This window comes from Helianthus annuus, chromosome 10, assembly GCF_002127325.2.
Source record: "Helianthus annuus cultivar XRQ/B chromosome 10, HanXRQr2.0-SUNRISE, whole genome shotgun sequence".
NCBI classification, from domain to species: Eukaryota; Viridiplantae; Streptophyta; class Magnoliopsida; order Asterales; family Asteraceae; genus Helianthus; species Helianthus annuus.
The window spans coordinates 1,224,173-1,296,261 of NC_035442.2; the positions used below are offsets into that span (position 1 = coordinate 1,224,173).

The 72,089-nt window shown below is 36.9% G+C and overlaps 2 protein-coding genes and 1 long non-coding RNA gene across 3 annotated transcripts; 2 read left to right on the plus strand and 1 right to left on the minus strand.

Moving 5' to 3' along the window:
- Window positions 1-24,199: 24,199 nt before the first annotated feature.
- LOC110880526 lies at window positions 24,200-27,115 on the minus strand. Its single transcript, XR_002559370.2, has 3 exons — window positions 27,026-27,115; window positions 26,354-26,544; window positions 24,200-24,915 (listed from the first exon to the last, which is right to left on the minus strand). It is a non-coding gene; the product is annotated as an uncharacterized LOC110880526 (long non-coding RNA).
- A 5,257-nt stretch (window positions 27,116-32,372) lies between these two features.
- LOC110883780 (cytochrome c oxidase subunit 6b-1) lies at window positions 32,373-39,753 on the plus strand. Its single transcript, XM_022131429.2, has 5 exons — window positions 32,373-32,522; window positions 35,295-35,585; window positions 38,184-38,266; window positions 38,367-38,451; window positions 39,483-39,753. The coding sequence occupies exons 1-5, from the start codon at window positions 32,487-32,489 to the stop codon at window positions 39,534-39,536; spliced, it is 549 nt and encodes a 182-aa protein (XP_021987121.1). The 5' UTR covers window positions 32,373-32,486; the 3' UTR covers window positions 39,537-39,753.
- Window positions 39,754-47,808: 8,055 nt separating this feature from the next.
- Window positions 47,809-51,510, plus strand: LOC110883781 (histone H3.3). The gene is made up of 5 exons (XM_022131430.2): window positions 47,809-47,961; window positions 50,026-50,097; window positions 50,212-50,288; window positions 50,373-50,463; window positions 51,160-51,510. Exons 2-5 carry the CDS (start codon window positions 50,026-50,028, stop codon window positions 51,328-51,330), a joined length of 411 nt encoding a protein of 136 aa, XP_021987122.1. The 5' UTR covers window positions 47,809-47,961; the 3' UTR covers window positions 51,331-51,510.
- The last annotated feature ends 20,579 nt before the right edge of the window (window positions 51,511-72,089 follow it).

Below are 72,089 nucleotides of genomic sequence, written 5' to 3' on the forward strand. Positions count from 1 at the left end.
GTTACCGCACGTAGCGATGCGGCTTGCACCGCATCCTATGTACTCAAGCAAGTGGTACTGACACCACAGTGCAAGTGGCACCAATGGCAGTTACCTGTCAGAGCTACGTAAGCAATGGACTGACGTGGCGTAACCTCCATAACCGACGAGCCTGACACACCTGAAAAGGTGCAGCACGTCGTCAGTCCATCCATCATCATCCTCCTTCACTCCTCGGCTATAAATACCAACCCCAAACCAGGTTTGAGGTATCTTCTCACAACTCTCTCACTACTACTACTATCTTACTTTGCTTCCCAAGCAAACTACTGATTCTCACGCCGGAGAGTGGTAACAAGGAGCACCCCCCACCCCATCCTCCTTGTTACGAGTCACGGCTTGTTTCCTTGTGCAGGAGATCAACCACCGGTGATCCAGCCAGCGATCCTCGAGAGGAAGGGATTAACCCTTCTTGACGAGACCAGTGTGTTAACCCTGCCCGGTTAACCATTGTTTCATCATTGGGTTAGGTATCTCTTAATTTATTTTATACTTATCATATGATACTCGGTCACACACCTGAATATCCAGTCTTGAATGTTGTGAATTTCGAGTTTGCTGTGGAGATCGGTGTTTGTTTGCATACGCAGTTTCGTATGTACTTCTTCATTTGATTTATTATCCTATGTACTATTTATCTAGAATGGTTTATTATATTTATTGATTTATCTAGAACTAGTTGAATTACCCGTGCTTCGCCGCGGGTTTTCATTCGGTATCGATTTGGTTTGTTACGGTATTGGCTCAGTTTGTTACACAATATTAGTATGATACCAACACTCGATATAGCAACCGAAAGATATGTGTCCACGTTGATATTGACACCTCTTTTATATCATTTGGAAAAATCGTAAAAAATGAATGTCGCTACGGTATAGTTATCGTACCAATGTTATTTGGCACATCAAGAAAACCACTAAAACGAATGCAACACCGGTATTGATGTAGTTCAAACAATATCAGTACAATTTTCACAACAAATAAAAAAACAATAAACTATAGCTGACACCATTCCAATAAATTTTTAGTTGAATGGAAGATAAAAATAAGCACGTGATAATATCTATATATTCGAATTATAAAACATTATACTATATCACCAAAATGACAAAAATGGTAAGTGTAAAAACTAAATGACAATGTAATTTTTATGACATATACGCTCTTTGGTCACTTATACGTTACTACTCACAACTTAATTTTAGATAAAACTAGAAATGGAACCCGCCGCGATGCGGCGGGGGCTAGATTTAAAGCTATATTCGGCCGATTGTCGTTAATATGTGTGTTATGGTCGCAACTTATCATCACTGCCACCGCCTTCAATTTACAAAATCATAGTTGCTCCCATGTGGATTTGCAAAATTCTTTGATGTTGCAAAATCAATTTTGCTCCCTTGCTTCTTTGCATGATGGGTTGAATATGTGTACTATAGGTGTGATTAGGAATTGGACCGGAAAACTATGAATTCCAGCAAGTTACAAATTCACATATTACAGTTAACATATTCAAATCATGGAGTTCAAGTCACAAATTCATATTAAAAAAGGATGCAATTTATTCACAGATTCGAAGAAAAACTATAACATCTACTCCCATCTTAACACAACCTAATTCGAAATTCCATAAAAAATCACCGATTTTCACAAATATGCATTGTAGAAATGAACATTCTTTACTAATACACAAAGAAATCTTTTTTAGAAAATTAAGAATATGAAAAATTTGTTTATTAATAAACCTGATTGTTTAAAAAACACAACTTTAGCATAAGCTAATAAAACGGTTGATGGTGTTCCCAGTGGTTTGCAATATTGCATTACTACTCAAACCATTTGGGAAGAGAGTGAATAATTAGATGGGAGCAACTATGATTTTGTAAAAATGTTGACACGACCCTAAACATATATATATATATATATATATATAATGGTTTGTAATATTGCATTACTACTCAACAAAGCCCATCTTGACCCGTTCTAAAAATGTAAACAGGTTGATTTGGCTTTAGTTTTATTCCCAACCTGACCACACCCATTTCAACCGGATAAAAACTATAGTTGTCCGTCCACACCGAAACCAAAACCATTTTCACCCATTAAAAAAACGAAAAGGGTTGATTTAATCATCTTCTATTTCTGACCCGACCAAAAAAGGGTGTTACACAAAGACTTTCACAATATAGAGGGCTCAAGCAACCATTACAGCGCCTGAAAATGAGTCGGAGTCAGAAACATATAATTTTGCAAAGGATACCAAAGCTTCATGCACAGAGAGTTCTATGAGGCTCAGGATTAAAAAAATCAACAAATTCACCTGTTTCCATGGAAAACTCACATGACCATCACGGGTGATGATGTCAGTTCCACCACTTAAGCGTCACAGTCTTCATGCACATCTGATTTGTCCGAAGTCCAGATCTGACAACAGAAACTTCAGATCTGAAACTCCTTTACTTCTTCTAGCTAGAACCGCCGTTAGCATGATTCCGGCAACGGAAATGACTTTTCGGTGACCGTTTAGGCTTACGGCGAGTTGGTTAGGCGGCGGCGATTAGTTTGCATGCAATGAAGGAGGCGATTTAGTACAGAACCGCCTGTTGCCGGAGCCGTTTGGCACTTAAACCACCGCTAAACCAATAGTGAATGTGATTATGCTTTGCTTGCTTGTGTTTTGTATTGTGCGAAACCCTAGCCGGCGGCCTCCGTCATCGACGTTCTTTCTCCGTGTTCGAGCTCTCCTCTCTCAACAGTACCTGATTGCAAAGATGCCGGTGGAATGAGAAGAAACTAAGGCCAGAGAAACTAATGTAAAACTTACCTCATAAGCGACATAGAAAGACAAAGCAAAGTACAACAAATAATACATATTATACAACTTTCATATGCATAGATAAGTAACAATGCAAAAGGTACAACATGTTATTGCATAACTATGTTGTAAATTAGACTATATATAAATTTATATAGGAACATAGATAAAAATAAGTATGTCACAACGGCATACTCAAAATTTATATCATTTTTTAATAACTATAAGCAAAAAAATAGAATATGCATAAAATTAACTATAACAATAAAATGTTATAATAAAAATAGTTTACCAACCGTTTAAATAAGATATATAGGCCAAGAGGTTATTTATATATAATAATAACAAAAGTTGAAAGGGCTTAAGAACAGTTCCTGTTTCTAGGTTTTCATAACCCACAACCCACAAGTGGTAGTCATTTATATCGTTGTAAGTATATGATTGGATGGTGCAAAATGGTTGTGGGGCTTGCTATTCACACACCCCTCAACTTATTTTCACACCCTGTAGTGTCAAGTTGTGGCTAAAGTGCGGTGTTTTGGTCCGGTCAACCTGACAAAGACTGAGTGATGTCTGATGGGTCTGTTGACCGTACCAAAACGCCGAGCTTTGGCAGCATGTTGGTCCTGTCAACAAGACAAAAGACTGACCGGGTATCAGTCTTTTGTGTCTGGTTGACAGGACCAAAAAACGTCTAAAGCTCGACGTTTTGGTCCGGTCAACAGACCCGTCAGACACCCGTCAGTCTTTGTCTTTGTCTGGTTGATCGGACCAAAACGTCACGCTTTAGCCACAACTCGACACTGGAGGTTGTGTGTGACAACCCGAACAATTAGGGTTAGCACTACTTAACGTTTAATTGTCTATCTCGTGCACCGCTGAGTGTTATGTGTGTATGATTAGTGGTTATGCAATAAATCGTTAAATGCTTTACGTGATCGTTAAATGTTTTATGTGGCGCTTAACGTTAGGTAATTAAATTTGATTGAACCATGGATCTACTTGATATACTTGGGCCGTGAACCTGTTTAGCACACACACTTTGCATTTCGTCCGGTTAGTGTGATTTATGCGTGTTGGGCCGCCAATGGGCATCATGACATACACCTCTCCTCTCGGCCCAATCTTCTCATTTACTCCATATTTACATAGATATGATTTCTTGTTCTTAATTATGGATTAATAGGGGTTATTATGTGTAAGTGTTTAAATAATCGTGTATGTGTGTATAATGGGTTAGCTTGTGCTAGGATAACTATACGTTCATTGTTGTTGGGCCTATACAAGTCTGATAGAAAGAAAGGTCAATGGGCCGCCTCCTGTTTTGTAATCTCGGCCCTAACCCTTGTTTGGTTAGTAAACACATTAGGCCTAACTTATATTCCTTATATGTTATGAATACGTAATGAAATCATACATAAATAACTAAACCCTACCTCTCTCAAGTTACGTACGCAACTGGAGACCTCCTTCCCCTATTCGAAATCCTTTGTATTAGAGTTATCTCTGTGCTAGATCTCATACATCATACGGTTAGTTCTGGTACTCTCAATTCTGGTTAGTATAACTTCTCAAGGTGTTGTGTTGATCATGTTTCTATCTGATGTTAAAAGGGTGTTAATCTGTTGTTCATCATAAACTATGGGTTAATGTTCTTGTTGTTGATAATAGGGTTAACTGTTGATTTAAATAGCCATGAAATCTTGATGGTATATGTTTTGATTGTACTTAGTTGTGGTATGTCTACTGTTTAATGTATACGTGATGTAAGGGTAAATACATAACATAGTGTGTAAACTGTATTAGATGCATGATTAGAGTAATATTTGCGGACCGTAGCGGGCGTAATTAAACTGTGTGCATGTCGAAGCAACTAGCATGAGTGATTAATATGATTTGATAATCCTTGCGTGATATTGCTTGATGTGTATAACCTGATTCCTCTCGACTATGTAGGATTAATTGGCTTTTGATTTGAGTGAAAGTGTAAAACATGAGTGTAGGGTCAGAATTGTATGCATAAATATTTGTTGGATCTCTTGTCGAATCTGGTAATTATGTGGAGATCTAGCATTATTTTCTTTTAGGAGGATTATTGATAGTTGCCAGAATATCAAGGGGCTATGTTAGGGATTTTATCAATGAAAACAGTGGCATGTTATTACTGATGATGTTATGTGAAATTGCAACATGATTATAGGCATCTAGGGAATCGATTGAATGTGATAAACATATGAGAATTTTTGTTAGAAACAAAACAGTAGAGTAATTGGAACAAACAACATTACTGGGCCGCATAAGGGAGTAACTTGGGCTGCATATCTTAGGATGTTTTAGCTGGGCTTAAGACTAGTGGACCTCACCCACACCCACACACTATGCACTTGGGCCGAATAAGCTGCTGGGCCACATGATTACGGGCCAAACATGAATCGGTGTTACACAAGGGTTATGGGGTTGGCATAACTGGGCCGACCGACAATGGGTCTGATGAAACCATGAACTAGTATGAAATCGGAATAGGTGATTATGTGAACAACAATTTTGTTGCAAACCAGGATGTCAAAGCTAGTGTTAACATTTAGTTGGGTTATTAAATTGAACTTGGGCTCGATGGGTTACACACACTTACATCGGTAGAGCCCAGTGGGCCGCACCTTGATTTGAATAATGTAACGAACTGTCAAGTGTTGTTAGTCGGTTATGTTTGTGTTACATGATTACGTGTGATTCGAATATTTGTTGTGGATTATGTGAATTACGTGTGATATGAACTTACGTGAATTGTTACGCCATACGTGCCACGCGATGACCAATCTGTGTTTACAACTTGTTTTAATAAGTGGATGTTGGTGCATGAGTCTGATTAATATCGGTAACTATGTTAGGATTGGTTTGAGCAACTGAACACGTAACTAGTCTTACCGGGCAAACCAAAGGTGAGTTCATCTCTTGAGCATGCGTCCCGGTGGTTGGGACAGTCAGTGGGTATCCCGAGGAGGGATAAGTCTTTTGGGTAAAATCGGGAATGTTGGATAATATACTCTTCCTATCACCTTTAAAGTCCCTCCGTGTTGTTTGGTTACCGGGAAGGTAACATGGTATTAGTTAGTAGCGCTACTTAGGTTTGGCAACCTCACCCCGTATCTGGGAGGACGGGTGTTGAACTAATGACCTAGTCATGACCAATGCTTTGATAGGAGCATTGGAGAAAGGGCAAAATAATCAGAAGCCATCTTGTATTGGGGTATTATCAACATTGTTTTCAATATTACTTTCGGAATTAACTTCAATGGATTAACTAAACACTTGGTAACCAACGTTTTTGTAAAACTATGGACTCACCAGCGTTGTCTGATACACTTGTTGCATGCTCGCAGGTCGTTAGGTATCTTGGATTTGGGGAACTTGCTGTCTGGGGTAGCGGGAGTGGTCATGGGTCGACAGGAAGGATTTATGTGACTGATTTCTTGATACTATACTTTGGTTTTGAAACAGTTTAACTTCGTTTACTAATTGCTTCCGCTGAACTTGTTGATTTTCGTTTAAACTTGTTGAAGATGTTTTTATTAATAATGGGGATTTTATTTATAACTTGTATGGGTTCAATGTAATTGGTGGCTCGTTATTGGTATGTCACACGCCTAACAGGGACACTCCCTATGTGGAAATTTGGGGGTGTGACAGTTTGGTATCAGAGCCACTGGTTATAGTGAACTTGGTTTTAAAACGTTTTCATAAAACCAGACTATAACCGAACAGGACCGAAATCGACCATGACACTCAGCTCCAGACTGCAAGGTTCGTTTCTCATTTACGATTGCATAGTATATCTAGTGTACACTTATGGATGACATTGCACTTGAATGCACACTTGGCACAACAGCATGAGCCCTTACATTACCAACCCCTGTTATGTGAACTGCTAGTGTGACACTTCCCTTCGACTATTGTGATTCTCGATCCTATAGAACCTTTCGCTTGCTATTTGAACGTGGGGGAACCTTTTAGTGCAAGTTAAGAGGCACTGAGATAAGCATGCAAATCGTCTTATTATTATGGGTGCACACATAATAATAACGCGAGGTGCATGCAAGTCCCAGTGAGGCTTAACGAGCGTGGGAAGGGTTCTGCCCTATTGTGTGTAAACTTGGTAGTTTGTAGATTTTAATGTGATACTTGACTTTTACCTCATTTCGACCCTTAAGATTGTTCCCTTCTCTTATATAGAACCATGAGTGGACGTGGAGGAGGCCGAGGTGGTGGACGTGGTCACATTGCTATGACCCAGGCCGAATTAACCGACTTGATCAACACTCGTGTAGCTGAAGCCCTAGCGGCTTACCAGGCTGGTACGATATGTGCCAATTACTTTCTATCCTTGTGTCATATACTCGAATCTTACCTGTGCGTCTTACTTCCTTCGTTTTAGGTTAACCTGCGAATCAAAACCATCCACCTGCTTGTACGTACAAGATGTTCATGGATTGTAAGCCACAAACCTTCAGTGGGACTGAAGGGGCTGTAGGACTCCTGCGATGGTTTGAGAAGGCCGAATCGGTATTCGCAATGTGTAATTGTCCTGCTGGGGACAGAGTGAAGTATGCTACAGGCACACTAGAGGATGGTGCCCTGACTTGGTGGAATGCCCAGGTTCAGATGTTGGGTATCGAGATGGCGAATGCCACTACTTGGGATGATTTCAAGGAGTTGATGCGAGAGGAGTATTGTCCTCGTGATGAGATTCAGAAACTGGAGAACGAGTTCTACAATCTGAAAATGGAGGGATCTGAGATTGAAGCATACACTAGGAGGTCTAATGATTTAGCAACCTTGTGCCCTAACATGTCTCGACCCCCACCCCGGCGGATTGAGTTGTATCTCAAGGGTTTAGCACCAGCTGTTAAGGGGTACGTTACTGCTGCGAACTTAGACAATCTGCCCCGTATCGTCCGTCTGGCACATAAGATTACTGACCAAGAGGTCGAACGTGGCAACTTGCCGCCACGTGTTTCTGCTACTACCTCGACTGCTACAGCTACCACACCTGCTAGTGATCACAAGCGAAAATGGAACGATACTGACAAAGCAACCAGTGCCAGCCAATCTCAGAAAAGGGCAGACAACAACATCCACCGTAGTTTCAGCCAGTCGTCTTCTGTAAACCAGAATCAGGGCAACAATTCAAATCAGGGTTCTTACGCGGGAAAGTTACCAAAGTGTGATAAGTGTATGTTTCACCATCGCGGGCCGTGCACCCGGGTATGTCATAGGTGCAACAAGGTGGGTCATATGGCTAAAGATTGCAGGGTCTGGCTTCCAAAGCAGCCGCAGCAGCAGCCACAGCAACAGGAGAGGCAACAGTCTCAAAAGAACCAGGGAAATCAAAAGGGGTGCTTTCAGTGTGGTGATGAGGGTCATTTTAAGAGGGATTGCCCTCAGCTTAATCAGAATGCTGGCAACAACAACAATACTGGGAGCGGCAACAATGGGAACAATGGTGGGAACGGAGCACGTGGAAGAGTATTTACTATTGGCGCTGGGGGAGACTCGCAGTGAAGGCAATGTTGAGACCGGTACGTCTTCTTTGAATGATCTTTTTCTGCTTCTGTTTTATTTGACTCTTGTTTCGATTGGAGCTATGTGCCTTAGGGTTCAGTCGTCAGTTAGGACTGACTCCCACCTTTATTGTAAATAAGCATGTAGTAGAATTAACTGATAGTAAATCGATAGAAGCTTCTCATGTTCTTTTTGGTTGTAAACTTGATCTCGTGGGTCAAGTGTTCGACATTGACCTACTTCCCAATACTCCTGTAAGTTTTGACATGGTCATTGCCATGGACTTGGTTATCTATGTATCAAGCAGAAAATTCTCTGCAAAAAGAAAATCGTGCGTTCCCTCTCCCCAGTGGGGAAATCCTTATCAGTTTAAGATCATCGTAGTGGTGCCATTGTTGGCATTGTCTCAGTCGTGAAAGCCCAGAAGTGTCTACGGAAGGGCTACTCTGCTATACTAGCTCTGACGTGTCTTCTGAAGAGTTACCTGGTTTACTTTCACATCGTTAGGTGGAATTTCAGAATTGACCTTATGCAAATCCTGATTTCCTTCTGGGATACAGCAATCCCTTGGATTCGCTGGATACTATCACAGATTCATCACGGGATTTTTGAAGATTGCGTAGCCTTAACCTCGTTAGCACTGCGGGGAGCGGTGAACTCTTGGGAATCAAATTAGGAGGACGTCTTCTCAGCTCTCTCAGCTTAGGGAAATGGTGTAGGCAAAGCTCATGGGCCTCGATATCCTATTCACCTGAGTTTTGATAGGATGCATTGAAACCTGAAGACCATATGTGGGTGACCGGGCCTGAAGGCCCAGATAGCCACGCATGGGAACGAAGTTTGACATGTGGGAAAGTCAAGGTAGGATATTAGCAACCAGAAACACATATATGGAAATGAGAACCTAGTCGCAGATCCAGGATTTGTACTTGAACCCCTTGGGAAGCTGTTAAGCTTAAGAAATAGTGGAAATTCGCGGTGGGAGAATGCAAAGATCAGGTGAAGCTCTGTTATCCCCGATTGTTCAAACGGTGGGACTAACTTTCAATATCCTTGGTGAATTTCGGGACGAAATTCCTTTCAAGTTGGGGATGATGTGGCACCCAACTGACCTCGCAATCCTGTTTTACAATTTGGTTAACGTGGTGTCTGTGCGATTATCTGGATGCTTAGTGATTGCGCGTAATGTTTGATTATTATTTGTGATTATTATTTGTGTAGCATTACATATAGTTTAATTAGAGTTTCTATCGCTTCACTCTTCTGTGCTTACTTGTCAAATTTCGGGACGAAATTTCTTTCAAGTTGGGGATGATGTGACAACCCGAACAATTAGGGTTAGCACTACTTAACGTTTAATTGTCTATCTCGTGCACCGCTGAGTGTTATGTGTGTATGATTAGTGGTTATGCAATAAATCGTTAAATGCTTTACGTGATCGTTAAATGTTTTATGTGGCGCTTAACGTTAGGTAATTAAATTTGATTGAACCATGGATCTACTTGATATACTTGGGCCGTGAACCTGTTTAGCACACACACTTTGCATTTCGTCCGGTTAGTGTGATTTATGCGTGTTGGGCCGCCAATGGGCATCATGACATACACCTCTCCTCTCGGCCCAATCTTCTCATTTACTCCATATTTACATAGATATGATTTCTTGTTCTTAATTATGGATTAATAGGGGTTATTATGTGTAAGTGTTTAAATAATCGTGTATGTGTGTATAATGGGTTAGCTTGTGCTAGGATAACTATACGTTCATTGTTGTTGGGCCTATACAAGTCTGATAGAAAGAAAGGTCAATGGGCCGCCTCCTGTTTTGTAATCTCGGCCCTAACCCTTGTTTGGTTAGTAAACACATTAGGCCTAACTTCTATTCCTTATATGTTATGAATACGTAATGAAATCATACATAAATAACTAAACCCTACCTCTCTCAAGTTACGTACGCAACTGGAGACCTCCTTCCCCTATTCGAAATCCTTTGTATTAGAGTTATCTCTGTGCTAGATCTCATACATCATACGGTTAGTTCTGGTACTCTCAATTCTGGTTAGTATAACTTCTCAAGGTGTTGTGTTGATCATGTTTCTATCTGATGTTAAAAGGGTGTTAATCTGTTGTTCATCATAAACTATGGGTTAATGTTCTTGTTGTTGATAATAGGGTTAACTGTTGATTTAAATAGCCATGAAATCTTGATGGTATATGTTTTGATTGTACTTAGTTGTGGTATGTCTACTGTTTAATGTATACGTGATGTAAGGGTAAATACATAACATAGTGTGTAAACTGTATTAGATGCATGATTAGAGTAATATTTGCGGACCGTAGCGGGCGTAATTAAACTGTGTGCATGTCGAAGCAACTAGCATGAGTGATTAATATGATTTGATAATCCTTGCGTGATATTGCTTGATGTGTATAACCTGATTCCTCTCGACTATGTAGGATTAATTGGCTTTTGATTTGAGTGAAAGTGTAAAACATGAGTGTAGGGTCAGAATTGTATGCATAAATATTTGTTGGATCTCTTGTCGAATCTGGTAATTATGTGGAGATCTAGCATTATTTTCTTTTAGGAGGATTATTGATAGTTGCCAGAATATCAAGGGGCTATGTTAGGGATTTTATCAATGAAAACAGTGGCATGTTATTACTGATGATGTTATGTGAAATTGCAACATGATTATAGGCATCTAGGGAATCGATTGAATGTGATAAACATATGAGAATTTTTGTTAGAAACAAAACAGTAGAGTAATTGGAACAAACAACATTACTGGGCCGCATAAGGGAGTAACTTGGGCTGCATGTCTTAGGATGTTTTAGCTGGGCTTAAGACTAGTGGACCTCACCCACACCCACACACTATGCACTTGGGCCGAATAAGCTGCTGGGCCACATGATTACGGGCCAAACATGAATCGGTGTTACACAAGGGTTATGGGGTTGGCATAACTGGGCCGACCGACAATGGGTCTGATGAAACCATGAACTAGTATGAAATCGGAATAGGTGATTATGTGAACAACAATTTTGTTGCAAACCAGGATGTCAAAGCTAGTGTTAACATTTAGTTGGGTTATTAAATTGAACTTGGGCTCGATGGGTTACACACACTTACATCGGTAGAGCCCAGTGGGCCGCACCTTGATTTGAATAATGTAACGAACTGTCAAGTGTTGTTAGTCGGTTATGTTTGTGTTACATGATTACGTGTGATTCGAATATTTGTTGTGGATTATGTGAATTACGTGTGATATGAACTTACGTGAATTGTTACGCCATACGTGCCACGCGATGACCAATCTGTGTTTACAACTTGTTTTAATAAGTGGATGTTGGTGCATGAGTCTGATTAATATCGGTAACTATGTTAGGATTGGTTTGAGCAACTGAACACGTAACTAGTCTTACCGGGCAAACCAAAGGTGAGTTCATCTCTTGAGCATGCGTCCCGGTGGTTGGGACAGTCAGTGGGTATCCCGAGGAGGGATAAGTCTTTTGGGTAAAATCGGGAATGTTGGATAATATACTCTTCCTATCACCTTTAAAGTCCCTCCGTGTTGTTTGGTTACCGGGAAGGTAACATGGTATTAGTTAGTAGCGCTACTTAGGTTTGGCAACCTCACCCCGTATCTGGGAGGACGGGTGTTGAACTAATGACCTAGTCATGACCAATGCTTTGATAGGAGCATTGGAGAAAGGGCAAAATAATCAGAAGCCATCTTGTATTGGGGTATTATCAACATTGTTTTCAATATTACTTTCGGAATTAACTTCAATGGATTAACTAAACACTTGGTAACCAACGTTTTTGTAAAACTATGGACTCACCAGCGTTGTCTGATACACTTGTTGCATGCTCGCAGGTCGTTAGGTATCTTGGATTTGGGGAACTTGCTGTCTGGGGTAGCGGGAGTGGTCATGGGTCGACAGGAAGGATTTATGTGACTGATTTCTTGATACTATACTTTGGTTTTGAAACAGTTTAACTTCGTTTACTAATTGCTTCCGCTGAACTTGTTGATTTTCGTTTAAACTTGTTGAAGATGTTTTTATTAATAATGGGGATTTTATTTATAACTTGTATGGGTTCAATGTAATTGGTGGCTCGTTATTGGTATGTCACACGCCTAACAGGGACACTCCCTATGTGGAAATTTGGGGGTGTGACATTGTGTGAATAGACAATAAGGGTGTGTGAATAGACGTGGCCTTTGTTTTTCTTTATGCTTGGTGGATGTATTTTACCTTTTTTGCTTTATTGTAATAAAATGATTTAGTTGAATTGAGTGGCAAAAATATTGATATATTAAATCGTATATAGTCTGTTAATTTTCATAGCCTATTTAACTGATTTGTCTAAATTGTACCTTTTTTTAATTATGGTTTTATTAATTAGCTTAATGATGGCTTTAAGTTAAGTTAATTTTCAATATAGTTAAGATTTATTACTATATAACATTCAAACTGATATACTCGTGTTTGTGATATACTCGTTATTGTTTTAAAAGCTTAATACATGCACGTCTTTAAATTATTTAGACGTTCATTATTATTGACAACGGAGTTGCATTCAAGGTAGAGTATTTTTTTTGTTGTATTGTAGGCTACACATGACAGCCGGTATGTTAACAAACTGAACCGGTATTCAGTTTCAGTAATTTTGATAGATATGAAACACGTGACGATATCCATTTGAGTGTCGGTAACATAACGAACATAACTAATACCAATTAAGTTCCCGCCGTGTAACGCGGGGAATTCCACTAGTTAGTGACAATTCTAGAAACATCATGTAAAAAGGTATGAATGATGAAAGCATAAGGACTCAGTATTAAAAGAAGAGAGGAGAAGACAAAACCTAGGGTTTTAATCTTATATATAGAATAATGGTTTATTATGTTTATTGGAGTTTTGGTACGGACACCAAGATACATCATCAGTGGAAAAAAACAAGTTGACACTAGAAAAATGTCAAAAAACAACTTTCACAAACATTTGGAAACCCCACTTAAACACCGTACTAAGTAAGACAATGGGGTATGGTTCCCCTTCCCCCTTCATCCATCTCAGCGTCACATCACCCTTATCTCCACATCATCACCACTCTCCCATATGTGGGGTGTGATTCCCATTCATTCCCCTTTCCCCTTCCATTTTTTTAATACATAAATTAAAACTAGGATTGCGACCCGCCGCAATGCGGCAGAGATTCTTTAGTTATAACTAAGTCGATCTAGGACTTGCACGTTATGTTAAACTTGTCAAACGGGGAAAAAATAGACGATGTAAAACGTTCACCCACACACGCACGTTGCATCGTGTTAACTCGCAAAATTTAGAACGAAACGTAAAAACGTTCAGCCAAAGACACACGTTGCGATGTGTTAAGTCACAAAATTTAGAACCAAGCATAAAGCGAAAAATTTGCGGAAAATGAAAACTATAAAGGACCAAAGTTGAAAGTAAAAAAAGTTATGAGGATAGATTGCAAAAGATAAAAAGTTTTGGGTTAAAAGTAAAAAACAAATAGTTTTGGGTTAAAAGTTGTTAGTGCACCTACGTCTGCTGACTACGTCTTTCATCAAGTCTTGAAGATTGATCTGATCAGAAATGGCACGGAATCCTAGATCTAGATGTTTTGTATAGGATCGCTTATATGTACTTGTTCTAGGGTCGCTTTTGTGTCAATTGTAGTGTCTGGATCGCTTTTAGGGTAACATGTATGGATCGCTTATATGGACTGCCATATAAGCGGCCCAGATACTCTATATATAGACAAGCGATCCACAACACATAGTAACGGTGTATTCTTCCGGTGAGCCACGAAGTGCTGCCGAAGTGCTGTCAGAACTTGTAATTGTGCTTGAAATCAATACAACAGCAATATTAGAGTGAATACAGCTTTAATTGCACCAGATTATTAGTTTCCGCCTCTTAATCTGGACGAGAGCTTCTCTGAACGACTCATTGGGTCAGTAAACGATCCTACAAGTGGTATCAGAGCTCAGGAGGAGGAGTTCTTGCCATTGTAGCTGCTATTCTTCTGATTTTCTACTCTTTCTTCACTTTTTCAAAATTTTTCACGGTAAAACAAGCTCAAAATCACACAGTGCACTCGGAATCATGAATTAACAAATCCTTGAAGTTTTCAGAACTAAAATCAAAGTAGAAACCAAGATTTTAGGTGATTTGTTCATTCAGGATCGCTCATAAGGTGACATCAGCTTTTGGACCGCTCCAAAATCATAGTGTGAATCGCTCGAAAGATTAGATTGTGGACCGCTCGAACAGACATCTTGCTTGGACCGCTCAAAATTAAAACTTGAACCGCTCGAATTGAACAGTTTGTGAACTGCTCGAATGAACTAGGTGTGAACCGCTCGAACAATTGATCTTGAACCGCTCGAACAATTGATCTTGGATCGCTTATTTGGATCGCTCGAACGGTTGTTCATTGGATCGCTTATTCGGATCGCTTATCAGTCAATTTTATTGGACCGCTTATTGGCCCGTTCGCTCGAGCAGACATTGTGTTTGATTGTTGAAATTTGAAAATTGTTGTGAATTTGTGGAAAATTTGAACAATGGATATAGAATTCTATAACGCTTTTGCTACTCCGGCCTCGATTACCCAAAGTGCTTTGATCGAAAACGAAACTGGAACGTCTCAAAAACCACCGAAACTTATGGATATTGATGATTACAATGTGTGGTCGGAACGATTCGGAAATTGGGTAGAAGCTTATCATCTTGATGCGTGGGAACACACCGAAGTACCATACACTAAACCCACAAAAGACGATGTTGTGAATGGTACTCCACTAACACTTAGGGAGATGAGTACTGCAGATAAAAAGAAATATCGAGATGAGAAGCTTATGGTGAGTCTACTTCAGCAGGCAATAAAAGAAGATATTCTGATCTTGCTTCAACATGACGGAACTGCATATTTAATTTGGACAGAATTGGAAGCTAAGTTTACAGGAAGTGATGACATGTTAAGAAACAAAATGTCTCTCATGAAAAAGGAATTTGATTTGTTTCGGGGATTGAAAAATGAAACCACCAAGCAAATTATTGATAGATATTGTAACTTGGTGAGAAATATGACAAAGTTGGGTGTAAAGAAAACTACTGATGAATTAATTGAAAAACTTGCAGATGCGCTTCCATATGAAATCTGGGGAACATTTTTGATGATGCTGAAGTCCAACAAAGCAGAATACAATAAGATGAAACTAGGAGACTTCATAAAGCATTTAGAAGCCCAAGAGATGGAGCAGAGAAAGATCGCTAGGATGAAGAACTACGATGGAGAGCAGGATATCAGTTTATACTACAAGCATGGTGTTACTGATTCAACAAAGTTCTCTCCTAAGATTGAAACTGCCTACAGCGTTAAAGATTCTACTGAAATGAAGACATCTCAAGGATCAAGCAGCAGCACAAGATTCTCATCCTTTGATCCTAACATCTCTGTAACAAAGAGTGGTAGAAAACTTCAGTGTAATATAGTGTTAAGCCTTGAAAATGATCAAGACTACACTGAAGATATTGCTAAAAATCAAATGTCTTTGTTAGGGATGATTTTAGAATCGTATAGTTGTTTTGTTGCAGGAAAGATCGGAAATCCGATGCTCACAAAAGAGGATTACGATCAAATTGATGCTGAAGAAATGGAATTGATGGATATTAAATGGTGTATGGCGAGTGTGATAAGACGCGCTGAAAAGTTTAAACAAATTACCGGCCGTGATGATTTTCGTGATGCAAACGTTTCAGCTTTAGGTTTTGACAAATCTAAAGTTACATGTTTTCGTTGCAGGGAGAAGGGGCATTTCAAGAGGGAATGCAAAAACCGTGAAGCTACCGGTGCCCAGAATCCTTTCGGAAACAATGATTATCACAAGAAGGCCATCTATCATCAAATCACTCAACCAGCACAACAGCATCAGGCACAAACAGCTCATGGGAGAGATGTGGTTGATAAAAAGGCATGTGTTGTTAGTCAAGGAAAGTATGATAATTTCACATGGGAAAAGTATCTTCCGAAAGAAAGCAAAGTATGTCTAGCTGAACAAGATGACGAGAAGTTGGCTGAAGGATTTACTTGGGATGATTTTTGTCCAGATCAAGACTTTATGGCCAAAAATACTTCTCATGCTTTCTTTGCTAATGCTTATGATTTGAAATGTGCAGAAAGATGCAGAAAAGTCATAGAAGCTGCTGAAGAAAGACGAAGAAGGATCCAAGAGGAAGCTGAAGAGGAAGAGAGATTGAAGGAAGAAGCAAAAGCTGAGAAATTGAGAAGAGCTCGATTTTTAAATTCAAGCAAGACAGTTAAAGAGGTTCCTGAATTCGAGATTAAAGTAGAGGCTGAACCGGTCATGGTCCAAGAAAAGTGTATGAACTGTGATTCACTGATTAAACAGAACAATGAGTTGTTGCACAACATTCACAAGTTGAAAGAATCATATGATACTATGAACAGAGAAATCAACAAATATACAGATTCTGATGGTGAACAAGCTGAAGCTATGAATACTTTGAAGATAGCTTATTTGAGACAGCTTGATACAGCAAACTATAACATTAAGAAATGTGCAGATCTTGAGCTTGAGCTGGCAACACAAAAGATAGAGACTGAGAAAGTCAAGAAATTGTTGGATAGTTACTCATGTTCTACCTTTGTTGTTGACAGGATTTATCCAGTGGTGAAAGATTTGAAGATTTTTGAAGAAGTAAAGATTGTTGAAGAAGAACAATCTGTGACAAAAATTGAAGAGTTATTGAAGACTTCTGGTAAGAAAACAAGTGTGGCTTATAACAGATGTCCGCCCCCAGTCGAAAATGGATTTTCACCACGAAATCCAAATTCCGAAAGAGTCAGTAAAGCAATCAATTTGAAATGGGAGTCTGGGCCATCGGTTAACTTGCCAGAAAGTATCAATGTCACGTACACGTCATCAGACACTGATCATGAATCAAAGTTGATAAAAAGTGTGGTCGATCAGGTGTTAGACAAAGATGACAATGAGGAGTCAAAACCCAAGTCAAAGTCTGAGTCTAGTGCATCAAAGCAAATGGTCAAAAAGGACAAACGGGTTTATGACAAAGAGTTTTTACTTTCAAAATCTAATTTGAATGATGAATCAGTCAAAGTAGCATATACTTTGAAAGGTTCTGACAAATTATATTCAGATGAAAGTTTTCCAATAAGAAGTGTCAGAATTGAAATGATCCAAAAGGTTTTCAAAATCACAGAAATTGATATTTCTGAAATAAAAGATTTAACTCTTAATGGAAAACCTAACCAATACACTTCAAGAGATCAACAACGAATTAACAAGAAAATGGGTTACAATTGTGGTTATAATTTCCAAAAGAAATCAAACCATAATCGTAATTTCAAAAAGAAAGGTCTTGGTTTTATTCCACCGAAAAATTATAAAAATGAGAAAATATATAAACAAAAAAATGTGTTTGTTTCAGGTAAAACTTCGGAAGCTGAAAAAGAACAATCATTCAGAAAGCAGACAAATCAGGAATTCCTTGCCAAGAAGCAAGAAGAACTAAAGAAGAATGAAGTTCCGAAGAAGATTGAAAAGAGATCTTGTTTTCAGTGTAAAGCTGTGGGTCATGTTGCGAAAGATTGTCCAAAGACATTTCAACCAAAACAAGAAGTCTCAAGAAAAATGAAAGAGAAAATTGTTGAGAAGACTGAACTGTCAACCCGGAAGTTCACAGGCTTTGAGAATTCTACTTATGAAAAGGGAGAATCTTCAAAGAGTGCTTCCAAAAGAATAGACAATGGTACAAATCAGAAATGGGTTGTAAAAGGTTCAGGTAAAAGTTCTGGTGATGAATCTGATTCCATAAAATCAGAGGAGCCACGTGTTGAGAAAAAGAAGAATGATCATACAAGTGGAGAGAAAAAGGTTGAAAAGAAAATTCCAATAGTGGATGATGTGAATTTTCCGCCACTAAATGCTCAAAATTACAAATCCAAAATCGAAAAAGTTGAAATTTCAAATCAATTCTTTCCTCGACAGAAAGAATTAGATGTTGAAAAGACTTTTAACCCTGCTGTTAAAAATATTTTTGGGAAAATGATTCAGGGTAAGTCTAAAGGGGTAAAAGAATTTTACCAGGTTAAAAGAAAAACTGAAACCCTGGTTGAGACTGAAAATGTTACACCCAAGGAAGGTCAGGCTTGGGTGGACATATTTTTTATTGATTAAGCATCTGACTTGCCGGAGATCCCAAGATGGTATTGCGGATCATGAATTGGCATCATTCTAAATTTGTGTTTGAGAAATTGCAGGACTTGCCGGAACTCCCAGGTTTGTAAGCGAGGAGTAGGAATCAGCATCTTGAGAATTTAACCAAAAGATGGTAATTGGTTGAAAAACAGGTTTAGTATGAGATCAGTTGATCTTACAAGTAGTAAACTTACAAGTGGTTAAATCAAGGTCATTAATTTGAACTTGAGTTAACTATCATTCATGAAAATTGATAAAACAATTTGATGATTTAGCCCCAATTTTACAAAAGGTAAAAACAACGAAACTAATTTTTCCGGAAAAACCATTATGATTAAAACAAACTTAAGTGTTTTGAGATCATTATGGGAAAATAGTTTGTTGTGAGGGGGAGTTCTGATTGTTTAAGCCAAACGGATGGAGATTTGAAGTAGTTCGATATCAGTTGTCATGTTATGTACAGTTTATTTTCAATTTTCATTAGATGTATTTGAATTTTAGGGGGAGTAAGAATTTTTAGAAAATAGAAAATCCAAAAACATCAGAAAATTTGAAAAAGCCAAAAACATGATAAAATTGAAAAGAGGAAATGATAGTACATCAGTGAACTATCGCAACATGCTAAAGATTTGTATTGTAAAAAAGTGATAAACGGTCTCACTGATGATGTGATGATAGGTTTTCGTATATTTAGTAGATTTATTCGGGATATAAACCTAAAATATCAAATTTTGTGAAATTTGTGGGGAACACTACTTGGATATATAGGTACCCCTGAAATCTCGTTTGAAAGATTTCGTATTCTGATATACTAGGTGTTAATACTCTATGATGTCTGGGGTATTATTCCGGGACTTTTGCTGAACGGTGGTTCTGACCTAGTCCCTGGCTAATACTTTCTCGATATGCTTGAAACATAGCATAAAGCCCTCAGCTGATTAGACAATAAAATTGATGATCAGTTGTTGTAGCTGAAAAGATCCTCTAAAGGGGACACACTGCTAAGTCGAAGCTGATATCTCTCTGCTGAACGGAAGTTCTGACCTGAGATCCCTCAGTTTTCGCATATTATCCCCTAATTTATGTACAGACATCATTGCAGTGTTCATACCTGTAAGACTGAATATTGAGATTCTGGATACGGGAGTATATTCAAGAGGTGGGACACATGAATTGAACAAAGTTCATAAAACACCTAAATGGTATCCTGAATAGATTGAAAATTATATGAAAATTTAAGAGGACAAATATATCGTCAATCTATGTGAATCGTTTAAAACTTACAATGATTAGAAGCTTAACGGTGTTTGTGATATGTTTCATAACTGATATGATCCTCTTGCACGGACTCACAAAAATATTGTTTGTAAATATTCCAGTTATGCATTTAATTTCATTCAGAAAATCCAAAAAGATTTTTGGTGTGTTTTAGCATAAATTTTGAAAAATCAAAAAGATTTTCGACAACTAGTGTTGATATGCTGATTTTCGAAATTCAAAATGCTAAACTTGAAGAACTGGTTTGGGAAGTGTTTGAGAGTGAAAATGACAAAGTTATTTTTGGATAAAGAACCAGTAATGTTCTTGAATGCAAAATCATTATTGCTGTTTGGTTCTATATAGTTTCTAAATTGTTGAAAAGTTTTTATCTTTATAGAAACTTATGTTTGGGTAGAGATTGTGCAGGTGGTGAAAAGCCAGGTTTCGATCTTAAACCTGATGAGAGCCTGTTAAAGATCTCAGAACCAGTGAAAGTTTGAATTCCAGACTACGATCCCAGCTATGTGAGAGGGGGAGTCTGAAGACACCGAGTCAACATTCAAGAGAGAAGAGTTTGTTGATGATGGAGATAGAGAACCAGGATTCTTGGAACGACAGATATTTCAGAGGCAGATTGTCGACTGATGAAGATTGTCAATTGCAGACTGGAATGAAGACATTGATGAAGACTCCGTCAACATCCGAGGGGGAGTTTGTTAGTGCACCTACGTCTGCTGACTACGTCTTTCATCAAGTCTTGAAGATTGATCTGATCAGAAATGGCACGGAATCCTAGATCTAGATGTTTTGTATAGGATCGCTTATATGTACTTGTTCTAGGGTCGCTTTTGTGTCAATTGTAGTGTCTGGATCGCTTTTAGGGTAACATGTATGGATCGCTTATATGGACTGCCATATAAGCGGCCCAGATACTCTATATATAGACAAGCGATCCACAACACATAGTAACGGTGTATTCTTCCGGTGAGCCACGAAGTGCTGCCGAAGTGCTGTCAGAACTTGTAATTGTGCTTGAAATCAATACAACAGCAATATTAGAGTGAATACAGCTTCAATTGCACCAGATTATTAGTTTCCGCCTCTTAATCTGGACGAGAGCTTCTCTGAACGACTCATTGGGTCAGTAAACGATCCTACAAAAGTAATTTATGAAATACTTTTGGGTGAAAAGTAAAAAAAAATCTTTTTTTTTGGAAAATCCCCAAAGCCAACGTTACGACAACCATATGTATAATCATTTTTTCTTTGAAAAAACCCCAAAGCACAACTCGCGTTGCAGCGGGGCGTAAAACGGTGTCAAATAGTACTAATGTCACACAACCGTCATCGAACACCAACACTGACTCGACCTAGGATATGCGTGTTGCAACGAACCTGTCAAACATGGAAATATAGAGGCAAAAACGTTGAACCACACATGCACGTTGCGTCGTATTAACTCGAAAAATTTAGAACTATACGTAAAATGAAAATTTGTGAAAGATGAAAAGTATAAGTGACAAAAGTTGTGAAGTTAAATTGCAAATAATGAAAACTTTTGGATTAAAGTTAAAAAAACAAATTATATAGGGTTAAAATTGCAAAAGGTAAAAACCTTTGGGTTAAAAGTAAAAAAACAAGTTTTTGTTTTGAAAAATGTGCAGAGCACAATGTACAACTTGTTATGCACAAAAAACTTGCTAATTTATAATATTTAATATAGTTTTTATTAGTTAAAATTAAAAATTACATAAACCTAAAAAATAATTTAAATAACGAAAACTTAAAAAATTACTAAAGACCGCTTCCACTTCCTCCGAGCCATTTCTTCGCGATCTTGTCTTTCATTTTCGATAGCACCGCGCGGTCTCTTTCAAGTAAGGATTCGATGTCGGTTGTCATTATTCGGAACTCTTCCGTTTCTTGATTTTGAAGATCAAATCCGAGTCGCCTCTTGTCAAACTCTAGTCTCTCCCTTGAAAGCCCCACGTCTACTTCTTTTTCTTGTTCTTTCTTCTTGTACCTTTCCTCTTGCACTCCCATAAAATGATCATTTTTTTGTAGAATTGTATCAAGTTTAGATACATCACCCGAGCTCGTTGTCTTCGAACCCGAAGCCTTCGCACGGTCCTTTTTAGCACGATCCCTTCCCGGTGGCCGTATCGATTCGGGAGTAGGAGCTTCATCTTCAAACTCCGGTTCATCTTTTATATCGATAGTATAACGTGCATCGGAACCACCTTCACTATAACTCCAGGAAGCACTAGTTTTAGATCTTTTCGCTTGCGCTACCTCATTAGGCACCATCTTCCATTTCTCACAATTTCTCAAGATTTCATACGCCCTTTGGTAATGCCACGGCCCATGTTTACCCTTGGCGTATTTTTTAAGAGTCGCCTCTAAACAATATGCATCATTTCCCCCACTTTAAGGATTGTTCAATTCGTGTTAAAATATGCCCGCAAAGATACCAATTTTTGCATTCATTTCCCCAAAATTTTGAACTAACGGAATGTACTAATCGATACGGTTCCCGTTGCATCAATTTAAAGAATTCTTTACAAACTTGGTTGTAAAAGCCATCACGTTTCCGATTATTTGCTACACATTAAAATTTAAAAATATAATCAATGTTTGTTAATGAAATATGAAATATAAAATATCAACTTTTATAATATTTTAAGAAAATGAAAATAAAGTATACCCCGGGTCGGTCGAAGCTTTAACCCACACTCGTGCAAGTGCTTCTAACTCATCCTGTGTCCAAGGAATGCAATCCGCCTTCCCGGTTGCCTTTTCTTGGGTTTCTTGAGCTCGTTTTTTCCCTTTTTTGGCCTTTGTCATTGGTAGTTGCGTTTCGGGTATAACATCGTCATTTACGGCTAAAGAAACGTAGTCACGCTCGGTTGCGGGTTGATTTAACAGTTGGGACGGTGGCATTTGCATTTGCATTTGTTGATGTTGTTGGTATTGAAATTGCCAAGCATTTGGATTTTGGCTAAAACCACCAAACGAAAATGGATCCATAGGTGTCGTGGGGTACACAAGTGGAGGTTGAGTCGAAGGAGTAGCGAGTGTGTTCGGAAAGAAAGGACGCGGGTTTGATTGGCTCATATCCATGACTTTTTGTGGTTATTTGAGTGTAAAAGTGGTAAGAAATTGATAAATGGTTGTAAAAATGGTTAAATGGGTATTTTTTAAATAGGAAATAAATAATAAACGTTATTTTTTAATTTGAGCGTTGTTTCAACGGTAATATTCAAACATTTGTGGATCGGGGCAGCTCGGGAATCCACCACCGAAACCCGATGGGGGGGTGTTCCCGATCGGGAATCCGCGCCAGCTCAGCCCCCGATTGCCTTCTCCCGAACTACACCCATGCGTCTTACCACCGAATGACGATCATATCCGAGAAAAAGCCTAACGAAAAGCTAATAAGACTACACTCATTTTAACTTTTGGGGAAAAGTTATAAAAATCCAAAGTTTTATAATAAAAATTAAAAACATTAAAGTTCAAAAAAAAAAAGAAAAAAAAAGAAATAGAAAACCAACGATCTCACAAAAGACAAAAAAAAATACACAATTCCTCATATATGTTATGAATTAATACATAACTAGATAATCTTCCGCGTGCGTTGCGCTGCGGCCAACGAAATTGACATGCTGTTGATCAGATTCACATGTACAATGTGTTAAAGATGTTTTTGTCAGTTAAGTATGTATAACTATCTTATACAGATAAGTAATTCATCAAATAATAAATACAATTAATGGTATCATAATTACTACGTTACATGACTTGTATCCATATAAATAACCTATCGTATTAATCCCCCGCGTTGCGGCGAGGGCGTAAAACCGTGACATATAACACCAACGCCACACTATAGCCAACGACCACCAACATTGAAGTTTGGCGTCTTAAAGTGGAGAAATTAGACCGACATATAAAACATAGAAAATAATAACTAACTTGATTTAGGACTCGTGCGTTGTGGCGAACTTATTAAACGGGAAAAAAAATAAACGACGTAAATACACTGAACCACACACCACGTTGCGCCCGATCAAACCGATTGAATTTTGTAAGATAATGAAACCATTAGCTAATTAGGGTATAACCACTTAAGTACAATTTACAACCATACATGCATACAAATGTTAATTGAATTTGGTAAGATAATAAAACCATTAGTTAATTAGGGTACAACTACTCAAGCACAATTTATAAGCATATGAATAAAAATATTAAAAATTGATTAATAGTATATAAATATATATATGAATAATAAGACAAAATAAGGGTATGTCTATTCACACACTCTTAATGTCTATTTACATACACCGCAGTGTCGACCTGTTGCTAAAGTGCGGCGATTTGGTCTGTTCAACCAGAAAAATATTAACGAGTATCTGACGGGTTTGTTTACCGGACCAAAACGCCGAGCTTTGGCAGCGTTTTGGTCCTGTCAACCAGACAAAAGACTAACTAATTGTTTAAATGTGAGTGTGAGTGTAACTGTGAGTGTGAGGGCGCGTGGTCCCAATTTCCCCCACACACAAGTCACACTTTTGTACGGAAATAATCAACCTTTACATATTCTTTTGCAGTAACAACATTTTCCAAGAACCTATCAAAAAAATTTTTCCCAACAATCCGTCAATCAATGGGATCGTCTCCCAGGTGGGGAGAGAAAGTTCGTAGCCCTTTTTAAGACGGTGGCCAACGCATGGAAACTTTACGATAAGTGGTCTAACCGCCGCGACTATGAGTCTCACGCTCCTCCACCAGTGGCACGGACTCCCATTCCTCCTCCTCCTCCCCGCTACCCGCCCACACCTTCTTTGGATACCTGAAACCCTACACAGATCCTATCCAGAGTCAGCCAGCTACGACTACCAGCTTGTCTCCGCCGGATCTGATTTGCCCACACTGCAAGCGATCATTTTCAAAGCTTTTCAACCTAGGAAATCACCGGTGTTAGCGCATATGGTTTGTTGGTTTTTTTTATTTGGTGTTTTGAGTTTAACCTGTTTAATAGACTGAGTTTGAGTGAATATTGGAATATGCGTCGAAAATATATAAGTATTAGCGAGACTATATGTTTGTCTGAGATGAAAGATCTACTATATCTGTTGTTTCATGTTTCACTATATTTATTGCAAGTATGAATGATCTACTTTAAAGATTATCTATATCTTTTATTTAATTTAATAAAAACGTATATCATTAGAAAAGTTATATTTTCGTAAATTCCTAAATTTTCGGAAACTTTGTAAACAGTGTGCTCAATGCTTCTTTAACCACTTCAATTGAGCATGAACTCAATCAACACTTGACCAGTGTCCACATTGGTAAAAGTGTGACTAGGAACCAATAGAGTCTCTCGATCAACATTGGTAACAGTGTCCACCTATCTTAGCCTATGTTTATTATTTCACATATTTGTAGAGTTTTTTTTTCTAAAATCTCTAAATGGTGTTTTTAAAAAACTTATTTACCAAAATAGATACTTTAAAAAGTATTTACCAAATTGGGTATTTTTTGAATAATTACCTTTTCTCACTCCTAATTTTATTGGATGATGATAACTTCCTTTTAAAAATATTTTATTTAACAAGAACTAAAAAGAAACTTTATTACAAAATAAAAAAACATTTTATTTATATCATGAGATTTTAAAAACGTTTTTATAATTATTTTTCTAATTCTTCTATTAATACGTTTTTTATTTTTTTTTAATTCTATCTAATAGAAACTTTTTTATTCTTTCAAATATACTGACTTAACATTCTTTCTTTGTAACAGTTTATGTTTTTCAGTTTTTTTTTATTCTTTTATATTAAAGTACGTTTTATGGCTTATATATACAGATATGTAGCTAAGTTTAAAATTATTTACACATATTTATTCTTTAGTTTGAAAAAAATATATAGATATTGGTTTATTTCAGTTTGAAAAAAATATACAAATATGTTATCTGCCTATTTAGCACCCCTAGTAAAAGATACGTGTAACTTTTTTTAAAGTATCAAAGAAAAATGTTTATAAAATTATAATTTTATGAAAGTTAAAAAGATATGTGTGAAATGATTAAGAAGTTTTAAAGAAAAGTCACAGAGAATGTTAATAAAACATCAAAAAAGTTAAAAACTTTTTTTATAAAATCTTACGATCCATATTTTAAGTTTAATTACGATTTTAATCTCTAACATTTGTTAAATAACATAGTTTAGAAGGAAGTTATCTTTATTCAATAAAATTAGGAGTGAAAAAAAATAATTATTTAGAAAATACTCACTTTGGTAAATATTTTCAAAATACCCATTTTGGTAAATAGTTTTTTAAGAACACCCTTTTGGGAAAAAAACTCCTAATTAAGACAATAAAATTAAATTTACCGAGAAGGTGATTGAGGACAACAAGTTGTATATTCCATATTAAAGCTTAAAAAAACGTCATGAGTGCTAATATTGTCATTAGCAAACATAATGTTTAATCCATGAATATCATGACTAGCTCCCCAACATGAAAACATGCCAACCTTGAGATTTCCAAATGTATCCATGGACGATGTAAATGTATGAAAATGCTGTGTTAAAAAGAAGAGAAATTAATCAACTAGATGTACCAACATAAAAGGCTGTGTAGAAATATTCAAGAATCAAAAATATATAACAATGAACAAGGTATGATACATAAAATTTTAACTCAAAGTAAATCTTATAAAACTTTTTCATGTATCAATGTATTTATTATCTGGCCATTTTTTGAAGAGGACTTTGGTCTTTGTCTTTTTTTTAATTCTAACTTTTTTTTTGATATTTAGTTAGGAATTACATCGAAATAGAAGGTAAACGGGTAACAAGCTACGCCGCTAAATTGTTTGCTCATGGCCTATAGAAAAAATGTGAGTTCAATGATATACCATAATAAGCTAAGAGAAATGATTATATCTTAGGTGATTATGAAGTATATGTTAATTTGTTCATGAGTTTTAACTTTTAAGATACTAAACGAACATATGATGATCTTGAACACAAAACAAGAAAATAAATTCAGAAAATACTTACCTATTTGAATTGATCTTAAGCAGAGAAAGGGTGGAATCGTGGAAAAATGGTGAAGAGGAAGAAGTGTAAAAAGTAATGAATGAGTAAATGGATACAGGAATATTAAATATAACTTGAACTTGACTAGTCAAATTTGAATAGTACATGGAAGAAAACGACTATTCAGTGCTGTGTAGCTTTTTTTTAGGGACATAGGAGATGTTTAATTCACTACTCACTAGTCAAAGTATTAGACATGGGACATGCTTCACTACTCACATGGTGCTTAACTGATTGTCTTTGTATGCCAAACTTATTAAAGTTTTGTCATTTACTCATTTTGATAGCATAGCGAAGATCACATTTTGATAGCATAGCGAAGATCAAAGGTGAAATATAAACTCTTAGCTTCTTGAGGCTAAAAAAGAGGTCGGGCGCAAGAGTTAACATGGGAGAATTGGCGGGATTTAGTTTAGCAAGTATTGGAATCTAATGTAATGTATACTTGCCGGGATTTTGGTTATTATTCTCAACCGAAGCCGAAACTAAAGTCACTGGTTGGTCTATTTTATTAACTAGTAATTTTAATAGTCGCAAGTTGCGCGGCGGCAGAAACGTACAATCTCTTGAATTTATATTGTAGAATGAAAACATATAATGTTTGACCCCAAAAATTTATGTCAAAATTAGAACAGATGAAAACGTACATAAAAATAAGTACAAAAACGTATATATTTGTCTTGTCACATTTTGACGTGGGTTCTAGCTAGGGGTGTTCAAAAAACTCGTGGCTCGCAGCTCGCTCGAAACTCGCTCGAAAAAAGCTCGAAAAAAGCTCGGCTCGAAATTGGCTCGGTTGTAAACGAGCCAGCTCGGCTCGGCTCGATTTGTAAACGAGCCGAGCTCGAGCTTGGCCTGGCTCGGCTCGTGAGCTGGCTCGATAAGATTTACATCCTTCATTGTTTGTCCCACATCGCTTAGAAAACAAAAAGTAAGGGAGTATCTCCCCGATAAAAGTAGGTAAAGACAATGGAGAAAGTGAATTAACTATTTATACTTGCATATTTAGCCATAGGGTTAAATTAAATGGCAATTATGGCCCTTAGGCTATGAAGAAATTCATTTTTAAGGGCTTTTTAAGTAATAAATTTTGCGATTCTTTGTTAGTTCGAGCTAGATCGAACCGAGCCGAGCTAGCTTGAATTCTAATCGAGCCGAGCTCGAGCCTCAAATCTCAGCTCGATTTGAACTTCGAGCTCGAGCCGAGCCAACTCGAATCGAGTTCGAGCCGAGCTCGAGCTGGGTCTAGCTCGGCTCGACTCGGCCCATTTACAGCCCTAGTTCTAGCCGTTGTGTGCCAACGGTAAAGTTTAAAAAAAATGTTTAAAAATAACTTATTCATCTCATGTATAAACAAACTCTTCTTCCGTTTCTTTTACAAAGTCTCTCATCAACTCATTTAATTTCCTTTCAAATTTTACAACTCCACTTTAAAAAATTCTAAGAAAATGGCAACGATTTCATGGACCGAAGAAGAAGACGTCGCGTTGTGTGAATCGTGGGTCGAAGCGTTAACCCACTACACACCTTGTAATCGCTCGAGTGGTCTGGGAGAATTTTCCAATAATTTTGCATTCATAGGGGTGACAACACCCGAAACGTGGATGCACTTTCTTCTCGTTTAAGGACTATCCGTTTGGATAGTGAAAGATTTGATACGGTGCACAACGCAGTGGAAAATAAGGGAGGTGATCTTGTGGAAAACGACATTATACAAGTCGCCCTCATCAACTACAGACACGCCTACCATCGTGACTTCAAACACGTTCCGGTGTGCCGGATAATTAGATTTTTTATCTAATTATGTTTAGGTTTATCGTTTTGTTTTAATTATGTAATCTTATTTTAGTTTTTTCGTGTTTTTTTAGGTTTGTTTTTTTAGTTATGTAATGTTTTTAATTTTAAATTATGTAATGTTTTATTATTAATGTTATTTGTATAATTACTATTAATGTTTTCTTCAAATTAAATAGAATATATATAATTTTGAATAATAAATTAATAATAAAAATTAGGTGCCACGTGCCGAATAACGCCACTCTTTCACGCCTCGTCTCACTCTCGTGTTTACACCACGCCACTTTTCTGGCGCGTGTTGACATATGGACCACATGTCACATAACGCCACATTTTTAAGCCCCTCACTCCATATAATCAAACAAACCAGCGTTACTAGCTAAGGTACTTGAAGAAAACAAAGTTAACCGGGTTTCTATGGATGAGGACTAGATTCAAATTAAGTTGTATTTAATGGGGGAATGGTGTAAGTTTGATATAGATGGTTTGGGCTAACCCATTTTGTGTTGGTTTTCTTTGGTGTTTGTACTGTTTCCATGCTAGCTCTTTGCTAGTATATGTCTTTTTCAAACAAAAGGGGTCAGCCTGCATGTATATAAGAATGTAAGGACAAAAAATGTTTTATTGAAATTTATCAACCTCCCTTCTTCGATACACATACAAATTATTCCATGTAAGCCCATTGTAAGGTTATTATGGCTAAAAATATCGTTAATTATAAACAACCGTAGTGACCCAAAATTGAATATTTAGATTTGCTTAGGTCTAATGAGAATGTAAGGACAAAAAATGTTTTATTGAAATTTATCAATAACATACTTTACTAGTTTATATTATCAAAATCCTATTTATCTATAACAACTAAGTACCAGTAGTTAACAATAAGTTAATTAAGTGATCATGTGTGATTATTAACTCAAATTTATAAAATTTTAATATGCTTAGTTAAATTCTATATATACTTAATAAAAAGTTATTTTGTGAACATCAACCAACTTTGGCCCCTCAACTTTAGTAATGGCATATTTAGCGCTTAAACTTTGGTAACATTTAATAAGTAAATGGTGTTAAGGGCTAGGACAACAATAAAACAAAGAAGTAAACTACATTCATGAAGCAATTATGATTCAATTTACTATCATCATTAAAATCATAAAGAGTTAATTAATTCATTTGTTTCTTTGTGTATTTGATAGCAACGATAGGATGATGTGAGCGGTGGAAGTTGGAAAACAAATTGATCAATTCAAGAGAGCTCCATTTGTTTTTTTTTTTCTTTGAAATGTAACTTTTATAAAAACAGCGCAAGCGGACCAAACAAGGCCGACCAACTAAAACAAACTACAACATATACAAAGGAAATTTACACCATTCGACCCATAAAATGACTTTATATTTCGATCTATTCCTTAACCAAAGAAAACCTAAAGATTTTATATCCCCCATAATATCTTCACTTCTACCTGAACCGTTTGAGAAGATCTTTTCGTTCCTTGCCTTCCATATACACCAACAACTTATCATAATCAGGCCTTTAACTACCTCCTTCTCTTTATTAAGATTCCAAACATTATGGTATTCGGACACATCTCTGAATCCAAAAGCGATCATTTCCAGGAGTCGAAACCAGTCGCTGAACTGATGCAAAACTTTATTCACCACCGCACAACCTGAAAAAACATGGTCCGAGCATTCTTCATAATCTCCGCAAAAACCGCAGCTAGAATCGGTAATGTGGATGTTACGTCTGAGCAGAGCAGACCTTGTCGGGATCCTGTTTTGAAGAGCACTCCAAAAAAATATGCCACATTTCGCCGGAACCCACGATACCCATCCCATGACATTACCAAATGATGCAACATATTCTTCAACAAGAATTTTTCTTATCGAGGCCGTAGAGAAGCCGTCGTCCTTGTTCCCATTCCAGCTCCATCTATCAGCATGGGCCGATAAACGAACATCCCTCAACAAATTCTCCAGCATACATGTTTAAAAATACTATCAAACTTGTATGCTCGCCTTTACACTATGTGTATTGACTTTTACTTTAACGTATGTGACAGGTGCTTAGGATGCTTATCTGCTAGGAAATCGAGGCTAGAATAAGGCTCTAGAGGCCAACAAATAGTTGTCTGTACAAATGAAATCAAGGGTCTCTAGAAGCAGATAAACAATTGGGCTATTTGAAAAATCTGAGTTGTCGGAACATAACTATTTGCCTAGATTTTGTCTGTAATACTTTGTTTACCTTTTGAGACATGGTATGGGACATGTTACTTTAAATTGATTGGTAATGATAATTGTTATGGAAACTTCTGGATAATCTGTTTCGCTTAGTGCCATACCCCGATGTTTCCGCCATCAGTTGGAGTGTGACATTACCACCTCCTGAAACATACATCCATCTGCCCCTAGTTTTATGAAGATTGTGTTGTGTGATGTAACTTTGATGTTATTCTAATTTTTTTATAGATGTGTATATGCGTGTACTTGTGGATTATTATTTTTATGATAATTTTGACTTAAATGCATATGATACTATGACATTATATCATGTATCATCATCTTTAAACACCCCTTCTACGATAGTTAACCAACAAAAGTTCAATATGTACGCAAGCTTATGTCGTGTATGATGCATATTTTGTCATGCATCATAGATGCATATTTTGAATGATGTAGTACATGTTAGTAAATTGGTTGAAACTGGATATACCATACATTTTAGATGCACATTCTTGAATACTAACAACGAAAGATATGCATAACTTTTGTTTACTGCGTCTTATCAGGCAGGTCGTGTCGCTGACCTTCACGATTGACTTGCCAATTTTATAATGTTTAAACGCAACGCTCTTGAAATATGGTTGTTGTATATTTTCATAAAACTATATATAAAGAGGGTGGGGACTACAACTCCATCCACATCTACGCAAACGTCCTTAACTTACCTTATAGGGAGAGACAATTAAACCAGTTTTGATTAGGAGTGTAAACAAGCCAAGATGAGCCTGAGCCTTCCACTACTGGAGCTTGGTTCGATTCAAGCTTACTATTTTTAGATCAAGCTCAGCTTACGAGTAAAACCCAAAAGTTGAGGTCGGCTCGACCTAGCTACGATATAACTTAAACAAGCCAAAGATCACCAATATTTTAATAGTTATATTTTATATATAAAAATAATTAGTGCTAATTCCCGTGTAATGCAGTAAAACTGCAACAGTGTATGAAAAAAATCCTAAAAAACACGTCTAGTACTAGTTACCCATGTATTACATGGGTAGAGCAAATGTAATGTTATATATCGAGTAATACAAAAATTATGCCTTTAAAATTTGTCTATTAAACACGTTGAATAAACCAGTGTATCACACAGGTTGTATAAAATACAACGTAATGTGTTAACACATATCGTCGTCAGAATGTATTAAATAAAATAAAAAAAATGAACTTTGAGATGATAATTATGAACTTGGGCCATGACCCAATTCAAAATACAAACAAAATGGCCAGCCCATCAGTTGATTCAACAAGAATGAATATAAAAAAGAAGGAAGAAAACCAGTTGTCCCCTTTGACTCTTCTTCACTGCAAAACCTAATCCCCCAAATCTCGTTAGTCATCCATGGCGGAATCCGATAAGGTCAACTCTTTGTCTCAGGTACGATTCTACCTTCTCTATTGGTTTTTGATTGTCAGTTGATTTTGCGTTAACATGTTCATGAAATTTAACACGAATTTTAAGGACTTGTATCAATTGACTGACTGTTTAGAGATCTGTTTCTGCTAGGGGTGTACACCGTTCCGTTCGGTTCGGTTCGGTTATTCGCATTAACCGTAACCCAAGCCATCGGTTAATCAGTTCGGTCCGGTTAATTGTTAAATCAAACAAGGGCTAGATACATGAAATAGAAAATGTAAATGGTTCTGTTTGGTTCGGTTCGGTTCGGTTAACCGATGGTACAAAAAATAACGGATAACCGACTTTCGGTTAATTCGGTTTCGGTTAATTTCGGTTCGGTTATTGCACACCCCTAGTTTCTGCACATTTTTGTTATGAAATGAGGTTATTTTTTTGTTTACAAGTTATAAGGTCTGGAAAGTGTGATTACTTGTAGATGTTTGTTTTCTATTTTTAGATTTTTGGTTGATTGTGTAACAACTAGCAGGTAATTTTTAATAAAATTTAATTAAAATGCTATGATACATTAAATTTTTATTGATATATTTATAGGGTAAGGATAGTGTAAAAAGGGCCTAAAGTGTGAGAAGTGTATTATAACACTATATATTATATAATACTATATAACATCATATAAACACCGTATAACAATATGTAACATCATATAATACCATATAACACTATGTAACACTATATAACATTATATAACAAATATAACACTATACATCTATCATAGACATGCTATCAGACAAACTATAGTGTTTTTTATTTGTTGTATAATGATATATAGTGTTACATAGTGTTATATGGTATTATATGGTGTTACATATTGTTATACGGTGTTTATATGGTGTTATATAGTATTATATATAGTGTTATAATACACTTCTCACACTTTGAGCACTTTTTACAGGATCCTCTACCTATATTTATATAACGAAGGAGTTATGTTAAATACCAAATAGAATACGCAAGTTCGGTCAGTATAGGTTCTGTTCGTTACGGGGCTGACACTCGCTATAGACATGCAAAAGTGTATGGACACATGTTTTACATCGATGAAATAGTTGAGTTATATAACTGCGCATCAAATCTTGTTTATAAGAAATCACATTTTATTATGAAAAAAATATAAAATTTTGGACATCTAAGAATCAAGTTTATAAATTTTAAAAAAATTAAAAATAGCTGTTATTACTTTTGTTATATGCTGAGACCATCTTGATGCATGTTTTTTTATTTAAAAACAAGTAAATCAGTTAGTTTTAATATATTAGTGAGCTGAAAATAGGAAGCTCAATGCAATCTTATAGGTAAGTAAGCAAGTTATATGGTGTGATATAGTTGCGTTGTATAATCGACTTTAAAATGATAACAAACAACGGTTTGAAATGATAACAAAGTTTGTTAACAAACAATGGTTCGTAACATAGAGCTAACTATTTAGCTGTTCTAAAGAAAAAGAATATTTGTATGAATGAGGGATTTCTTTGCTGGTATTGTCGAAGTTTTGGTTTTTGATTCTAAGAACCTCAATTAAATCACCGAAGTCAATTGTTTTAGGATCTTAAACATCTCATTTGTAGATCTTTCTTATATTGATGTAACCAACTGGGGTAGCTCAGTTGGCCACCGACACCCATATTCCAACACTTGGATCGTTGGGGTCTCGGGTTCGAGACGTGGCAACCCCACCTCTCTCGAACCCCAAGTGTTGGGAGGGTATTTGCCGCCAGGGATCCTTGTCGGGTGGTGAACTGGGAGGGGGGATCCCCTCCGCGGTCAGGGGTACCGTGCACCTACCCTTTTATATTGATGTACATTTTTTTTTGCCAATAAAGTGCAACCATAAATACTAACGATGCAAGAAATTACATTTCTTGTATGCTTGGTTTTAAAAAGCGCGAAGCGCACAAAAGCGACGAGGTCTAAAACCGAGGCGCAAAGCGCAGAGCGCAAAAGCGGTGGGCTTTTCGTACGCGAGGCGCAAGGCGATTATAAATTTTTTTATATATTGTATAGGTTTCTAGGATCATTTACCTGATATTTAGACACAAATAAGCTGTATATATGTTTTAATATTGAAATTACATACATGTACAGCCTGAAAAGCATGATTTACAACAATCTGCTGCACAAAATGGGTCATGTACATGAGGCGCGCGCCTCAGAGTGGATTTTTCAGCAAAAAAGCGCACCTCAGCTGCGCTTTCTGTACAACCTGCGCCTCAGACTACATAAGGCACTGAGATTTGGGCCTCAGTGCGCCTTGCGCCTAGGCGCGCTTTTTTAAACCTATGTCAATATTAAAAATGGGTGTTAAATGTTTTATAATCTAACCATGGTTTGGAGTTCCATTCCTTAAAGATGGTTCATGGCTAATTTGCGATAACTTGCATATGATTTCAATTTTAATCAGCTATCTCTTGTCGGCTTGTCCTTTTTCGTGTGTTACATCTACAAAAAATGAACTTCCAAAGAAGGGTTTTTTTTTTTTTTTTTTTTTTTTTTTTTTTTTTTTTTTTTGCTTGCATATCTGTGTTTTTATCTCATCTTGCATACTTTTGTTATTTCATATTTTGACTTCCTGGCGTACTTTTGTGCATTACGTCATTTTGAGAATTCTCTTGTTTCCAACGGTATTTTTCTTTAATGTATTTTCAAATACCCTGATCAGCAAAACAAAAGTATCATATCAAATAGATAACGATAAAAATAGTTACTCACTTTCCGTATGCATTTTTCATGTAGGATTATCTTCTCAAGGATTCAGAAGAGAAGGTGAATGTAAGCACAGAACCTGAGGACAAGAGTGCTGACAAGGACATTGTGGAAGCCCCACCCACACCACCAGTCACCGAACCGCCAGTTGAGACACCTGTCGTCCCCGCAGTCAATGAAAGCGTCCCTGAATCCGTGAACACTGCCGCTGAAGAAAACGTTGCTACAACTGAAACTTCCGATAACTATGTAACCGAGCCCCCTCCAGCTGCTAATGAAGAAGCTAGCGAAAATACTCCTGATGAAACTCCCGAGATTAAGGTATTATTATATTATATTATATTTACAATATAAATATGCTATTTAGTCCCATCCACCAACTTTGGCCCCTCCGTTTTGGCATTAACCAACTTTAGCCCCTCAACTTTAATAATGACATGTTTACCCCCTTAACTACACCAAACATCTTTAGCCTCTCAACTTTAATAAGAAACATCTTTAGCCCCTCAACTTTAATAATGACATGTTTAGCCCCTCAACTTTAATAATCGCGTGTTTAGCCCCTTAGGGGAGGGTTATCTTGAGAACATTAAATATTGCGAGAACCGTGAGAACAAATAAAAAAACCAATCAAAATCAAGTTTTTTTAATACATCTATCATTATAATTAGAGTAAATTACAAGTTTTGTCCTTTATGTTTGTCCCAAATTGCAGGCGCTGTCCTTTGTCTTTAAATTTGACGAGTTTTGTCCTTAACGTTTCAAAATCAAGCACGTTATCTCCTTTAGCCCTAATCCAGTTAGATTTTTTGGTTAAGTACAGCCATGTGCCTTGCACATGAGGGTATCCTTGTCTTTTCACCTTTTCAGGGGTCATTGTGTAACTAAGCGTCTCTAAGCTATATACAAGGACTATTTTGTAAAAACAAAATGATATTTAATTAAACCAAACACCCCCTCTCTCTCAATTTTCTCTCGCTAAAAACCTCTGCAGTCTTCTCTCTCTCTCTCTCTAAAAACCTGTGTACGGTGGTGGATGGTGGATTGTGGTGGGTGTGATGGTGATGGTGGGTTTAGCGGTGGTGGGAGGTATATGGTGGTGGATGCGATGGTGATGATTCGTTTAACGGTGGTGGAGGTGTGCGGTGGTGGGTTGAGGTTGGTGTGAAAGTGTTGGTGGGTTTGGCGGTGGTGAGAGGTGTACGATGGTGGGTGAAGGGTAGGTGTGGTGGTGGGTTAGGGGCGGTTGTTCTCAAAATAACTCACCGCAAGAAATCAAAGAATAAGATTCTTAATAGGGTTCAGTCAAAATCTCGGTGTTGGGTTATGCCCACCTGCAAAACTTTTCCCAATTTCTTAAATTTATTATTGATAAAAAAACCAGATTTATATAACAATAATCAATTTATATTCTAAGAAAGTGTTTTAAGTAGTTGCAATTCAAAACACTTCAAATGACTTTCCACCCATTTGACCGTAAATGGGTCAAAATTCCCAACTTCAGTTTGAATTTATTATTGCAATTTGCAACTTATCTAAGGCTTGTCTCTTCTGGTATGAGATTGTATCTCTATAAATTGGAACCATTTCTGTATTATCGATTTTGTCTTCGTCTCCTTCATCCATGTCTGAATCCATATGCGCATTGAAGTTGTAATTAGCCCTGATCGAAGACGTTAGCCACTAGGGTGTCTTCAGTAGGACCCACATCATCGAATGAGTCGATGGTGGCACGTTGAAGAATTGATTGTGTTTTTAGGTGATTGAGAGATTAGCAATGGCTGTTTTAGAGAGAGAAATTGATGAGAGAGAGAGTAATGGAAAGATGATGACGATTTGATTCGTTTTTTTTATTTATATTTTTTTTTGTTTTTTTTACAAAATAGTCCTTGTATATAACTTAGTTACACAATAACCCCTGAAAAGGTGAAAAGACTAGGATACCCTCATGTGCAAGACACATGACGATACTTAACTAAAAAATCTAACTGGAATAGGGCTAAAGGACATAACGTGCATGATTTTGAAACGTTAAGGACAAAACTCGTCAAATTTAAAGACAAAGGACAGCGCCTGCAATTTGGTACAAACATAAAGGACAAAACTTGTAATTTACTCTTATAATTATTATACAACTTTAAAAAAAGAATTTACTCTTTAAATAATTCATACATCCTCTCAAAATCACTCTTAATAATTTTTTACACATGTGTAAATACAACAGATTTACACATGTACATCGATTTTCTATTATTGTATTCGAATAATAATGGTGAGTGTAAAAAAATTTGAATTTAAATTGTTTATGACCAAGTTTTAAGGGTTCTCACGAAATATATGCGTTCTCATTTTAACCTAACCTAGTCCCTTAACTAACTCAACTTTAACTTTAGCTTCTCAACTTTACCAATTACATGTTTAGCCTCTCAACTTTACTAATGACATCTTTAGCCCCTTAACTAAGACATCAAACAACTTTAACTTTTGTGATTTGCTTATTTTTAACTACGTTTTAAACCCGCTGCGTATTTCTATATTCTTTCTATATTCTTTGACTTGGTGTGTTGGTTTGTTGTTCGTTTTTGAGCCGAGGGTCTCTTCTGGAAGCAGCCTCTCTATCCCTAGGGATAGAGGCAAGGTCTGTCTACATCCCACCCTCCCCAGACCCAATAAATAGCTCTGCTATTTGTGGGATTTACTGGGTATGGTTGTTGTTGTTGTTAAACCCGCTGCGGAGCGCGGGTGGTGGTAACCCACTAGTTTGTCATTTAATTCTTTGAAAAAGGCATTCACAACCTTTTGAGAAGTGTGCGATCGCTGTAAATACATGCCTCAATAAAACGTAAAATGACATAAATTTCACATAATTCAGTTATTATTTTACCGATATATTAAAATTGATTCGTTTTTCTATAATAGCTTGAGACAGCACCAGGAGATTATCGATTTCCGACTACTAATCAAAGCAGGCACTGTTTTACCAGATACGTTGAATATCATCGGTGAGCTTTTTCGAACTGCTGATTCGTTTGCTTATACTTGAAAGTTTTCATTATTGCTCAGCAGTTTTAACGAATATATTTTTAAATATAAAATTAACAGGTGTGTTGCTGCAAAGGGAGAGGATGACGCTTCTGAATGCGATAAGTTTGCAAAATATTATCGGTCACTTTGCCCAGGCGAATGGGTATGTTTGTGTATATCTGTGTGTATATATTTTCAATATCTACAAACAAGAGTGTCGGCGGCAATAGTTGTTGCCCTTTATTGGGTGACATGGGCGGCAAAGGAACAGTCACTCCCCCATTGGACCAACCAGTTTATTATTTTATACTAACTTTAAAATTACGTTTTTGCCACCAGTTTAAAATTATGTTTTCGACCCCAACTCATAATGAAATTATGCTTTTGCGCTCTTCTCAAAATTACGAATTTGCCCTCGGTTCAAAATTACGATTTTGCCCGCAACCCAAATTTACGTTCCCCCCCGCCACCAGTTTAAAATTATGTTTTCGACCCCAACTCATAATGAAATTATGCTTTTGCGCTCTTCTCAAAATTACGAATTTGCCCTCGGTTCAAAATTACGATTTTGTCCGCAGCCCAAATTTACGTTTTCGCCCCCCTTGCCCTCTGTTTAGAAATTATCATTTTGCCCCCAGTTCAAAATACAATTATGCTTTTGCCCAACCTCAAAATTACAATTATGCCCTCAGTTCAAAAAATAAGGTTTTCCTCCAGCTTAAAATTACGATTGTGCCCTTAGTTCAAATTCATATTACGATATTACCCCAAGTTAAAATTTATGCATATGGCCCTGCGCAAATTTACGATTTTGGTTTTGCCATCACTTTAGCTTTTGGAAAACAGTAAAAAAAATACAACTTTGCCGTCAGTTAAAAATTACAGTACTGCCATTGTTTTGGTTTATTTTAGCAAAACTATAAAAGTGTTTTGTTTTCATTACTTTACTCGATTTAATTGTTTTTTCGTGTCAAGTAGCTGCCTAACACTCGCTCATTAGTCCTGACAAATTACCGTTTTGCCCTGAGCTCAAAATTACAGTCTTGTCATCGTTTTAGTTTTTTTTTTTCTAGCAAAGCTATATGACTGTTTTTTTAATTGGTTGAGAATTATTCGGCCATCGCCCCGCAACGTGGGCGGGGCATCAACTAGTTATAAACAATATTGAATATATGTGTTTGTTTGTGTATGCAGATCGACAGATGGAATGAGCAAAGGGAGAATGGCACATTCCCGGGTCCTTTGTAGAGGCCACACTGATTACAGTGAGAAATGCAAGAGAAACCACCAACATTTTAATAAAACACATTGATTTCATGTTATAAATCATGTGTAGAAACGTGTCATGCGATCACTACACACGCATCTTTGTGTAATTCCAATCGTTTTTTTGACTTGTAAGTCTTGTATCCTTCAAGAGTTTAACACACGCAGAAACATAACCGAAAGTTTATTTAGCCAGCTAGAAGCATGTTTCTAACAAACATATGATCATGGTCATGATGGCGCAAAAGAAACAAATACAAACCATCAGGGCCGGCTCCATAGGCTTGGCAACCTAGACACGGGCCTACGGCCACCAAAAAATAAGGGCCTTCAAGTTTTTTAGTATATGTATTAGGCCCAAATAAATACATTTATTTCAAAACTAAACTGGTTTTTCATTGAGAAGCTCAAAATAAATATTGTTTAGCAAAAAGGCCAAGTTCAAAACCGATTTCGCCTTGATTTCCAACTATTACAACACAACAACCATCGACCTAATCATCAATATTTAGCGGCCTAAAGCCCCTAATACAGCCGCAATCATCGTTTCCACTTCCCATCGCAACCTGCTTTTAATTTCTAGGCTATCGGCTATCACTAGACGAAAAAAGTAAGGGTAATCACCCATGGCGTTGGGATTGGAGGAGAGTTTATCGACGAAATTAGGGTCCCCACTTCATAGTTCGCTTAGGGTCTCCAAAAATGTAGGAACGCCCTGCAAACCATTAGCCTATACCTCAATTCGTATATGCAGGCATTACTATGGACTTTGTTAAGGGGTTTCCCTTGACAATGTTTAGAAGCTACTAAAGTAGGAATCAAATTTGATACTTTATACAACTTTCAGGTGAGTGGAGTCTTTCGGTTAACAAACTTTGTTTGTATGGAGAGTTACCCCTCTCGAATTGGGTTTGTATGGAGAGTTTGCGTATCTAAGATTATCTCCAATGGGCCCTTGGAGATCAAGCCCTTATAGACCCTTGGAAGCCCTTACTATTGGAGCCAATCCATCCAAATTCCAAAGAAGCCCTTAGGTTGGATGCCCTTGCACAAGGGTATGGCTTTACCTCGGTTTATGCGATATGGTGGGTCTAAAGTAAAAAAAAAGTTTTATTTAAATATTGTGTGTAACGAGTTGACGCTAACCCGCACGTTGCGGCGGGATCCTGATTATAATTTCTCATTTGCCACAGTGTTGGTACGAAACAATTACGATCAAAGTTTCATAAATAAACCGAGTTTAGATAACCAAATTTGACGACTACCAAGTACTCCTTTCGATTTGTCATGTATGATGTCGGAACCAAAAATTAAATGGATTTAACATGCCGTAAAAACATAGACTATATATCGTTTACCCGGAGTATAACCCATAAGTGACAAAATCAAATACCCATTGATTGTTAATTTGCTTTCTTGAATATCGTTGGGAATACAAAACACTATCTTTAGATTGATTTCCCTTTCTTTATAACTGTTGGTATATCTTTTTTTAAAGATAGGTTCTTATTTTTTTTATTGAACCAACCGATTGATTAAAAGTGAGTGGTGTGTGAAAATCTTATTTGATTCTTACCGATGGATCAAAAATGAGAGGAGTGTATGATTGATTTATAGATCTATAAAAGGAATTGTGATGGTTGTTATATATAATATTAATGATGCATCTTCGAACCATTGCGACATGTAATTTGTGTTAGTTCAAAAACGTGTTTCGAAGTGATGCGACGTTTCGTTATAAAGCAATAAACAATCAAAGATTAGGGTATGACGGTTCATGAATTTTAGTTATGTTAAAAAATTGAACTATCACGTTTTTTTTCCAATGTACGTTGATTATGTGAGAGTTGTAATCCAGAATTGCAAATGGACATCTCGGTTCGTAAATGGATCACGCCACTTAATTTAATTTGCCATGCTTCTTATTATTTAATTATAATAATATTATTGTAACTTTAAACATGATGATCCATCACTATTAAAAGATACATGTGTTTGGTGGTTTTATCATTTCATTCTTTCTATTTATTATGTTTCCTCCTTAATTTGTGTATAGGCATTATGTCTAGTGGAGATGGATATGATCGAGTGGTTCCTCTCGTGACACGATAATACTTTAGAGATTCGTTAGTGATCCAAATTTACAGTTAAAAAATGGGTAAATAAATTATGGATTAAATTAAAAACACACCCCTTTGTTTTAGATTGGCAGCACGCCTAGGAAAAAATTAATAGCAAATCTTCATATTAGAAAGGCACGTAATTTTTAATTTGCCACTTCATTAAAATCAAATCACACCGTTTCGTATTATTAATTTGGTAATTATATGCGCTTCATTAAAATCAAATAACATCGTTTTGTATTATTTGATAATTATATGTTTCGTCAATACATTTTCCAAATTCCAACCGAGGTGTCTTTTAAACATAAGGATAGTTAATTGTGAAACAAAAGGATAGTTAATTGTGAAAGGGTGGGAATTAAGTGAAATGATAGGAGTTAATTGTTGGTGAGTGGTGACCCATAAGTTAAGTTGCTAATTGTATAAGGGTATAATGGGTAGGTGATGTGGTGAAAATTAAGAAGGGTAAAGATATTTTTAGGGTTGTAGATGAAATATGGTAAATGACGTGGCAGATAACGGCGCCTAAGAGCACACATAGTATTGGAGATATTCTGATACGTCTTAGCATGATGGATCTTTCTAATATTTGCCTTTTGTTTGATATTGGGGTTCGCATAATGGTTGATATAGAGTTTTCAGAATTTAGTTATATGTTTCTCGTTATTTTAACTTAGAGAGATTTAATGGAATAAATAACATCTAGCACCATAAAACTATGTGTTGTAGTGGGGTAAAAGGTGAAAAATGGGGTAAAAAGTGAAAAAGGGGTTATCACATAGGCGTATGTGTGCATGAGTGGTTTCACCTTTCACCCATGTGTGTTATGGGAATGTGAAAGAGAGCGATAAATTAAATAAATGGAATAAAAGCTAGAAAATGAAAATGGGGAGTAGAAAACCGATCTAACTTGTTTGTCTCAGGAGAATCGTCTTTTTCTATACCTTTTGACATATCTACTTGTCTTACATCTACAATTATAAAAATACGTAAACAAGTTTTGCTTAATTGACTTTATATTTACTTATCATTACAAATGTCTTCAATAGGTAGAGATCTTACCTGCTTTTTAAGAAAAAAAGGTAGATACATAAGAAGCGATACATAAAAAGTAGATAAGCAGAAATTAAATACATGAATAATGTGCAATAGGATAATGCTAGATAAAAAACCCTAAAATTCTTAGAAAACTCTGGAAACCCAAATGGGAAACCATTTTTACCCAACCTCCCGACATTTTTTTTTTTTGAAAAAAATTACACATGTAATATACATGTTTTAGAGTGTTTTGGGCCAAAAAAAACAAAAAAGCGCCGAAGGGATTTTTTTAAAAAAAATAAACAAATTTCAGCTCCTAACACGTGTTAAGCAAAAAATCCATAATTTCGCTGAAAATTGCTGAAACTTGTTTTTTTTTTTTTAAATATCCCTTCGGCACTTTTTTGATTTTTTTGGCCCAAAAGTCTTAAAAACATGTATATTACATGTGTTATTTTTTTCAAAAAAAAAAAAAAATGTCTGAAGCTTGGGTTTTCTCGGGTTTTTTATATATATAGGGTTTTCTATCTAGCCCTACCCATGTGCAATAAACACATCCATAAATATCTTCTAAAAATAGTATTCTTAGTATTGTAAATCAAGATATCATTAAATTCCCATGGCTTTATAGCCTAGTGGCATTTTGGGGGTGGGTAAGGCTTTGGACCAATAGGTCCTAGGTTCGATTCTTACAAGGAGGTTTTCCTAATGGTATAGGCATTATGCCTAGTGGAGATGGATATGATCGGGTGGTTCCGCTGGTGGCACGATGATACTCCAGCGGCCCGTCAGTGATCCAAATTTGTCGTTCAAAAAAAAAAAAAAAAAGATATCATTAAAGCAACCATGCTATTAGCGTTTTCGAAACAAACTGGTCTAACTACACGCACAAACGGTCTAATTTAGTATTACTGAATCAGTTAGTCCTGGCGTCGACCAGTTATTCATTAAATTAGATCAATGGTTGGATCAAACCTTCAATCTTTCTAACTTATTTTCTTAAAAAAATATACGTTTCTATTGATTCCATCACAAACAAAATAGCAAATGATAAACTAGTTCTACATATCGTTTCAAACTAGTTATACGACATTTTTACAGTTTAAATTATTTATAACTAGGTTATAACCCCGTGTATTACACGGGGTTGAATAAATAAATTTTATATACTAAATAATAAAACAATATATCTTTAAAAACCTCATTTATTGTACGAGTTGAATAAATATAATTTTATATATTAAATAATAAAAAGTTTTATAATATATATATATATATAAGAACCATATTTTACAGGTTGAATAAATGTAATTTTACATACCAAATAAAAAGATATCTTTAAAACCACGTGTATTACACGGGTTGAATAAATGTAATATTGTTTACCAAATAATAAAATAATACGTCTTTAAAAACTTCATTTATTACACGGGTTAAATTAATTTAGTGCCTATTGATCTCAACCATTAGATACACTTTAAACCCTTTTTACACTATCCTTAGACTATGCGTACTGGGGCGTTTTGTGCCCTCATAGCGCCAGTATGGCGCCTGCCACACCAACCCGCTATGGCCCAAAAAAAATTCGCAGCGCGATTAATTTCGCGGCGTTATTCGATGGCTTGTTTGATTTTTTGACCGTTGTCAAACGGTCATATATTAAAAAAAAAATTCAATTTTTTTTATTTTCCCACTATAAATTCCTTTCTACTCTTCCATTTTTTTTTACAACTCAATACATTCCCACTCTCATTCTCTATATATTTTTAAAAAAGTGTTGAAGCTAGTCTCACCTTATTCAAAAAAATGGGTTCCCCGTCGGAAGACTCTTTCACCGAAATTTACCGAAAATTTTTTTCGCCCGACGAAGACGCGGCCGAGGAAGAAGCGGTTACGAGTGCATGTACTTTTGTGATACAAGCATTTGAGCACGTTCGGCCTACTCCCCCTCCACGACCCATCTTGCGACGCACTTATATCTTGCGAGATCGTGAAGCCGCGAACGAGCGTTTGATGAAAGACTATTTTGATGCGACACCGGTTCACGGACCGAATGTTTTTAGACGACGTTTTCGGATGAGCCAAAGGTTATTTTTGCGCATTAATAATGATTTGGAAAATAGGTATGATTTCTTTAAGCAAAGAATGGACGCGCGAGGATATCTAGGCTTCACCTCAATTCAAAAGGTCACATCCGCCTTACGCGTATTATCATACGGAAACACGTACGACATCAACGACGAGTATTTGAAGATGGCGGAGAAAACAACCCGAGATTGCTTGGAACATTTTTGCTATGGTAATTTTTATTGTCTTTTATTTATTTACTTTTATATATTTATTTTTTAGTAGCTTACTAGTAAAACTTTTGTATATTAAATTATATTTTAGGTATATGCCAGTTATATGGAAAACGTTATTTGAGAAACCCCACTTGGAACGACCTTCAAAAAATATATGAGGTGCATGTAGAAAAGCGTGGAATACCCGGCATGATTGGTAGCTTGGATTGTCGTCAATGGCGTTGGTATAATTGTCCAACCGCATGGCGAGGTCAACATACACGGGGTGATCAAAAAGGGCCAACTTTGGTATTACAAGATGTTGCCTCATACGACCTTTGGGTTTGGTCGGCCTTCTTTGGTGTAGCCGGGTGTTTTAACGATATTAATACGTTAGAGGCTTCACCATTAATAGAGAGCTACATTTCTGGAACTATACCAAAGGCCGGTTTTCATGCAAATGGGAACGATTACGAGGATGGCTACTACTTGGCCGATGGTATCTACCCTGAGTATTCGATTATTGTTAAAACGTTTTCTGAAACTTTCGATGAAAAAGGAAAGTATTTTAAAAAATTACAAGAGTCTTCGAGAAAGGATATCGAGAGGTGTTTTGGGGTTCTACAGCAACGATGGCATTTTCTCAGAAATCCTTGTCGCATGTGGCATAAGGATAGAATACGAAAGGCTATGTATGCTTGCATAATTTTGCATAATATGATCATTGAGGATGATGGAAGAGCGATATGCCAAAACTATATTCCCGAAGATTTAGTCGAAGGAACCCAAGCGACAATGGAAGAGAGACTCGTAAACGCTCAGCTATTGCGATCTAGAGAAATACATAACACGTTGAAGGCGGATTTGGTTGAGCATGCTTGGGCGATTCGCCCAATTCGATTCAACAGTGATCACGACGAAGATTCCGAGGAAGAAGAGGTTGAGGAATTCGAAGACGGGAACTTTGAAGACGTAGGTTTGGATGCTGGAGAAAACGAAGAGGAAGAAGGAGAGAACGAAAATGAAACCGAAGAATAAATTTATTTTCTAGGTGTATTTTTTTTTTCTTTAATGTATTGTTTTTTATTTAATGGAATGTTTTTTAATTTTATAAAACTTGTAAATTAATTAAAAAAATGAAAATTAAATTAATTGAGTAATGATGACAAAGGGGCTTTATGACTACGGCCTCACATTGCATAACGCCCCATAAAGCCCCTTGCTGACGTGTCATGCCACATGTCGCATAACGCCCCCAAAAGGGCTTTATGACTACACATGGCCTTACCCTTTATCCATATTACATAATAATAGATTGCCAAAAAAAAAGGTTAAAACTTAACAATAAAATAACACATAACAATTATTATCTAAATATACTATTAAATTTATATATTTTTCTGGTTCACATTAATAGATAACTACAAATACATAAAATGAAAAATATAAAGCTGACTTAGTAAAAAAAATTTGGATTTATATATAATGTACAAATAAGTTCTTCATTTCATTATTCAACATCTCATTTGACGTAAGTCAAGTTACATTATTTTGAATATTAGCCCAATGTTTTAAAAACCGGTTTAAATCGCCTGGTTGAACCGGTTAAATCGGATGCCGGATGTTTGGCCGGCACAAATCATACCGGTAAACTAAGGAAATAGCAAAGAAGTTGTACCGCCGGTAAATTGGGTTATACCGGTTTAAATTGGTATACCGGTACCTGTTCATACCGGGCAAAATGTCAAAATTTTGAACTTTTAATTTTTAGGTGCCTAACAAATGTGACTATTTACCTTCTTAGTTAAAGTGTAAAACTTAGCGTTTACAATTGACTATCCACATTATTTGAAGGTAAAACCCGGTCCTTTACAAAAAATATTCTGATACGATAAAATCAATACTAATACCAGTTCGGTACTGATACCCGATACCATTTGCTTATTGTGTTAATGTTGTCAAAACATCTGCCGCCGTGGACCAGTTGGTTGTCGCCACTGCCATTGAACCGGTTGTTTTTTCTTCACCCAAACGAATCGGAACTATACGAATGAGGATTTTGGAATTAGGGTTTGTACATAGAAGATGAGAAGGGAAAGAGGATATCAATAATAAAAAGTACACAATACTAAAAAAACTTTTTACGGCTTATTATTAACAATATAATTAAATAAATAACATTAAATAATAATTAAGATAAAAGAAAAAGATTATATATTAACAATATTAATCCATAATATATTTTAAAGTTAAAGTTGATAACTTTATCCTTACTTAATATAACGTGAGAAATTATTATTTTGTTATTTAATTTATTTATTTAATTTAACAAAGATAAATAGGAAATAAGGTTTTTTTTTTGAACGGCCAACGAATCCTCCAAATGGGCTACTGGCGAAATTCACCACATCGGGATACACTCGCCTTTCGAACCGGGGAAAACCCTCACCTAGGGCCAAAGCCCGTGAACACTCGCCCGAAGGCACGACAGTGCGGTGAGGTAAAACCCGCTCAGTTCAAGGATCGAACTAGCGATCACCGCCTACTCGTCTAGTCTCCCATCATCACCAGGTGCCGCAGAAACTAAATGCTAGGGGTAGGAATTGAACTTGGGTCACTTGGAACACAAGATCTCTCCCTTACCACTCCACCACTAGCTCATTGGCAAATAGAAAATAAGGTGAGAAAGCATGAGGAAGTAACATGTGTCACAAAACAGGTTTCTTTTATTATAGAGTATAGATAGATATTATCCTGTTTTTAAAACCGACTTTACTATTCAATTAATCCAACCAGTAAAGTACCCACCAAAATCAAACCAACCTGTATCAATCCAAAGATCCAAACTACTTGAATTGTGACCCGACCCATCAATCGCCCTATAAATACACCATCTTCCCCCAAATTTCAAAATTACAGCAACCGTAGATCGAAGAACAAGAACCTCAATTCAAAGTTATCAAGGTATAATAACTCACAAGTTTTAATCTTTCGTAGCAAATCTGCATCTTTAATAAACTCATTATTTCACAATTAGCATAAAAACATCTTTCAGTTCTGAAATTTAGGGTTTTTTTTCATGTCTTTTATATCATTTAATTGTTAGGGTTAATGTCACTCATCTGATTTTGTATACGAAAAGTTATTCAATTATGAAAATTAGGGCTTTTTTCGTCCCCAATTCGCCTGTTATCGGTTTAATGTTAGTGTTAGGGTTAGTTTTTGTCATCTGATTATGTTCTCATTTCCCCCAAATAGTTTCCCCTAATTTTACTATATTTTCTTTTAACAGTCAATTTATTTTTTTAGTTTTTTTAATAACTTTTTAGGTTTTTTTTTTTTTTTTTTTTTTTTTTTTTTTTTTTTTTGTTTTTTTTTTGTTTATAGTAGACTATTATTTCTTTTAACAACCAGTTTTAAATTCTTTAAGTTTTAAATTATTATTAGTATTATTATTATTATTATTATTATTATTATTATTTTTATGATAGACTATTTTTTCTTTTAACAGCCAGTTTTGAATTTTTAAATTTTATTTGTTGATTTTTTTTGGGTGACATTAATGATAAGAGTGTATTTGCTAAATCTTATAAATTTTGGAGCAGTTACATTTTATCAAAAGTGTAATCTAATCACATAAATTTTGGGGGTGGCAATTGTTTGACATCTAAGTTGAAATCGGTACCAGTTATAGATATCGCATAGATTATTCGAGTATTTTGTTCATTCTTTGTATATATATATCGTGCGCTCACACTCGGGACAGTTAATGAGAAAAGCTGTAAATAACACGATAGATTTAATGTGGTTTGGTCGTCCACGGGCTGCAACTAGGGTTTGTATTTTTCGGATCATATGTTATTTAATGTGTTCTGTGGTTACTGTTTATAATGATTATGTTGTAGAAATTACAACTTTTGTAGTGCCCCTAACTTTTATTAATTGACATTCTGATTCTCTGAACTTCTCATATGCTAAATGTATATTTTATTTATTTTGTATTTGTAGTATTTAGCTGATTCTTGTAAACCCTAAAAGTACTGATTACTCACCACATGTTTTATGGGTTAATGTATACGTTGAATCATAGTTGTCGATAGCGAATAGCGACAAAAAGCGACAAGGCACCTATAGGCTACGAAGCGAATAGCGACGGCTATTTTATAAATAGCGATTACACTAGAAAAAGAATTTTGAAAATTTTTATATGTATATTACATCAAAATACCCTTGTATATATGGTATTTTACATGTATATTTAACAAAAACCTATAAATCCAACTATTTTATAGCTATATCTAATTGCTATTTACATAAAAAAAAACAGTCGCTATCTTTGCTATTTATTGCTATGACCCATATAACGACACTACGTTGCATGGCTATATAGCGCGCTATAGCGGTCGCTATAGCCGCTATTAACAACTATGCGTTGAATCTAGAATTTGTCTGTTAGATACTTAAGTTGAAAGGCGCTAAGAGTAATAAACCGGGAAGAAATCTTTTAGGAAACCTATGCTTATTGCATATAGAGATGAGCTCGGTACCCTATCCGCACTGAAAGTACCGATCCCGAAAATCACAAAAATGGGTACTGGTAGCAGTACCTTAAGTGTTTGGTACGGTACAGTACTACTGGTACAATACGGTATTCGAAGGTAAATCAACCCAAAATTCTGGTACCGTACCGAACCGAAAGTACTGATCCCGAAAATGGCAAAAAGTGGGTACTAAAAATGACCCGGTACGGTACGGTTCAATACCGGTTCGGTCTTGGTACCCAGTACCATTTGCTCATCCCTAATTGCATAAAATGTAAAAATCTTTGTGCTTAAGATGCAAACCTTTTGGGATGCCGGGATCGTATTAGTAATCATGAGCAACGTGTTAAAAGATTGAAATCTTTTTTAAGATTGTTTCTCTTTAATCATTACCCAGAATATTTTAATTAGATCTGTAAAGTAGGTTATGTTTAAATTTAACACTATAAATATTTATCACATCATAAATCCGTTGCTTATATTATAGATGGCTCGTACCAAGCAAACTGCCCGCAAGTCAACCGGAGGGAAGGCCCCAAGGAAACAACTTGCCACCAAGGTAGACCTATTGCTTAATTACACATTATAAGGTTTTTTTTTTTTTTTTTTTTTTTTTGGGGGGGGGGGGGTTAGGTTCGTTTTTCATGTGATTTAAACATTTATGGTGCGTTAGGCTGCTCGCAAGTCTGCTCCAACAACCGGTGGTGTGAAGAAACCTCATAGATACAGGCCTGGAACCGTAGCCCTTCGGTTTGTGCCTCACTGTTTTCTTTTTCATTATAATTATTTACTTATGCTCCTCCAATTTTAACCCCGGGAAATGTAACGGTGCAGTGAAATTCGTAAGTACCAGAAAAGTACCGAACTTTTGATCCGGAAACTCCCGTTTCAGAGGCTTGTTCGTGAGATCGCTCAGGACTTTAAGGTAAAATAAAGTCACCTAACAACGCGTTACGTATTTTTATTCCAATCTTTTAACATCTAAAATGTCATTTTCGGTCATTTTTTCGTAAATATTTCCATAAATGTAATGAACTAGTGGGATTTCTCGCGCTATGCGGTGGGAAATCCGGTCAGTATTGGTTTGGTTCATTACGGTACTGGTGTTCGTTGTTTCAATTGAGAAAGAAAACTTGAAAAATAAAGTCATGAACTCATGATATGCCCAAAATGATATCGACACGTATTTTACATTGATCGAAAACTATAAAAACGAGTACAGGTACCGGTCCAGGTAACACCGGTACCGATATTGTTCGGTTGGAACCAGTCTGGTTCGTCACGTTATGAGGACTCGTATATAGCTTATACTAGCAAAAAGTTGTGTATTTTGAATACAACTCCGTTTTCAACAAATTTATATCGGAATGTCGAGGAAAAAACTGAAACACAATTGTATTAAGTTGTTTTTTTTTATTTAATTTTTTTTTAAGTTAACGAATGGAAATTATTAGAGATAATCAATGAAGTAAACATTAGATTAGTTAAAAACGTATTGTATGAATAGTATAAGGGTGAACTTAAAAATAAAAAAAACGTAAAATAAAGCAACTAACCAATGAATATTTAAAGTCAATTAAACGATTTAGTTGATGTTTGATTCTTGAAATTTAATTTACAGACCGATCTGCGTTTCCAAAGCCATGCTGTGCTGGCATTGCAAGAGGCGGCTGAAGCTTATCTTGTTGGGTTGTTTGAGGACACCAATCTGTGTGCGATTCATGCAAAACGTGTGACCATCATGCCTAAGGACATTCAGCTTGCCAGGCGTATCAGGGGTGAGAGGGCTTGATTTCGTGTTTATCGACTATGTGTTGTCCTTGTGTGCGTCAAGTGTCTTGAGATTGTGGTCAACTTATAAGTTTGCGAGTATGGTTCTTTTGCTTGTTTCTTTAGTTGGATAATATGTTTGGATTAGTAGTTTGGAGGTTAATTGAGACCTTGCTGTTATATGCTAAGTTGACTTGATACTTATGCGTCGTCACATAGTTTGCAAGGATGTGACACAGGTCAATAAGGTTTGAGCTGTATGAGCTACTACGTGAACGCTTTGCTCGACTAGTCGACTTGAAAGTTTAAGCAGGAGGCTTAAGATCAAGCTCAGCATCCTTGAAGCGAGTCGACTGCAAATGGTTTTTTTACCTGATCTTGTTGGGATGTTCACGATCATTCTGTTGAGTGGTTTTAACACCATAGACAAATCCCGCATTGTTGACAGTAAAGATGCTGGGTTCATAAGGTGTAACACCCCAACCCGGAAGGGCTGACGTGTCACAATAACGGTAACATAAACAAAAGTCATAATTCCATTTATTTATTTGATAAGGATACAACCACACGACTATTAAAATTAAGATTAATATACAAGCGGAGACATTCATCTTAATTAACTAACATCTTCAGATTTATTCCTAGGCTTTATTCTTCTCTCTTTTCCCCTCCCAAAGTAACCTGTGGACCTGTATATACAAAAAGTTTACGGAATGAGCCGAATGCTCAGTACGGAATTTTAGGCTCAAATACCAAATAAATGCTTCATATGAAATCTTATCCGGATGGAATTTTAGGCGAAAATGATACGATGCAAGAACAAAATTTCATAATCATATCTTACGGATGTACCCATGAGCAAACTTAAAACGTGACAATACACAGGTAGCTACTCCTGCATAGTTATCACATGAGATGGCGAATTGGCATACCCGTTATCCACCTCCTTATACTTAAATCCTAGGATCGATCCATACGCCTCCTAATAGCCTTATGTACCACACTTGTACTTAAGAGACGCCGTGAACTGATCTCTCCGTCACGGATGGAGCACATGATGTTGATGCCACAACAACATGCTCGTGGGACACTCCACGAGAAGCGATACTCAGGGTATCAGAGTACAAATGGTCTTATTCACATAACTTATAAAACTTATTTTCATAACAAAACGGAACATATATTGGAACATGCGATAATAAGTATAACAACATAATACTATCGCATGACATGAAAGTTAAATCAAATGATTAGGATAGGAATCGAACGGACTGTCAAATGAATCGACAATCAAAGACGTGAGGAGTTTTTAACAGATATAGTAATTTAGTGGTTTTATAATAATTTGAATATGAAGCAATAAAGAGTGGGGTAAGGATCCGTACCTTAATAACTCCAAAGTGAAGCTACCTTGTGCTACTATTTTAGATTTATACGGGCAGAGTTTAGACTACTGATTAATCTTTTAACCTAATTTAAATAACATGCACACAAACTAGGTTAGTAACTTAATACAACATTTACGTCAATTCACGAGATCAAACCCTCACAACTATTATCAAGTGCAATACTTAATAATTCAATCGGATTCACAACGAATAACAGAGCATAGTCCGAATTCGAACAGCACTCAAATATTCAAGTTGGAATCACGACGAATAATCAAAGTACAAGCTCAATTTGAGCAGCACTCGGACAATCGTTGGATAGTTATAATCGATCGGACGTTGAATCGTAATAGCGATCGAGTTATTACCCTGATTGCGGCAGCGTTTCGAGGTCTGTGTGTGTTAATTGTGGTAAACAGAGCATAACTCCGTGTATAATTCGACTTTTAACGTCGATTTTGTGCCAGAATTCAAGTCCCAACCTCTACTATTTATACACGAAATTTGACCCTGTCGCGTAGCGCGAGGGGTACCCCCCATGGGCGTCGCGCTACGCGAGGGGTAACCTAGTTTCTATAGGTAGCCACGTCCCTAACTAGGCTTGCTGAGTTGATGAAATTGTAAAATTCAAAACGGCCAACAAGTTATTTAGATAATCGTAACTAGGGTTTTGCCCCCCCTGAGTTTTAGGGGCCCTGATCCTGATTCTGATTGTTCTGGAAATTTTAGGGTTAGTGCAGAATTACTTGGGTGTCTTAATTAGGGTTTTCTTAGTGGTTAATTAATAAATTACTATTATTCTTTTTATTTCTAAAATAATGATTTTAAATTTTTGGGCATTACATAAGGCATGCCCCATGTAAGACCCCGAACTAGACACCTCAACACGTCAATAAATCTAGTTTAAAAATGTATAAATGAAACACGAATGCCAAAATCCACTACCCACTAGAAGCAACACTCACCAGCTAAGAGCTCCATGTCTGCAATCACAAACATGCAATTAATCTAACATACAGGCAAAAGTCAGCTACGCTGAGCGACCCGTTAAGTTGAAATTAATTAACTTGACATCCAAAACCACTTTAATTTCAACAATACTCCGATTCACTAAACTCAAAACACCTTTACCCACACAATACCCAATCTGGTAATCGCCCATACGAGATTCCACAATCGGCCCGAGCCGTTGCTAAGACCCCTTAACTCTAAACCCACGACCCACTTGCTACTCAAGCATAACATATAACATCACACACAATGCACAACTAGAATCGACATCCAACATTATATGACACCCACATATACACCACAACACAATGGATTCAAATTAACCTCGCCATCAACTTACACACACATTGACCTACCATTTTCAACTACAACAAACACGTAAATCACATAAGGTGGGATCCTAACACACAATTCGGTCACATAAAAAAGACGTGACCAAAACTTATCGCTACCGTGAAGGTTAATGATTTCCATGACACATCCTCATCAAAAGACAACGGTGGCCCACTCCTATGAACTCATAGCCACCGTAAGGTAATGACTACTAGGACGTAGTCTGTCAAAAGACGATGATGATCCACTCCTCCAAAGTCATCGCTACCACAAGGACAACGACTACTTGACTCACTGACACCATAGGGTGACGACTCACCAAACTCATCAACATCATAAAGATGGCGACTACTAGGATACATAGTGTCAAAAGACAATGGTGGCCCACTCCACCGAACAACATCACTCCAACATTAGGAAGGTGCTACACACACAATCATCAACATCACAAGGATGTTACATCTCACACAAAACACCAAGACACACACTCACATGTTAAGGACTTGATCAACATTACATCCTTGTGGATTAAACACGCAACCCTTATAATCATCATATAGCCCGCCCTTGTACTCTCCAAGGATGCAATAAACCACTCGCAATACGTTCCCATCAACATATTACACTCCCAATTATTTACCTCTAATTCCAATTACATTAAAGTAAAAACCCGGCCAACACACCTACACTTCCTGATCCCTCATCATCTAGGAAAGTGGAAACATTAGGACCATCGACAGTTAAGGTCTTTCCTAACACGTCATACAACTAAACGCCACTCTATAGTAGGACCTGTGCTCAGTCGCGGAACTAGAACATTAATTCAGGGGTATCCTAATTTTTTTTACCGTGCAATCATACAATATTAAAAAAAAAACAATACATAAAATAAAGTAAAACAAATACCTAATAGATTTGTCCTCTTCTTTTTTTCATAGCTTGAAATCGTTCCATCACATCGTCGTCTTTTACTTCACTTAAAAAATCCTTTTTGACCGCACAAACCATAGCGTTGTTCAAGAATTCCGGATCGATTCGATTGCGTAAATCCGTCTTCACAAGCTTCAATTTCGAAAAACATCTTTCAACGGTTGCGGTTGCCATCGGTAAAAGGAAAGCTAGCTTAACTACCCGATAAACTGTAGGACAAGAACCTCATCGCGTATCACCGGCTCGTGCTAGGGAAACCTCTTGGTTTAATCCTTTACCCGATTTAATTTCACCTTCAAGTATCTCTTTTTCCACTCTCGCCTTTTTTTCCTCCCTTAACATATCTTTTCGTTTGCAAGAAGCTAGTAGTGACAACCATGGAAAGGAATTCATAGAAAGTTTTCACACCAATATGTTTCTTTGCAACAGCGACTATAACCAACTGAAGTTGATGAGCAAAACAATGGATGTAATGTGCAGATGGGTTATCTTTCAAAATCAACGCTTTTAACCCATTAAATTCTCCCCGCATGTTGCTTGCACCATCATAACCTTGGCCTCTCACCTAAAACAAAAATAATTTAGAACATAAAAAAACATCAATATAAAGAAACTATGAATTTTATTACTTGTAAAGAAACTATGAATTTTATTACTTACTTGTTTTATGCTCAACTGGTTGCTTGCTAATAAATCATCAATGGCTTGTTTAAGAGTTGTAGAAGCCGTGTCTTTCACATGAACAATTCCGATAAAACTCTCTCTAACAACACTAAGTTTATCAACAAATCTAAACAGCTACAACCATTTGCTCCTTCAAAGAAACATCACTGGATTCATCTACCAACAACCCAAACACGTCATCTTCTTATGTCATCTGTTTGATTTGGGTGATAACTAGCAATAGGTGGCCTATCAAATGGATCCGAAGGAAGATCATTCAAATAAATAATACCTCGTGTTGTTGGAATTGAAGTTGTAGGATTATCATTATCAACATTCGGACTTGCATCAACGTCATCATTTGCTTGGATGTTATCATTATCAACATTCGGACTTGAATCAACGTCAACATTCGGAGGAGTTGTTTCATTCGGAATTGTATCATTAATTTCTTCGTGTTTTCTTTTGAAAAAGTTCCCAATTAAAGCTTGTTTTTTGGAATTTGGTTTCGTCATCACTTCAAAGAATAAAAATTAAGAAACTAACCAATAATGAGCTAATAAAAAAACTAATCAAAGTATCAATAAACAAACTAATAAAAATTAAGAAACGAACCTCCTGTTTGTTTCGGGTGAAACTGTGAATGATTAACATTAATAAAAAAAAAACTAATCAAAGTATCAAAGTCAAACTGAAACAAAACATCATGTTCCTGTTCGTGTGATTGTGTGAATGATTAATACTTAATAAAAAAGTCTGAAACAAATAACAAATCTCCTGCTGCGATGAGCAATTCTGATCGTGATTTCTGTTCAGCCGTCAGCGAGTGTTCGATTTCTGAGTGTGTTCAGCGATGAGCAACTCTGAAACAAATAACAAACCTCCTGCTGCGAATCTGCGATACCCGTCAATTCATCCCTGTGTGAGTGACTGAGTGTGTTCGACAATCCAAGAATCGACCTTTGATATCCCTGTATAATTCAATCTGCCGCCCAAATGTCCAATACACTGTTAGGTTATTTTTTTGGTTATTTGGGCTAACTAATATTGGGCTATCATTTGGTTATTTGGGCCAATATAATCAGATTTATTTGGGCTTAATATCAGTTTCTAAATTTTTTTTGAGGGGTGTCCTAGTAGTTGTTGAGGGGTATCCTTAGTATAAAAATCGGATTTTTTGTTTTTTACACTACCGCTTAAAAGTTGAGCCGTGGCCCGGGCTACGCCTACGACTATACTAGGTCCGCCCCTGCCTGTACTACCTGCCAATCCCGTTATCCATCCCAATCGACAAGACACCCCTTTCTAGGCTAAATCCATAATCTTACTAGTTCTTGTAACTCTTTGAAACACATACTTGTTGGACACATTTAATAGATGTTACGACATAAAAACTCAATATTTAATGAAAACACGTAAACACATGTATGCTAGCCTAGAATGTGTAAACGGGAATTAGAACTCACCTGATACAAAGGCTCTTACTCACAAAGTTTAATGTCATGCTCTACGTAATCCTAAAGCCAACTTATCGTCAAACGAATACGATTAATGCCATTCCAGGTTTACATCACCAATCCACACACATCTCCTTACGAAATCCACAGCAGTGTCTAGGGTTTGGTAATCACGTACTAACATGTACCATGCACACTCCCAACCAATCCGTGCGAGGTGGTGCACAACAGTGTCTAGGTTTACATCACCTAAACCCTAGCATGCATCTTACTTACACCGTGAATCCCTACTACTCCTATACCCGATCAAAACCATCCTAACTGAAACCCTAGTTGCTTACGAAGGCCACTAGGATTACCCGTGACCCGCATGAAACCCAAAACATCCAAGAACCAACTCCTATGCAAGCAAGTTACCATTCCCATGCAAGCCCTAACCACCATACATCACCACGTCAACTACTCGTGACCCTACATGGAACCTGAATACCCACAACAACCTACCATGTAAGAAATTAACACCCCATGCAAAACCCTAGTCCAAACTGCCTCCACGTGCCATTATCCTCTTGGCTGAACCGCAGTCGGTTCCGCCATACGGCCCTGAGATAGGTACCGATCTTTCACAAAAGATTTCACAAAGGTTCTTCCTATTACCTTTCACAGGTCTCTTGCTTTAGCCCACACATCTATCGTTCTTTGGCAAAAGGTTCTTGCTCTACTCGCCTTCACATAGATGGCATCTTCCTTCTGGCCGCTTCACATATTTCCATCCCTTTTCTACTTGACCCGCTCTTTGGATTTCTTGCTATGTCGATCACAAACACCCAGATGTGGCCTTTGTTCCTTTTCCTTTTGGTGGTCTCGGTTGTTAGTGAAGGATAATTAAACTTTATTATGATTATGATATTTATATGGTTATGTAATAAGTGATATGTTATATTCGAATATTGTGTGATAAGTGTGGGTCTAGATCATGAGCGGGTATTTTAAACTACCAAAATGACAGTTATTGCCGCCAAGATTAACCGCCATAATCACACATATATATATGTAATGTACGGTAACAATTTCCGGTACCAAGACAGATTATTCCACACTCATTCTGTCCATTCAATTGTTCCTTATCATTCAAACTCATTCTTTCATTTCTGTACTCTAAAACTCATCAACAAACATGTCCACTGATGTTCCGAAATCCTGTTTGTCCGCTGCAAATTCATTCGGAGTCCAACATCGGTCTTCTACTATGCTGCTCCGCAGCTTCTTAACTCTCCTGCTTGCTTGATCACTTGTCTTTGCTACTACTCCTTGATCTCTCTCCCCACCACACGGGTTTTAATTGTCTCGTTCTAATACCAATTGTTGCAAATTATTTGGATTGTGAACACACTTGAACAACCGGTTTTCGACCCAAATCTCGGTCGATTCTTTCTCTATATTATTATTGATAGAATACCACACCAAACAATGTATAATCTACCATATTTATACCAAAATGCCTTGTTTTCTAAGCTATCTCTAACCCCAAATAATGAGAAACAAATAATAAACAAATCCTCAACCATTATCTCTAGCTTAGACATAAGCAGTTTACTAAGATTTATCCTTTGTCGGATAACACAACGATTTCACCTACCTCCATCTTCTAAACTCTTTAGGTTTATCTCATCCTATTATCCTAACCCCGCGACCTCAACCTTTAGACCCCAAGTTTCACAATTTAAGCAAACTCACCTTTTCAAATGTTAAATCAAGATTACATCCTTTAATATCTTAGAATCATGATTCAGAAAATCTTTAAAGGCCTAATGCTTAAATAGCTAGCATACAAAAATTTTATTTGTAACAGATTTGACATAATGAATATCAATGCTCCAACTTGATATAGGTTAATTGTAAATTTGTATTAGTATGTTTTATTCATTTACGGCTCATGGACCCTATAAGTTTTCCTAGTTTTGTTTCCAATACATATTTTGGGTCCTTTCAGTTGAAATACATGAAGATAATTCCATTCACTTCATATGACATTTGGATGCAATTATTTATTCTAGTATTTGACGATGGATTATGCTCGACGATTGAAATTTAATCTTTTCTTTGTACAAAACTACATGACGAGACGGAGTCCAAGATTGCGTAAAAAAACTCTAAAGAGGAGTTGTCCACAAGGGTAGCCTTTATCAATTAAACTAGCTAAGATGATCATGTTCAGCAGAACTCTTTATTTATGAAAGATGCATGTTGATACACTTTGTGCGGACGCGACTCGGCTCGGTTCGATTCGGCTCGGTTCGACTTGATTTCGACTCGGTTAGGTCCAGCTCAAGCCCGACGTCACGACATTCCTCCGTCGTGCGCCCCAGAGTTCGACACACGAAGCACTGAGCGCCGCGAACCAAGTCCCGTTTACACATCATCATGACATCATCATGATGTCATGATGATGTCACAAGGTTGTCTTATCTTGAATTTGTGAGATTAGTAAACAGAAACTTCAACTGGGCCGTATATCTTCAATTGGGCTTTGACCTTCATATTTGGGCCAAAAACTAACGACGAAACAGAATTATATTTGGGCATGATTAAATGACGGAACTCATTTAGTTTCGTCGACTTTGGTGTTTCGTCGTGCCATTTTTGCATTTCGTCATAGTCCGTGTCTTTCTTGTATAAATACCCCTCATAGTTTCTGTGTGAAACTGATGAGAACAGAGAGACTTAGTGAGAGTCCGCTAAAACATTGTTTGTATATGTTTGTGGTTGTACTCATCCATAATCAATAGATATTGAATCATTGGTTATTCCGTGTGTTTTACATTGTGTTTGGTTTGCACTGTCACGGGGATTCCGCACCCGTTACCGTATTTGTGATAAACAAGGATAGGCTTTCGTTATCGATCCACCGGAAAAACGGGACCTACAAGTGGTATCAGAGCTTTGGCTCTAATCCTTGTTTAAAACCAAACAAGTTTTGGTTTCTATCAAGTTTGTTCTTGAAAAGTTCATATTTTTTTTTTTATGAAAAAGTGGCTAAAATCTGTTAGATCTTGTTTATGGCTCAAAAGTTTTATCAAAAACCTTGTTAAGTTGATTGTTTACGTGTCAAACCGGGTTTTTAGTAAAAGTTTTAAGCGATTTCGGGTTTCGGAAAATTGTTCGATCACCGGAATCTTCATATCCTCATCGAATTCATCTTATATTCAAACTTGTTCTTCATATTCTCCACTTTTAGATCTTTTGTGAACTTACTGTTCGTTTTGTTTGTGAATTAAAAATTCATATTTGGTTCAAAATTGTGTTATGTGTTGTTCGGTTAGTACGATGAGTATGGTGTAGGTTGAGGAGTGTGTCTTTTGTGTCAGAGAATAGAGAATAGATAAGGTCACGTTGAAAAATTTGACCAAACTCACCAAACCTTATCCTTATCAGTTTCGTCATTCATAAAGTGCCTTCTTCAACTGTTTCGTCAACAATTAACCATCAATTTCGTCCACTCACCATCATATCAGTTTCGTCATCATATCAAGCTGTTTCGTCATCCAACTGTATTTCTGTTTCGTCAATCATTATTCATCAATTCAGTTTCGTCGCTCTCATTCTAAAGCAGTTTCGTCGGAATCAAAATACAAACATATCATTCAGTTTCGCCATTCAACAAACAATCATCAAAACTGTTTCGTCGCACACAAAATAATTCAGCTGGGCCGACACTTTTAAATACATTCTGATTGGGCCAAAACATCCACTTTCATCTTATATTTATATATGGATAATTAAGTGTTGGGCCGACACCTTGCTAACTGCTCACATTAAATGCAAAATTTAGATTGCATGTGCTGAAGCTTCATATCGGTCCAATTACATTCAGTTTCGTCGCATTTGGATTTATTGTAAGCCTTAATATTAAAAGAATTGTCAGCCTTTTTTTCAGTTTGCATGTGATTGCATTTGAGGTCCAATAGAACCATCGGCCCATGTGATCAGTTGTTTGATTCTACTCAAAGGTCTAATGATAATTGAATGTTGAATTTCTATTTGGGATTGTTGGATGTATGATGTATGATGTCGGCTGCTACTATGTATGATGTTGCTGCAAATAAGTTTCTTTTTGGGTTCTGAATGTATCGCAGATTTCAAATTGGGCTTCGGGCTTTTAATTAAGAATTGGGCTTCATCAGATTTATTTGTTTGGCAGCTAAGTGTTTCTATCTTGGGCCTATTTGATGTAAGATCAAAATTAATTAGAATTATTGGTCTAAATAAAAGCCCAAGCTATGTTGGCTAAATTAATTTTGGTCAGTTGATTAAAATTGGGGCCACACTTGGATTCACAGAAGAACAAAAATAGATCTATTTTTGTTGGACCCAGTCGTAGATAGGGTCGGGTGTTCGTCAAGTTGTTTCGAATCGTGCTTCTAAATATCACGGTTTCATCAAAAAAAAAAAAAAAGAATTTTTCACTTCTATACACCAATCATGAGTTGCACAAGTCCGTGGGATTGGAGTATGGACCCACAACCAGGTCAAGATCAAACTTCAGCAGCCGCGTGGGCAAGAAATATGTTTCCTCAACCATCCATAAGTGCAAGTCAATGGGCTTTGGTGTCGAATCAAAATCAAAACCTACAGAATCTTTTGGTAGCGAGAGGAGAAGGAAATGCAGCTACTAGAAAGACACGTCATGATCTGTTGAAAAAGAAATTCGAATCATTTCATTTCTTAGAGAATGAAACCCTAAATGATATAACTACTTGTTATTATCAGATGATGAGTGAAATGTATTATTTTGGTGTTCTTGCATCTCAACAGGAAATGGTAGCACGGTTTACTGATGCTCTACCTCCAAAGTGGAGCCCATTCATTGAGCTTTTAAAGCATACGGGCGTTCTAGATGCTGTCAATGTTAATATCTATGAATTCATTCAGAAGTTGGAGTACAAGAACGAAGAGGAAATTCGGAAAGCTAAAAGGATTGCACCTCCTCAAAACACAGAAATGTATTTGTAGGGTTTTGGTCCTTCAGCTAGTTCTAGTTCCATTCAGCAACCGAAGCTTCAAACGGCGTTTGTATCAAATACAAGCTCATCTTCGTTTCCACAGTTCAATCAAAGTGCTTATCTTTCGCAATCTAAACCCCAACCTCAACCTCAAGTTTCCACAACAAAACCTCAATTCGATCCAAGTGTCGATTATGGTCCGGCCATACAGTTGGGAAACGGTGATCAAACAAGAACTGCATTTTATGCTAAAATTGTCAAAAATGTCAATGATGGTGAATCTTCGGGAAATGATGACAGTTCAGGATATAGTGGCAGTTCGGATGAAGAATCGAATTTGAATGAAAGAACTGATTCTGAAGCTGATAGTTTGTCGGATGATGCCAAGGAGACAAAAAATCAAAAATCTGACTTGATCAAGAAAGCTGATGCTACATCGAACGAAATGGAGAAGATTCTCACTGAAGATGGATCTTTCTCTTCTCAGACTGCCTTCATGGCTAATGTCACAGCTTCTACAAGTCAGGTAAAATTTGAAACTCCTAGCATATGTAGTGATTGTGCTGATATGAAACATAAATATGCTGAATTGAAATGTGAATCTGAAACGGTTCTTAGTCACAATCAGAGTTTGGTTATTGAATTGTCTAAGTGCAAAGAGGCAAACATGGCGTTAACTCGAAACGAAAAGGATTTTAAATCTGTAATTGAAACCCTAAAGAAAAGTGTTTCCGAATTGAACAAAGTTGTTTATCATAAACAAGTTAGTATTAACGATTACATTAACATTGTTGAGGTAACCAAAAAGGAGTTAGCCATTGCCAAATGCGAGTATGATGCTATCAAGCAAAAATTGGAGAGTTATTCTAACTCCCGATTTGTGCTCGATCACATCATTGACGTTCAACAACTGAAAGGGAACGTGAAAGGCGTAGGGTATAAGGCGTGTCCACCCCCTTTGAGACACAACTATACCAAAATGCCCGATGAAGAGGATATGCCTCGGTATGAACCCAGTGTGCCTCTTGATTATGAGGAAGTTACTACTGACCTAGGGTTCAAACCGGACAATTCATCAAAGGCTCATCTGATAACAAAGAAAAGTCATCATGTGCTTCAAATCAAAGTCCTCCAACCATTGAGGACTATGATTCTTCAGATGATGAATCAGATGTAAGTGACCAGGATGAGTCACTTGATGAGACGAAAGGAGTAGAAATTCCAATTGAGAATCATATTCTTTGTGATCCTTCTACTCCTGCCGTGCAACCTGTTGCCAAGCAAGTGATAGATCATGTCAAGGATGTCAAAGATGACAAGGAATGTGTATCTGCTGTTAAGAGCAATAACTTGTTGTATACTTTAGTCGGTGATAGTAAAATTTATTTAGACAAAGATTTTCCAATCAAAAACGTCAATCAATCTTTGATTGACAAAGTGTTTGAAGATACTACAAACCAGTTTTTGGGAAAGACAATTCCAGAAGTCATTGTAACTCAATGTGACCCAATTCCAAAAGCTGAAATCAGAAAACAATTTGGAAAACAGAAATCACTGACAAAGCAACAACCAATTGCTTTTAAGGGTAAACAACAACAACGAGCTCCAAAGCCAAAGGCTAAGGTTGATTCTAAAGGAGCTCGTTACAAGAAGAAAGCAAAAGATGTTAAATTTGTAGCATCAAATGGTACGGATAAAATTGAGACTTTTGAAAACAAATCAAACACCGATTTTGTACAACAAGTCAAGATTTTGAAACGTAATAGCGATAAAAATTACACCCAACACACAAACGGGTGTGATGAAAGAGCAAGTACCACAGGTTCTACAGGTTCGACATCTGCTAGTCGATCAAATTCTCCTAAGTTTGTTGAAAGGAGAACGTGTTTTAAATGTGGGAAGTTTGGGCACATCATTAAAGACTGCACAAACTCGCCCAAACCAAATTTTGTTGAAAGAACCCCTTCTGAACAAGGTCACTCACAACGTCGTCCTGTTTCTCCAAAACATGATAAAAGAACTGTTAAGGAACAAGAAACGAAACAACGACGTCAAAACATCAAAGCTGTTGAAAAGGCTTTAAAATCTGAAGTCAAAACGGTCAAAAGGGAACCAAGTTCTTCACAACCATTAAAACCAGAAGTTTCAAAATCTGTTTACAAAACTCAATCTGGTAAACAAAAACAAACTTGGAAACCTAAATCGGGTGAAAGTTCAGGGGGAGGTGTTGTGTTTAAAAATCATCAGGAAATTGAAATTACATTTCTTGATTCTCAGGGGCAACCCAAGTCTATGAAGGCTTGGGTCCCCCTCTCCAACTAATCTCTGAGTGAGTGTGTAGGATGTTCCAGGAGGAACTTTCGATAGGCGACAGAAGAAATTGTTGATAGTGGAGCGTTCTTGCACAAGATAGGCGACAGAAGAAATTGTTGCCTTTGATGGATAGAAAAAGAAAGGGGAAACAGAGTTGTCTGTTGAAAGAAATTGATAACTTCGACAAAATGCAAATCATTTCAAAGTGTGATTGTTAAAGGCTTTGATCGGGTCCCCAGGGGTAGATTCAAATCAAAATGTACGCACCTGCAGCACGTCTGAAGTTCATAATCGACAAAATGAACGTGCAGTGTACATTTCTTCACGGTGTAATTCAAGAAAATGTGTTGTTGAACAAACCAACCGGGTGTGCGGATGCCTTGGCGTGGATTGAACAACCGCACATTACTTCTCAAGAGAAAGACAAAGACCTTCGCTGGTCCAATGGGAAGACCAGCCGTACCCGGAGGTTTCTGATCTTGTTGCTGTGAAGAGATTTCCCAGTAGCTGCAAAAATCGACTTTGAAATTCACACCAGGTGGATATCCAGTTTGGGAGAGCGCTCAAATTCCTGGCAATGCAAGAAGAATTTGCAGGATTACGGTTTTGAATTTCTAATCTCTCCTATACTTGTCGATTTTTAGAGCTGCTTTATGAATTATTATCATCTCGTACAGCACTCTTTGGCCTGACACGTTGATCTCAAATATCACCTCACACGTGATTGTTACACTATGAAACTCGTCAATGTTGTCATGGTCCGCACCGCTTACCGACATGCCAATTGATTTTTCCAAAATTCGATAAAATCATTTTTGATTAAAATTAATTTTGGTAAACGACATTGAGGTAAAACATGAGTTAACCGACATCGGGAAATCATTTTTGTAAATATCTTTGTGTCGTTTAAATTTATCTTAGTTTGTTGATTTTAGGGGGAGTAAATCCATTTTTAAAAATCCAAAAACATCGAAAAATTTAAAAACACAAAAACAATAGAAAAACAAAAATGAGTTTCCTGGCAGGAAAAAGAGAAAATGATAGTACATCAGTGGTCTGTTGAAATCTCTTTTAAACCTTAAATGAGATACGATAAGCAGCTCTATATAAGATGTATCGGTAGGCTCACAATCATTTTAAAGTGTGCAGGGTGATATAAACTAAAATCGACTGAAGACTGTGTGGGAACCGCACATTGGCATATGGTCTTAGTACCGAAATTTCGTTTGATTGATTGCCGAGGTTCTGAGATATTCGGTCTTTATGCTGTCTTATCATCTAGGTATCATGGTTGTATCTTTTACCGAAAAATAACGGGGACGTAAGTCTAGATCTTCCATGATACTATACATACGTGTACATATTACATTCGACCTCAATAAGTGATCAACAATCACATGTCCAACAGATAAGTGATAATATATCACATTTATCCGGGAGTCAAGTTCGTCTCTTTGCTGTACGAAAGTACTGACCTGTTCACGGACTTGCTCCTGTGCCCTTATGCATATGAAAATCAAGTTCCTCATCAATAAGTGATTCTATCACATAGGGCTTGTTTTCAATCAAAATAAGTGAGTTTCTCACATCATATACAGTCAAACAGATGATAACCGGTATACTCACCGGTAAGATGAACTCTCGTGCATACCTTGATACGGGAATGTGTCGTGTGTGGATGAACACCGGTCGGTAAGTATAAATCATACCTTAACGTATCCCCTAGCCATGATTACATCTGATAAGTTGAGCTTATGTGGAAAACAATATCGATAATTGTTATAGGATGCTTATCTTAATGTTAACTAATTGAACAAAAAGAGCGTTTTGGCGTGACCGTACACTGATATGATTCTCTTACCCTCGAAACTCGCAAAAAGATTGTTTGTAAATTTTTATTTACTACTTTCAGTTTCTGCATCTCTGTATATATTTATTTAATGCTTTCCGTCTTTACATTTGAAAAATGAAAAAATTCAAAAAGATTTTAGGGGTGTTTTAATATAAACTTTATAAAAGCCAAAAAGATTTTGCTTTTAGTTTATTTTTGATTAACCGATGTTGGAACTCGAGTCTATCCTACCCAAAATCCTGATTGTAAGCCGGAAAACAATTGCATCTTCATAAATCGTCGAAGTTAACAAGTTTTGAAAGTTAAAGGATTAAAATTGATCATTTTCTAAACTTTCAAACTGTTGTCGGTCGGTGTTTGATTGAGATTTGATCTCATAGGTGTCATTTGTTTAAATGTTAACTATATTCCAAGCGGTTGTTCTCATTATATATTTAGATTTCTTGCGTGTGCAGATGCTAAAGGCGAGGAGAACATGTTCGATGACAAGGTTTGGAATGAATACATGACATAGAGGCACTCAAAGGATAAAGATGATCGAGTTGCCGATGACCTCTCATCAACACCACAAGGATCTGAAGATTTGACAAGTCAAAAGATTCACGAGCATGACTCAATGGAAGGTTCATTCTAAGGGGGAGTTTGTTAACACACTTCCTAAATTAAAATGGAGTTTGTTGATACACTTTCTTCTTACGACGCGTGAAGACTTTGAAGATCCTCCGACATGAAAGACACAGAAGACGAACCATCACATAATCACAGAAGACGAACCATCACGAGTAGCGTCCAAGGGGGAGTTTGTTGATACACTTTGTGTGGACGCGACTCAGCTCGGTTCGACTCGGCTCGGTTCGACTCGGCTTGGTTCGACTTGATTTCGACTTGGTTAGGTTCAGCTCAAGCCCGACGTCACGACATTCCTCCGTCGTGCGCCACAGAGTTCGACACGCGAAGCACTGAGCGCCGCGAACCAAGTCCCGTTTACACATCATCATGACATCATCATGATGATGTCACAAGGTTGTCTTATCTTGAATTTGTGAGATTAGTAAACAGAAACTTCAATTGGGCCGTATATCTTCAATTGGGCTTTGACCTTCATATTTGGGTCAAAAACTAACGACGAAACAGAATTATATTTGGGCATGATTAAGTGACGAAACTCATTAAGTTTCGTCGACTTTGGTGTTTCGTCGTGCCATTTTTGCATTTCGTCATAGTCCGTGTCTGTCTTGTATAAATACCCCTCATAGTTTCTTTGGGAAACTGATGAGCACAGAGAGACTTAGTGAGAGTCCGTTAAAACATTGTTTGCATATGTTTGTGGTTGTACTCATCCATAATCAATAGATATTGAATCATTGGTTATTCCGTGTGTTTTACACTGTGTTTGGTTTGCACCGTCACGGGGATTCCGCACCCGTTACCGTGTTTGTGATAAACAAGGATAGGTTTTCGTTATCGATCCACCAGAAAAACGGGACCCACAAAACATTGTCTTAGTTCTTCCAGCCGCTCTTTCACTTCCATGATACTAGGCCTTTTCTTGCCCTCTAGCTCGATACAGTCTTTTGCAAGCTTACAAGACATTTTATATTATTATTGATAACTAGTGAGAGATCACGACACAAGTAGCATTGGCGTCCTTTTTATCATGACCATGTTTGCTACCAACCCCCACCCCCCCCCCCCCCAAAAAAAAAAAAAAAACAAAACAAAACAAAATCTTCTAAGGATTCATTTTCATTCCGCTTATAGTAGCCTAAATGATCCCATATGATCAACCGAGTTACCCAAGATTGGCACACATCATGTTTAGGCGGCAAGATTGGCGTCATTGGCTTTGCTTTCTTTTCTTTTCACGTTCCAAATTCAAAACCAAGATGTGTTTGGGCTTTAATTTCAGCTGTTTAAACATGGGTTTTAATTGTTCCGCTCTCGTTACAAATTATTTGGATCGAACAACATACTTGAACAACCGGTTTTTGACCCAACTCTAGCTCAACTCTTTCTCTATATTATTATTGAAAAAAAAACCACACCATACTAGGTATATAATCTCCCATATTTATACCAAACATGCCTTCATGTTTCCTAAGCTATTTCAAACTCCTAATAATATGCAACAAAACTAAAAACAAATCCCCAACCATTCTCTCGATCTAGCTTAGACATAAACAATTAACCAAGATTTATCCTTTTCTTTGTAGGATAACAACCCCACGATTTCGCCCATCTCTATCTACTAAACTCTTTTGGTTTATCTCGTCCTAACCCCACGACTTCAACCTTTAGACCCCAAGTTTCACAGTTTAACCAAATTCACCTTTTCACATGTTAAATCAAGATTACATCCTTCAATATCTTAGAAACATGATTCTGAAAATCTTTATAGGCTTTATGCTTAAATATCTAGCATACAAAAATTCTAACATAATTAATATCTATGCTCCAACTTGATATAGGCTAATTGTAGATTTGTATTAGTATGTTTTATTCATTTACAACTCATTAACCCGATATAAGTTTTCTAGGTTTGTTTCCGCTGCATATTTTGGGTCCTATTCCATTGAAATACATGAAGATATAATTCCATTCACTTCACATGACATTTGGATACATTTATCTATTCTAGTATTTTATTGAATCTAAATCTGATTTCTGTATATGAATATTAGGGTTTTGGAGTAAAATACGAATATGTTCTTATGTAAAGAATTGGTAAATGATAAAATGTGATGATTGATACATATATGCTTGAGCGGTTGTATGCCCATAACCGTCTCTAAAGATTAACTATCGCTAAACTTATAATATGTTACAGTAACGCATACTATTAAATAATATCTAGCTTATATTGTCTAATAATCCCTCCTGTAAGCTAGATCATAACCACATAGAGTGCATCTTTAAGTCGTTTGAAATCCTTCAATTGCAGTGCTTTGGTCAGTATATCCGCTGCTTGCTCTTTGGTGGTGCAGAATCTGACTTCTACCTCATCATTCTTGATCAGTTCTCGAATGAAATGGTACTTGACCCGTATGTGCTTACTTTTCCCGTGATAAACTGGATCTTTGGCCAGACTTATAGTTGACTTGTTATCACATAAGATAGTTGGTGGACAGTCTCTGTTGATGTTGATGTTGAGTTCATTGAGAACTCCTTTAATCCACAGAGCTTGACATCCTGTTTGTGAAAGTGCTATATATTCTGCTTCGGTTGATGATAGTGCCACTACCTTCTGTTTTCTTGACTGCCAAGCTATTGCTCCTGATCCGAGGTTAAAAACATAACCTGATGTGCTCTTGCTGTCGTCTACACTGCCTGCATAGTCACTGTCGCTGTAACCCATTAATTTGCCTTTGCTCCCTTTCGAATATAGAATTCCATGATTTATTGTTCCTTTGATATATCTTAATATTCTTTTGCTTGCCTCCCAATGACTTCTTTTTGGTCTCTGCATGAATTGACTAACTTTACTTACCGCGAACATTATATCCGGTCTTGTGTTTGTAAGATACATTAAACTTCCCACTAGCATTCGGTAAACGTTTTGGTCCACTTCATCTTCACGATCTTCTTTGGATAACTTAATTCCATACTCCATCGGAGTTAGAGCTTCACGACAATTTTCCATCTTGAATTTTGCTAATAAATTCCTTGCATATTTTTGTTGTGTAATCATAATGTTTCCATTATCATTTTTAATCTCCATACCTAAGAAATAGTGAAGGGTGCCCAAATCAGTCATTTCGAATTCACTTTGCATGGATTCCTTTAGTTGCTCAATCAAGGTCAGCGATTCACTTGCCAATATTATATCGTCCACATACAGACATACTATTACCCGAGATTGATTTGTAATTTTGGTGAACAATGTATGCTCGTGTACACACTTCTTAAACCCATGAGACCTGAAGTACTCATCAATCCTACTATACCAAGTTCTCGGGGCTTGTTTTAATCCATAGAGAGCCTTTTTTAGACGACATACTTTTCCTTCTTCTCCTTTCTTGACATAGCCTTCAGGCTGTTCGATGTATACCTCCTCCTTTAACGTTCCATTTAAGAAGGCTGTCTTCACATCCATCTGGTGCAGATGCCAACCGTATTGTGCAGCCAATGCCAATATAAGTCTAATGGTGTCGAACCTGGTAGATCCACCAAAAATGAAAAAATTCAAAAAGATTTTAGGTGTGTTTTAATATAAACTTTATAAAAGCCAAAAAGATTTTGCTTTTAGTTTATTTTTAATTGACCGATGTTGGAACTCGAGTCTATCCTACCCAAAATCCTGATTGTAAGCCGGAAAACACTTGCATCTTCATAAATCGTCGAAGTTAACAAGTTTTGAAAGTTAAAGGATTAAAATTGATCATTTTCTAAACTTTCAAACTGTTGTCGGTCGGTGTTTGATTGAGATTTGATCTCATAGGTGTCATTTGTTTAAATGTTAACTATATTCCAAGTGGTTGTTCTCATTATATATTTAGATTTCTTGCGTGTGCAGATGCTAAAGGCGAGGAGAACATGTTCGATGACAAGGTTTGGAATGAATACATGACATAGAGGCACTCAAAGGATAAAGATGATCGAGTTGCCGATGACCTCTCATCAACACCACAAGGATCTGAAGATTTGACAAGTCAAAAGATTCACGAGCATGACTCAATGGAAGGTTCATTCTAAGGGGGAGTTTGTTAACACACTTCCTAAATTAAAATGGAGTTTGTTGATACACTTTCTTCTTACGACGCGTGAAGACTTTGAAGATCCTCCGACATGAAAGACACAGAAGACGAACCATCACATAATCACAGAAGACGAACCATCACGAGTAGCGTCCAAGGGGGAGTTTGTTGATACACTTTGTGTGGACGCGACTCAGCTCGGTTCGACTCGGCTTGGTTCGACTTGATTTCGACTTGGTTAGGTTCAGCTCAAGCCCGACGTCACGACATTCCTCCGTCGTGCGCCACAGAGTTCGACACGCGAAGCACTGAGCGCCGCGAACCAAGTCCCGTTTACACATCATCATGACATCATCATGATGATGTCACAAGGTTGTCTTATCTTGAATTTGTGAGATTAGTAAACAGAAACTTCAACTGGGCCGTATATCTTCAATTGGGCTTTGACCTTCATATTTGGGTCAAAAACTAACGACGAAACAGAATTATATTTGGGCATGATTAAGTGACGAAACTCATTTAGTTTCGTCGACTTTGGTGTTTCGTCGTGCCATTTTTGCATTTCGTCATAGTCTGTGTCTGTCTTGTATAAATACCCCTCATAGTTTCTTTGGGAAACTGATGAGCACAGAGAGACTTAGTGAGAGTCCGTTAAAACATTGCTTGCATATGTTTGTGGTTGTACTCATCCATAATCAATAGATATTGAATCATTGGTTATTCCGTGTGTTTTACACTGTGTTTGGTTTGCACCGTCACGGGGATTCCGCACCCGTTACCGTGTTTGTGATAAACAAGGATAGGTTTTCGTTATCGATCCACCAGAAAAACGGGACCCACAAAACATTGTCTTAGTTCTTCGAGCCGCTCTTTCACTTCCATGATACTAGGCCTTTTCTTGCCCTCTAGCTCGATACAGTCTTTTGCAAGCTTGACAAGACATTTTATATTAGTATTGATAACTAGTGAGAGATCACGACACAAGTAGCATTGGCGTCCTTTTTATCATGACCATGTTTGCTACCAACCCCCACCCCCCCCCCCAAAAAAAAAAAAAAAAAACAAAACAAAACAAAATCTTCTAAGGATTCATTTTCATTCCGCTTATAGTAGCCTAAATGATCCCATATGATCAAC

Coding starts and splice junctions, on each gene's coding strand:
- LOC110883780 (XM_022131429.2), top strand. CDS start 32,487: ATGGCGGAATCCGATAAGGTCAACTCTTTGTCTCAG. Junction 32,523..35,294: donor AGGTCAACTCTTTGTCTCAG/GTACGATTCTAC, acceptor TTTTTCATGTAG/GATTATCTTCTCAAGGATTC. Junction 35,586..38,183: donor ATGAAACTCCCGAGATTAAG/GTATTATTATAT, acceptor TTTCTATAATAG/CTTGAGACAGCACCAGGAGA.
- LOC110883781 (XM_022131430.2), top strand. CDS start 50,026: ATGGCTCGTACCAAGCAAACTGCCCGCAAGTCAACCGGAGGGAAGGCC. Junction 50,098..50,211: donor GGAAACAACTTGCCACCAAG/GTAGACCTATTG, acceptor ATGGTGCGTTAG/GCTGCTCGCAAGTCTGCTCC. Junction 50,464..51,159: donor AGATCGCTCAGGACTTTAAG/GTAAAATAAAGT, acceptor TTTAATTTACAG/ACCGATCTGCGTTTCCAAAG.